Below are 71,883 nucleotides of genomic sequence, written 5' to 3' on the forward strand. Positions count from 1 at the left end.
GGATTTTGAGAAGATGTAGGGAATTTTGTTGGATTTTTGTGGAATTTTGAGGATTTCTCTTGAATTTTGTGGGATTTGGCGGAGACTTGAAGAATTTTGCAGGATTTTTCTTTAATTTTGTGGAAATTGGTGGAGATTTTGTGAGATGTCTGTGGAATTTTGTAATGTTTTGAGAAGATGTAGGGAATTTTGTGGCATTTTTCTGGAATTTTGAGGGGCTTTCAAGAACTTTGTGAGCGTTGTCTTGAATTTAGTGGAAATTTGTTGAGATTTTGTGAGATGGTTCTGGAATTTGGTGGGATATTGAGGAAATTCAGTGAATTTTGAGAGATTTTTCTTGAATTTTGTGGAAATTTCCAGAGATTTTGTGGGAAGTTGCAGGAATGTGGTTGGGTTTTGAGAAGATTTAGGGAATTGTGTGAGGCTTGTACAGGATTTTGTGCGATTTCTTTTGAATTTTATGGGATTTCTCTTGAATTTTGTGGGATGTTTGTGGGATGTTTGTGGGATGTTTGTGGGATGTTTGTGGTATTTGGAGGAGACTTGAAGAATTTTGCGGGATTTTTCTTGAATTGTTTGGAAATTGGTGGAGATTTTGTGAGATGTTGCAGGAGTTTGTTTGGGTTCTGAGAAGATGGAAGGAATTTTATGGGATTTTTGTGGAATTTTGAGGATTTCTCTTGAATTTTGTGGGATTTGGAGGAGACTTGAAGAATTTTGCGGGAATTTTTTTAGATATTGTGGAAATTGGTGGAGATTTTGTGAGGTGTCTGTGGAATTTTGTAATGTTTTGAGAAGATGTAGGGAATTTTGTGGCATTTTTCTGGAATTTTGAGGGGCTTTCAAGAACTTTGTGAGAGTTTTTTTTAATTTTTTGGAAATTTGTTGAGATTTTGTGAGATGGTTCTGGAGTTTGGTGGGGTATTGAGGAAATTCAGTGAATTTTGAGGGATTTTTCTTGAATTTTGTGGAAATTGTTGGAGATTTTGTGGGATGTTGCAGGAATGTGGTTGGGTTCTGAGAAGATTTAGGGAATTGTGTGGGGCTTGTACAGAATTTGGTGGGATTTCTCTTGAATTTTGTGGGATTTCTATTGAATTTTATGGGATGTTTGTGGGATGTTTGTGAGATGTTTGTAGGATGTTTGTGGTATTTGGAGGAGACTTGAAGAATTTTGCGGGATTTTTCTTGAAATGTTTGGAAATTGGTGGAGATTTTGTGAGATGTTGCAGGAATTTGTTTGGGTTCTGAGAAGATGGAAGGAATTTTGTTGGATTTTTGTGGAATTTTGAGGATTTCTCTTGAATTTTGTGGGATTTGGAGGAGACTTGAAGAATTTGGAGGGAATTTTCTTAGATTTTGTGGAAATTTGTTGAGATTTTGTGAGATGGTTCTGGAATTTGGTGGGATATTGAGGAAATTCAGTGAATTTGGAGGGAATTTTCTTGAATTTTGTGGAAATTTCCAGAGATTTTGTGGGATGTTGCAGGAATGTGGTTGGGTTCTGAGAAGATTTAGGGAATTGTGTGGGGCTTGTACAGAATTTGGTGGGATTTCTCTTGAATTTTGTGGGATTTCTATTGAATTTTATGGGATGTTTGTGGGATGTTTGTGAGATGTTTGTAGGATGTTTGTGGTATTTGGAGGAGACTTGACGAATTTTGCGGGATTTTTCTTGAATTTTGTGGAAATTGGTGGAGATTTTGTGAGATGTTGCAGGAATTTGGTTGGGTTTTGAGAAGATGGAAGGAATTTTGTTGGATTTTTGTGGAATTTTGAGGATTTCTCTTGAATTTTGTGGGATTTGGAGGAGACTTGAAGAATTTGGAGGGAATTTTCTTAGATTTTGTGGAAATTTGTTGAGATTTTGTGAGATGGTTCTGGAATTTGGTGGGATATTGAGGAAATTCAGTGAATTTGGAGGGATTTTTCTTGAATTTTGTGGAAATTCTTGGAGATTATGTGGGATGTTGCTGGAATTTGGTAGGGTTTTGAGAAGATTTATGGAATTTTGCGGCATTTTTCTGCAATTTTGTGAGGCTTTCCAGAATTTTTGGTGATATTGAGGTGATTTGGTGGGATGTTTCTGGAATTTTGTGGGATTTTTCTGGGATTTGTACGAGACTTGAAGAATTTGGAGGGATTTTTCTTGAATTTTTTGGATATTGGTGGAGATTTTGTGGGATGTTGCAGGAATGTGGTTGGTTTTGAGAAGATGTAGGGAATTTTGTGGCATTTTTCTGGAATTTTGAGGGGCTTTCAAGAACTTTGTGAGCGTTTTCTTGAATTTAGTGGCAATTTGTTGAGATTTTGTGAGATGGTTCTGGAGTTTGGTGGGATTTTTGTGGGATTTGGAGGATTTGTCTTGAATTTTGTGGGATTTGGAGGAGACTTGAAGAATTTTGCGGGAATTTTCTTGAATTTTTTGGAAATGTGTGGAGATTTTGTGAGATGTCTGTAGAATTTTGTAATGTTTTGAGAAGATGTAGGGAATTTTGTGGCATTTTTCTGGAATTTTGAGGGGCTTTCAAGAACTTTGTGAGCGTTGTCTTGAATTTAGTGGAAATTTGTTGAGATTTTGTGAGATGGTTCTGGAATTTGGTGGGATATTGAGGAAATTCAGTGAATTTTGAGAGATTTTTCTTGAATTTTGTGGAAATTGTTGGAGATTTTGTGGGACGCTGCAGGAATGCAGTTGGGTTTTGAGAAGATTTAGGGAATTGTGTGGGGCTTGTACAGGATTTTGTGCGATTTCTTTTGAATTTTATGGGATTTCTCTTGAATTTTGTGGGATGTTTGTGGGATTTTTGTGGGATGTTTGTGGGATGTTTGTGGGATGTTTGTGGTATTTGGAGGAGACTTGAAGAATTTTGCGGGATTTTTCTTGAATTGTTTGGAAATTGGTGGAGATTTTGTGAGATGTTGCAGGAATTTGTTTGGGTTCTGAGAAGATGGAAGGAATTTTATGGGATTTTTGTGGAATTTTGAGGATTTCTCTTGAATTTTGTGGGATTTGGAGGAGACTTGAAGAATTTTGCGGGATTTTTCTTGAATTTTGTGGAAATTGGTGGAGATTTTGTGAGATGTCTGTGGAATTTTGTAATGTTTTGAGCAGATTTAGGGAATTTTGTGGCAGTTTTCTGGAATTTTGAGGGGCTTTCAAGAACTTTGTGAGAGTTTTCTTGAATTTAGTGGCAATTTGTTGAGATTTTGTGAGATGGTTCTGGAGTTTGGTGGGATTTTTGTGGGATTTGGAGGATTTGTCTTGAATTTTGTGGGATTTGGAGGAGACTTGAAGAATTTGGAGGGAATTTTCTTGAATTTTTTGGATATTGGTGGAGATTTTGTGAGATGCTGCAGGAATGTGGTTGGGTTTTGAGAAGATTTAGAGATTTTTGTGGGATTTTCGTGGAATTTTCAGCAGCTTTCAAGTATTTTGTGAGAGTCTTCTTGAATTTTGTGGAAATTTCCAGAGATTTTGTGAGATGTTGCAGGAATTTGGTGGGATTTTTGTGGGATTTTGAGGATTTCTCTTGAATTTTGTGGGATTTGGAGGAGACTTGAAGAAGTTGGAGGGATTTTTCCTAAATGTTGTGGAAATTGGTGGAGATTTTGTGAGATGTTGCAGGAGTTTGTTTGGGTTTTGAGAAGATGGAAGGAATTTTGTAGGATTTTTGTGGAATTTTGAGGATTTCTCTTGAATTTTGTGGGATTTGGAGGAGACTTGAAGAATTTGGAGGGAATTTTCTTAGATTTTGTGGAAATTTGTTGAGATTTTGTGAGATGGTTCTGTAATTTGGTGGGATATTGAGGAAATTCAGTGAATTTGGAGGGATTTTTCTTGAATTTTGTGGAAATTGTTGGAGATTTTGTGGGATGTTGCAGGAATGTGGTTGGGTTCTGAGGAGATTTAGGGAATTGTGTGGGGCTTGTACAGAATTTGGTGGGATTTCTCTTGAATTTTGTGGGATTTCTATTGAATTTTATGGGATGTTTGTGGGATGTTTGTGAGATGTTTGTAGGATGTTTGTGGTATTTGGAGGAGACTTGACGAATTTTGCGGGATTTTTCTTGAATTTTGTGGAAATTGGTGGAGATTTTGTGAGATGTTGCAGGAATTTGTTTGGGTTCTGAGAAGATGGAAGGAATTTTATGGGATTTTTGTGGAATTTTGAGGATTTCTCTTGAATTTTGTGGGATTTGGAGGAGACTTGAAGAATTTTGCGGGATTTTTCTTGAATTTTGTGGAAATTGGTGGAGATTTTGTGAGATGTCTGTGGAATTTTGTAATGTTTTGAGCAGATTTAGGGAATTTTGTGGCATTTTTCTGGAATTTTGAGGGGCTTTCAAGAACTTTGTGAGAGTTTTCTTGAATTTAGTGGAAATTTGTTGAGATTTTGTGAGATGGTTCTGGAATTTGGTGGGATTTTTGTGGGATTTGGAGGATTTGTCTTGAATTTTGTGGGATTTGGAGGAGACTTGAAGAATTCGGAGGGAATTTTCTTGAACTTTTTGGATATTGGTGGAGATTTTGTGAGATGTTGCAGGAATTTGGTTGGGTTTTGAGAAGATGGAAGGAATTTTGTTGGATTTTTGTGGAATTTTGAGGATTTCTCTTGAATTTTGTGGGATTTGGAGGAGACTTGAAGAATTTGGAGGGAATTTTCTTAGATTTTGTGGAAATTTGTTGAGATTTTGTGAGATGGTTCTGGAATTTGGTGGGATATTGAGGAAATTCAGTGAATTTGGAGGGATTTTTCTTGAATTTTGTGGAAATTCTTGGAGATTATGTGGGATGTTGCAGGAATTTGGTAGGGTTTTGAGAAGGTTTAGGGAATTTTGTGGCATTTTTCTGCAATTTTGTGAGGCTTTCCAGAATGTTTGGTGATATTGAGGTGATTTGGTGGGATGTTTCTGGAATTTTGTGGGATTTTTCTGGGATTTGTACGAGACTTGAAGAATTTGGAGGGATTTTTCTTGAATTTTGTGGAAATTGTTGGAGATTTTGTGGGATGTTGCAGGAATGTGGTTGGGTTTTGAGAAGATGTAGGGAATTTTGTGGCATTTTTCTGGAATTTTGAGGGGCTTTCAAGAACTTTGTGAGAGTTTTCTTGAATTTAGTGGCAATTTGTTGAGATTTTGTGAGATGGTTCTGGAGTTTGGTGGGATTTTTGTGGGATTTGGAGGATTTGTCTTGAATTTTGTGGGATTTGGAGGAGACTTGAAGAATTTTGCGGGAATTTTCTTGAATTTTTTGGAAATGTGTGGAGATTTTGTGAGATGTCTGTAGAATTTTGTAATGTTTTGAGAAGATGTAGGGAATTTTGTGGCATTTTTCTGGAATTTTGAGGGGCTTTCAAGAACTTTGTGAGCGTTGTCTTGAATTTAGTGGAAATTTGTTGAGATTTTGTGAGATGGTTCTGGAATTTGGTGGGATATTGAGGAAATTCAGTGAATTTTGAGAGATTTTTCTTGAATTTTGTGGAAATTGTTGGAGATTTTGTGGGACGCTGCAGGAATGCAGTTGGGTTTTGAGAAGATTTAGGGAATTGTGTGGGGCTTGTACAGGATTTTGTGCGATTTCTTTTGAATTTTATGGGATTTCTCTTGAATTTTGTGGGATGTTTGTGGGATGTTTGTGGGATGTTTCTGGGATGTTTGTGGGATGTTTGTGGTATTTGTACGAGACTTGAAGAATTTTGCGGGATTTTTCTTGAATTGTTTGGAAATTGGTGGAGATTTTGTGAGATGTTGCAGGAATTTGTTTGGGTTCTGAGAAGATGGAAGGAATTTTATGGGATTTTTGTGGAATTTTGAGGATTTCTCTTGAATTTTGTGGGATTTGGAGGAGACTTGAAGAATTTTGCGGGATTTTTCTTGAATTTTGTGGAAATTGGTGGAGATTTTGTGAGATGTCTGTGGAATTTTGTAATGTTTTGAGCAGATTTAGGGAATTTTGTGGCATTTTTCTGGAATTTTGAGGGGCTTTCAAGAACTTTGTGAGCGTTTTCTTGAATTTAGTGGCAATTTGTTGTGATTTTGTGAGATGGTTCTGGAGTTTGGTGGGATTTTTGTGGGATTTGGAGGATTTGTCTTGAATTTTGTGGGATTTGGAGGAGACTTGAAGAATTCGGAGGGAATTTTCTTGAACTTTTTGGATATTGGTGGAGATTTTGTGAGATGCTGCGGGAATGTGGTTGGGTTTTGAGAAGATTTAGGGATTTTTGTGGGATTTTCGTGGAATTTTCAGCAGCTTTCAAGTATTTTGTGAGAGTCTTCTTGAATTTTGTGGAAATTTCCAGAGATTTTGTGAGATGTTGCAGGAATTTGGTGGGATTTTTGTGGGATTTTGAGGAATTCTCTTGAATTTTGTGGGATTTGGAGGAGACTTGAAGAATTTTGCGGGATTTTTCTTGAATTTTGTGGAAATTGGTGGAGATTTTGTGAGATGTTGCAGGAATTTGTTTGGATTTTGAGAAGATGTAGGGAATTTTGTTGGATTTTTGTGGAATTTTGAGGATTTCTCTTGAATTTTGTGGGATTTGGAGGAGACTTGAAGAATTTTGCAGGATTTTTCTTTAATTTTGTGGAAATTGGTGGAGATTTTGTGAGATGTCTGTGGAATTTTGTAATGTTTTGAGAAGATGTAGGGAATTTTGTGGCATTTTTCTGGAATTTTGAGGGGCTTTCAAGAACTTTGTGAGCGTTGTCTTGAATTTAGTGGAAATTTGTTGAGATTTTGTGAGATGGTTCTGGAATTTGGTGGGATATTGAGGAAATTCAGTGAATTTTGAGAGATTTTTCTTGAATTTTGTGGAAATTTCCAGAGATTTTGTGGGAAGTTGCAGGAATGTGGTTGGGTTTTGAGAAGATTTAGGGAATTGTGTGAGGCTTGTACAGGATTTTGTGCGATTTCTTTTGAATTTTATGGGATTTCTCTTGAATTTTGTGGGATGTTTGTGGGATGTTTGTGGGATGTTTGTGGGATGTTTGTGGTATTTGGAGGAGACTTGAAGAATTTTGCGGGATTTTTCTTGAATTGTTTGGAAATTGGTGGAGATTTTGTGAGATGTTGCAGGAGTTTGTTTGGGTTCTGAGAAGATGGAAGGAATTTTATGGGATTTTTGTGGAATTTTGAGGATTTCTCTTGAATTTTGTGGGATTTGGAGGAGACTTGAAGAATTTTGCGGGAATTTTTTTAGATATTGTGGAAATTGGTGGAGATTTTGTGAGGTGTCTGTGGAATTTTGTAATGTTTTGAGAAGATGTAGGGAATTTTGTGGCATTTTTCTGGAATTTTGAGGGGCTTTCAAGAACTTTGTGAGAGGTTTTTTTAATTTTTTGGAAATTTGTTGAGATTTTGTGAGATGGTTCTGGAGTTTGGTGGGGTATTGAGGAAATTCAGTGAATTTGGAGGGAATTTTCTTGAATTTTGTGGAAATTTCCAGAGATTTTGTGGGATGTTGCAGGAATGTGGTTGGGTTCTGAGAAGATTTAGGGAATTGTGTGGGGCTTGTACAGAATTTCGTGGGATTTCTCTTGAATTTTGTGGGATTTCTATTGAATTTTATGGGATGTTTGTGGGATGTTTGTGAGGTGTTTGTAGGATGTTTGTGGTATTTGGAGGAGACTTGAAGAATTTTGCGGGATTTTTCTTGAAACGTTTGGAAATTGGTGGAGATTTTGTGAGATGTTGCAGGAATTTGGTTGGGTTTTGAGAAGATGGAAGGAATTTTGTTGGATTTTTGTGGAATTTTGAGGATTTCTCTTGAATTTTGTGGGATTTGGAGGAGACTTGAAGAATTTGGAGGGAATTTTCTTAGATTTTGTGGAAATTTGTTGAGATTTTGTGAGATGGTTCTGGAATTTGGTGGGATATTGAGGAAATTCAGTGAATTTGGAGGGATTTTTCTTGAATTTTGTGGAAATTGTTGGAGATTTTGTGGGATGTTGCAGGAATTTGGTAGGGTTTTGAGAAGGTTTAGGGAATTTTGTGGCATTTTTCTGCAATTTTGTGAGGCTTTTCCAGAATTTTTAGTGATATTGAGGTGATCTGGTGGGATGTTTCTGGAATTTTGTGGGATTTTTCTGGGATTTGTACGAGACTTGAAGAATTTGGAGGGATTTTTCTTGAATTTTGTGGAAATTGTTGGAGATTTTGTGGGATGTTCCAGGAATGTGGTTGGGTTTTGAGAAGATGTAGGGAATTTTGTGGCATTTTTCTGGAATTTTGAGGGGCTTTCAAGAACTTTGTGAGAGTTTTCTTGAATTTAGTGGCAATTTGTTGAGATTTTGTGAGATGGTTCTGGAATTTGGTGGGACTTTTGTGGGATTTTGAGGATTTGTCTTGAATTTTGTGGGATTTGGACGAGACTTGAAGAATTTGGAGGGAATTTTCTTGAATTTTTTGGATATTGGTGGAGATTTTGTGAGATGCTGCAGGAATGTGGTTGGGTTTTGAGAAGATTTAGGGATTTTTGTGGGATATTGGTGGAATTTTCAGCAGCTTTCAAGTATTTTGTGAGAGTCTTCTTGAATTTTGTGGAAATTTCCGGAGATTTTGTGAGATGGTTCTGCAATTTTGTGGGATTTTTGTGGGATTTGGAGGAGACGAATAATTTTTAGGTATTTTTCCTACATGTTTTGGAAATTGGTGGAGATTTTGTGTGATGTTGCAGGAATTTGGTTGGGTTTTGATAATATTTATGGAATTTTGTGGGATTTTTGTGGAATTTTGTGGGATTTCTCTTGAATTTTGTGGGATTTGGAGGAGACTTGAAGAATTTGGAGGGAATTTTCTTGAATTTTTTGGATATTGGTGGAGATTTTGTGAGATGCTGCAGGAATGTTGTTGGGTTTTGAGAAGATTTAGGGATTTTTGTGGGATTTTCGTGGAATTTTCAGCAGCTTTCAAGTATTTTGTGAGAGTCTTCTTGAATTTTGTGGAAATTTCCGGAGATTTTGTGAGATGTTGCAGGAATTTTGTGGGATTTTTGTGGAATTTTGAGGAATTCTCTTGAATTTTGTGGGATTTGGAGGAGACTTGAAGAAGTTGGAGGGATTTTTCCTAAATGTTGTGGAAATTGGTGGAGATTTTGTGAGATGTTTCAGGAATTTGGTTGGGTTTTGAGAAGATGGAAGGAATTTTGTTGGATTTTTGTGGAATTTTGAGGATTTCTCTTGAATTTTGTGGGATTTGGAGGAGACTTAAAGAATTTGGAGGGAATTTTCTTAGATTTTGTGGAAATTTGTTGAGATTTTGTGAGATGGTTCTGGAATTTGGTGGGATATTGAGGAAATTCAGTGAATTTGGAGGGAATTTTCTTGAATTTTGTGGAAATTTCCAGAGATTTTGTGGGATGTTGCAGGAATGTGGTTGGGTTTTGAGAAGATGTAGGGAATTTTGTGGCATTTTTCTGGAATTTTGAGGGGCTTTCAAGAACTTTGTGAGGGTTTTCTTGAATTTAGTGGAAATTTGTTGAGATTTTGTGAGATGGTTCTGGAATTTGGTGTGATTTTTGTGGGATTTTGAGGATTTCTCTTGAATTTTGTGGGATTTGGACGAGACTTGAAGAATTTGGAGGGAATTTTCTTGAATTTTTTGGATATTGGTGGAGATTTTGTGAGATGCTGCAGGAATGTGGTTGGGTTTTGAGAAGATTTAGGGATTTTTGTGGGATATTGGTGGAATTTTCAGCAGCTTTCAAGTATTTTGTGAGAGTCTTCTTGAATTTTGTGGAAATTTCCGGAGATTTTGTGAGATGGTTCTGCAATTTTGTGGGATTTTTGTGGGATTTGGAGGAGACGAATAATTTTTAGGTATTTTTCCTACATGTTGTGGAAATTGGTGGAGATTTTGTGAGATGTTGCAGGAATTTGGTTGGGTTTTGAGAAGATTTATGGAATTTTGTGGGATTTTTGTGGAATTTTGTGGGATTTCTCTTGAATTTTGTGGGATTTGGAGGAGACTTGAAGAATTTGGAGGGAATTTTCTTGAATTTTTTGGATATTGGTGGAGATTTTGTGAGATGCTGCAGGAATTTGTTTGGGTTTTGAGAAGATTTAGGGATTTTTGTGGGATTTTCATGGAATTTTCAGCAGCTTTCAAGTATTTTGTGAGAGTCTTCTTGAATTTTGTGGAAATTTCCGGAGATTTTGTGAGATGTTGCAGGAATTTTGTGGGATTTTTGTGGAATTTTGAGGAATTCTCTTGAATTTTGTGGGATTTGGAGGAGACTTGAAGAAGTTGGAGGGATTTTTCCTAAATGTTGTGGAAATTGGTGGAGATTTTGTGAGATGTTGCAGGAATTTGTTTGGATTTTGAGAAGATGTAGGGAATTTTGTTGGATTTTTGTGGAATTTTGAGGATTTCTCTTGAATTTTGTGGGATTTGGAGGAGACTTGAAGAATTTGGAGGGAATTTTCTTAGATTTTGTGGAAATTTGTTGAGATTTTGTGAGATGGTTCTGGAATTTGGTGGGATATTGAGGAAATTCAGTGAATTTGGAGGGAATTTTCTTGAATTTTGTGGAAATTTCCAGAGATTTTGTGGGATGTTGCAGGAATGTGGTTGGGTTTTGAGAAGATGTAGGGAATTTTGTGGCATTTTTCTGGAATTTTGAGGGGCTTCCAAGAACTTTGTGAGGGTTTTCTTGAATTTAGTGGAAATTTGTTGAGATTTTGTGAGATGGTTCTGGAATTTGGTGGGATTTTTGTGGGATTTTGAGGATTTCTCTTGAATTTTGTGGGATTTGGACGAGACTTGAAGAATTTGGAGGGAATTTTCTTGAATTTTTTGGATATTGGTGGAGATTTTGTGAGATGCTGCAGGAATGTGGTTGGGTTTTGAGAAGATTTAGGGATTTTTGTGGGATATTGGTGGAATTTTCAGCAGCTTTCAAGTATTTTGTGAGAGTCTTCTTGAATTTTGTGGAAATTTCCGGAGATTTTGTGAGATGGTTCTGCAATTTTGTGGGATTTTTGTGGGATTTGGAGGAGACGAATAATTTTTAGGTATTTTTCCTACATGTTGTGGAAATTGGTGGAGATTTTGTGAGATGTTGCAGGAATTTGGTTGGGTTTTGAGAAGATTTATGGAATTTTGTGGGATTTTTGTGGAATTTTGTGGGATTTCTCTTGAATTTTGTGGGATTTGGAGGAGACTTGAAGAATTTGGAGGGAATTTTCTTGAATTTTTTGGATATTGGTGGAGATTTTGTGAGATGCTGCAGGAATTTGTTTGGGTTTTGAGAAGATTTAGGGATTTTTGTGGCACTTCCCAGGAATTTTGTAGGATTTTTCTGGAATTCTGTGGGATTCTGAACAGAGTTGAAGAATTTTGAGGAATTTTTCTTAGATTTTTTGGATACTTGTGGTGGTTTTGTGTGATTTTTGTGGAATTTTGTGGGATATTGAGGCGATTTAGGGATCTTGAGGGATTTTTCATGTATTTTGTGGGAATTTGTGGAGATTTGGTGGGATTTTTTCCAGAATTTGGTCGTGTTTTGAGAAGGTTTAGGGAATTTTGTGTGATTTTCTGGGATCCAACGGATGTTTTGTGGGATGTTCCTGTGAATTGGTATGGTTTTGAGAAGATTTAGGGAATTTTGTGGGACTTCTCTGGAATTTTGTAAGGTTTTTCAAGGACTTTTTGGGATTCTGAATGGACTTGAAGAATTTTGAGGAATTTTTCTTAGATTGTGTGGAAACTTGTGGTGGTTTTGTGTGATTTTTTTGGAATTTTGTGGGATATTGAGGAGATTTAGGGAATTTTGTGACATGTTCCTGGAATTTGGTGTGGTTTTAAGGGGATTTAGGGAATTTTCTGGGATTTTTCTTGAATTGTATGGAAACTTGTGTAGATTTTGCGGGGTGTTTCTGGAAGTTTTCAAGGTTTTGAGAAGATTTTAGGATTTTTGTGGGATTTTTCAGGATTTTTGTGGATTTGTCTGGAATTCTGTGGGATTCTGAACAGACTTGAAGAATTTTGAGGATTTTTTTTTAGATTTTGTGGGAATTTGTGGAGATTCTGTGGGATTTTTGTGGAATTTGGTGGGCCTTTTCAAGGACTTTGTGTGGTTTTGAGGAGACTTGAAGACTTTTGAGGAATTTTTCTTAGATTTTGTGGAAACTTGTGGAGGTTTAGTGTGATTTTTGTGGAATTTTGTGGGATATTGAAGCGATTTAGGGATCTTGAGGGATTTTTCATGTATTTTGTGGGAATTTGTGGAGATTTGGTATGATTTTTTCTAGATTTTGGTCTTGTTTTGAGAAGATTTAGGGAATTTTGTGGGATGTTCTGGGAATTGGTGGAGATTTTGTGACGCATTCTTATCATTCCATTGGTGATTGTGTTGACTGTCCAGATACGTTTTAGGGATGATCCATGGCTGTCGTCTTCCCAACAGGGTAATCTTCTTTCACAGTAAAGGTTTTAGATTTAAATGTAGCTTTCGAAATGGCACAAGTCTGCCGCCACTCACATTATGGTCCAAGCACAACTTCCTTTCCAGGGTTTTGTGTGGCTCAGAAGCCATCTATGCTTGTTGCTGAATTGATAAGAGCTTTGTAACAGTAAAATATTTTACCCAGCCACTACTTCCACCACAAAAAACCAACCAAACAAAAAGAATAGACATCTTGACTTGTTGTGTAGGTCATGATGCAGAAAATTGGTCAAAGATTATTTCGGGGGGGAAAAAAAGGGTGTTGTGCTGCTTATGGTAATTTAAAAAACTTACGGACTTCAGTGCTAAAAATTAGAATCTAGGCCTTTGAGGAGATTTATTTGTTCTTGCAATTTTCCTTGTTGAATGGAGTTGACTAAGATATTTGAGATGTTTTTTCACTGTATTGCATCAAAGCAATTGAAATAAGCATCTGAAATGTAGTTTTTATGTCTGAACAGACCAGCCTTTTCAAATACTGGCTTCAAAATCCTGACCTGAAAGAATGTGCTTCAGACAAAACCAACCAAGATGAGCTTAACGCTTGGATGCTAGGAAAAAACCCCTCAACTAAACAAATCTCTAATCACTTTTTTTAATATGAAAAATAAAACTTGGTTGAAGATTCTGTTACTTAAAGTAGGTGATAGTGTTCAGTAGTGTGAAATCTGACCTTCAATTTTTCATGTCCTTTTCTCTTTTTTTCTGCTATGAAAACCCCTCTAAGTCACACATGTTCATTTGTTACATCATTGATACTTGTGGTACCTACTGCATTAGTTACTGCATACTAGAATATGATTTGTGGTTTATAGAATCTTTGCCCAGTCCTCAGGAGGTCTCCTGGCAGATCTCTTGTGCCCTCTTGCAAGACATTTATACTATTCCTAGAAGCCCAGGACAAATTCCACTTACACTGTTCTTAATTGGATTAATAGATGTTGATTAAGGAAGGAACAACCTAGATAAATTATATTGGGGAAAAATACAGTCTTGGAAGGATTCTTAAAGGTTGCATTGCATTCTGCTTAAGTTGATGGGGCAAGGTTAGATTTGATTTTCATTCAGGTGTTGACTCTGGTTCATGGAAGGGTCACCAGTCTAAATATCACACGGCCTGTCAGCAATGACTTCAGCTGTTGTGTACATTTGTCTTTGTTTATTCAACCCTAAAATATCTAAATCCTCTGAGAAATTGAAGAATGTTATCACATGACTGAGTTTCTTGTCAAACTGAAACACAGAAAAGCTTTACATTTAAGATAAATGGGTCTCAGGTTCTGACAGAGGAAGTGGTTTTAAATGATAATGCACATCCATGAAATAGGCAGCAGTGTATCATTAGGTTTAGAGTAGTTACTTAAGTCCACTACAAATAAGATTGTTTTAAAAGGGAAGATTAAACCTGAGCCACATCCTCTGTGGGAAGGTGTGTATGTATGTGTATATATATATATATATATATATATATATATATACACACACCTTCAAAGGAATATATATATCCTCCCTTTGAAAGAGAGTACCGTGAATTTAGGGTTCCAACTAGTCTCTAACAGTTGTGGTGGTTTTGTTTTACTGTTTGCTGGTTTGGTTTTTTGGGGGGGTTGTTTGTTTCTAAATGGTTATGCATTGTTGCAGGGTATTTTCCTAGGAATTTAAAGAACATGTGGATGTTCAGTTTGTACAAATAACCAGTGGTGGTTTGCAGTGACCCATTTTGGAAATACATTGCTTTTGGCATCTCCTAGCTTAGGGAAGACAAATGCATAGGAACTATTTCTGTAGTATTTATTCTGAAACATGTAATCAGCTGATGCAACCAAATTTGAACAAATGCTCAAGAAAAAGGAGTGATTATCTTACTTGTTATAAAACAAATTATACTATTTTAAGAACTTTAAGTCTGATTTCAAAGCAATGATATATAGTATAAGCCATAAACAAAAATAGGTTTCTACCTGTAAATCCCTGAAGCATTAACACATAAACTTTTTAATTAACAAGAATTTTGTAGTTCTTGGCATATAAATAGAATTAAAATCTCCATGCAAATGCTCTTTATGTTGCCTTGCCTCCGTGTTAATACCATACCAGTAATCACACAGGTGGAATGTAATGGTAATGTGAAGCTGAATAACACATACTGTGAAATGAAAGCAAGGGATGCTTCACTAATGCTGACTTTCATGTGCATGGTATGAACATATGGTTGAGTGTGGAAGAGAATGAAATAGCTGTTAGTGTTATGGTGGGATTTGTTTTCCATACTTAGGATAATCTACTGATCTCGCACTGGTTTTTTTATATCGCTAAAGGTTTGTAGAGAGAGAATCAAATCTGTGAAATCAACCTATGTGAGCTTGTGATCCTGGTGACACAGCCATTTCATATTGAGCTTGTTGCAGCTGCCACCAATCCTACTTATGAACAGAAATCTTCTGGAATCTTCACCTGATCATTTCACCTGATACCTGGTTTATGAAGACTGAGATACTGTTGAATGTCTTGCCGTGCTAACTCGGAAAAAAATGTACCGTGTATAGTATATTATGTCTAAAAGTGAAATTAAAGCTCTTAGTGAAGATGCTATTTTAGTTTTCAGGTTCGCTGGATGATGTACTGGATTGTGTGTGCTCTTTATATAGTTACTGAAACGATAACTGACCTAACAGTCTCTTGGTAAGACCCTGCTTTTTATGAACTGTAGAGGAAACTATATTTGTTTCTGATGTTTTTGGAGTTGTATTGATTTATTTTATATAAAGAAGTCACGTTAATTTAATAGCCCATTTTACAGGAAAAGATCTTGGTGCATAGATGAACAGCATCTGCTTTCAAATTTGCTATACACTGTTACTTGAAGTAGGGATTATAACATTTCTAGCTCCACTGTAGAAACTGAATACGAGAATGAAACTCTTATAAGGATGGCCTAGAATTTCTCTGTGTAGGAATATATAATGAAAAACAAGCATATTAACTGTTTTGATTGCTTAAATGACAGTCCATAAATCCGTAACTCATTTAATTTCTGTCTGATGTAACTTCTTGTATTTGAAGAATCCTAAATGCTAATATAATTGTGGTTTTTTAATAGATCTCTTTATAAAGATTAGTTACTGTGCATTTTCTACTGCAGTTGTTAATTTTGTGCAACCTTTAACTTGTCTGTAGCTTTCCACTGTACTATGAATTGAAGATAGCTTTTGTTACCTGGCTCCTTTCCCCATATACTAGAGGGACAAGTTTAATCTACAGAAAATTCCTCCACCCACTGCTTTCTTCTAAAGAAAGGGTAAGAAATAACTTCTCAGATTTTTAATGCCTAATATGGAAACAACATGTGCTGAAATAAAAGCTGTTGCTAGATACAGTATAAGAGCAGAGCAGCTTGTTACTGTATTGCCAGGCAGCATGAATTTGGACTAGCGGAAGCAAGTGCACATGATTGTCCATGTCTATGCTTTTGTTTAACTTGCCTGAGCAGACCAGGTCCTGCTTCCTATTAACATGAGAGTTTCGTGTGCCCTGCTCTACTTGATGCACTCTGAGGAGCCCAGTTAAGTGGAAGTGATGCAGTTTAACTTTCTACTGCAAGCATGTGAATGTATGAACACAGCTTTACTAAAAGCTGTTAATGTTAACATTTTTTTCTAGCATAAATGAGGAATAACACTCCTCAGGATGATTGACATCAATGACTTTTTTTGGTTCGCAAACTGACAAGAGGAGAGACTTGTTTAAAGGGTAAACCAGTCTGCAGCAGTAAATACCCAAACATAAAAATAGCCAGAAGATGGTTTGCTTTAATCAAAGTATGACAGGGACACAGCTCTGCTTAGCTCTTTTTCAGCATCCTGTTTGGATGAGGGGAAAGAGCAATTAGCAAAGGTCTGAAGACAAGCACTGAGAAACCTCACACTACAGAAAAGAGCATTCCTGAAGGTCAGTGCTAGGCTTGGCCTTTATTAGGTAAAGCAGGTAGTAAGATTGTCACTGATAGGAACAGAGCAAGTATCTTGACATTCTGAATGTTGTGCAATAAACAACTTGCAACTTTGTGAGCTAGAGGGATACTTCCCTGTACTCTCCAAACTATTGGGAAGTACCTTGCAGTCTTTATCTTCAACTCCAGGCATTTACCAGAGCTGGAGATAAATGTCGTAACTGTTTTGTCCTTGGTACTTAACTATTTCAAAGCTGTGGGTTTGGAAGTTCTTTGCAAGTTGACTCTACCTTTCTAGGGAGCTGACTGAGTTCTTCATGTAAGATGATGTTATTTCTTGAAATGCATGATATTTCTTGAAGAACTTCTGTCCAACAAGTTAAGCTTACACTCTCTAAGGAACATTTTGCAACGTTTCTGAGCTGTACTGAAGTGATGTACTTTATCTTCTTGTTTGACCACATATAATAATTTTTTTAATGAGAGAGTTGTAATGAATAAAACACCTGTATACAAAGATATATCCCATTAAATATTTTCTTAAATATTTTTCTGTCTTCCTTTACTGATGGGAAAATAATACTGTGGGGTAACTTTGCTCTCTTATGAACAGCCCTCTAAAATTTAAATACGTTTTTCTTTTAGGAGATTGATGAGTACATTGTCCAAGCCAAAGAAAGAGGCTATGAGGCCATGGTGAATTTTGGAAGGCAGGAGTTGAATTTGGCAGCAACTGCTGCAGTGACAGCAGCTGTAAAGGTAAGTTTCTGCTTGCATTAATTGCTTTTGAGCTTGATATCAGTGTCATTGCACTGGGGATTTACCACTCTTATATAAAAAAGATAAATTCTGCAAGTGTATTGAAATCCTGGGACACAATTCAAGGCTTGCAGCCCTCTTCTCATAGTACGTTTGTTGTTTTTTTGTTTAAGATGGCTTGCAGTTATTTCTTGGATTATGAGGATCAATTTACTCTAAATTCAAAAGTTACCATTCAGTTTTCTGTGCAGGCTTTTAACATAGATGTCCATTGTTTCTTTTCTGTCTGTGTTGTGCTTTCTTACTGGTAAACAAACTTTTTAAAGGACTTCTGGCTTTTCTGCTGTTTTTCTCCAATCATCCTGAGGTAATGCCACATAATGAATTTAGGCATGAAGGACTACTACCATCGATAAAAATTATCTTGACACAATTAACCTGTTTGCAACTTGAGTGAATTATTAAATTATTATGCTAAGCATAAGCCTGCCTATTGGTGTTTAGAATACATTTTCTTTGCCATGGATTTGCCATTAAATTATGAAGTAATCTGTCATTTTTTCTAGATTACCTTCCCGCAAAAATTCACTACCTTTAATATTTCAGACGGCTCTGGGTCTAGAAAGACAAAATACAGGCTAATATGTAAGATTGTAACCAATTTGTGCACCACTGAAGGGAATATACTTCAGACCATGTGTATCCTACCTAATAGTAATTCAAACCAAAACACACACACACACACACACACGCACACACACAAAAAAAAAGAAAAAAAGAAAAAATAAAAGGTATAGAGAGAAAAAGTTGTATGTCCAAGTGAAATCACAGGTTTAAGGCAATCATGATTAATTTCTTCCTGGGAATAAATGGAACCATTGTGCTCATAGTAACAGCACTGAAAACCTGAACACTGTCTGTAGATAACAGAAAACAACGAAGAGATCCCTGCCTGTCAAAGTCGAGTATGTACAGCTGGCATTAACTTAAATGTCTGGGCTTCTATGTGAACTTTCTGCATTAGAAATAAAAGACATTCCTAAAAACTACACTTTTACGTGCTACCTCAAAAAGCTTTGGAAAAGTAGTCGTGTATATCTTGTTTGCTCATTTTCTCTGTTCTTAAAGATGCATGTGGCTGGTATAGCATTGTAACTTTTTGTTTTAAAATATGGTCATAATGAGCCTAAAATACTGAGAAAGTGATTGCATTTGATCACTGTGGGTTTCTTCTTCATTATTCAAATTCTTAATAATGCCTTAAGACATGAAATAATTTTGAATGCAATAGAATGCACCACCAAAGGAATTAAAGTATCCAGAGTGAAAATAGGTTATTTAAACAAGCCAAGGAAACCCAACAAACAAACACCCAAAGTGCTCTATGGGGAAATCAAGTTTAATTGCTAAATGCTAAAATTCAAGTTCTTTGCATTACAAATTTATTAGAAGAAGCGCCTGTAAGGATTCCTAGGATTTGTGTGTGTTCTTCATGTTTGGCTATGGTTGGATATTTCTGTGGTAACTTTTAGGGTGTAACTGAAGTACTGTAAAATAAATAACACCAATATCTCCTCAATCTTTTCTGAAATAATGAATAACTTTTTCTGAAATGTCTATGTTTAGACTTCATTGCTATTCAGCTGTGACTCGCAAGATGCCTGCTCTTTTTGTTAAAACTTGTTAAACACGCTCATGAATATTTGTACAGAATTAGTTCAGTGCAGATCAGATGCTTGCGAAAAAAAACCACCACAATACCAAGACCTAAAATAGGCACGATTTTTAAACAGATGAAAGAGAAGACTCACTGAAAAAAAAATAAATAAAATCTTTATTTTGGCATGTTAAGCCTCTTATGTTTGTCATTCCAAAATGCTGAGCATGCCTGCTTCATGCAAGCAAATGGACACAATGCATGCGTTCTTGATTTTGTTCCCTGTTTTTCAAGAGTTAACTGCTGCCTCTAGCAGGTGAAATTATTATCCCTTCACCAAGAGCTGGTGGAGCATGCTATATGATTTCAGGAATTGAATTGAAGTAGTGGGATCAGGACACACTTTCACCACTATTCTTTTTTTTTTTTTTTTTTAAATAGAGCACACATACTTATTCTGACATAGCAGATCTCAAATTAGGAGAGGGGGAGAGGCTAAACATGTGCAAGATTAAACCTATGTCAAAAGACACTAAAGTGTCCAAGAAAACTGCTTATAGTGACTTTAGGAGGGTGTTAAAAATGGCTTGGAAACTTACTGAAATATTTTGAATATCAAATGTGGAAGAGAGTGATTTTCTTCAAGGGTTGTCAAAGGAATAGGGGATTACCATTAAAAGGTAATGCTGGCTCTGTTAGGGAGGTTGGAGCAGCCAGCCAGGTGAGTCTACTGAAATTTGACATAGATTTAAACCCTCTCCCCTATAGTTAAATTTAAATGTATTTGGCAAGAGTATTGACTTATAGCTTACATTCTCATACTGTATTTTTAGCTGGTACTAGTTAGCCACTGGTCATATAAAATGTAGTGTTTCAAAACCTACTAAATACATGAGCAAAATAGTGTTAAATAAGCATGTCAGAAAACAAATCTTTGTGAAATCCTGATTTCAGGAAATTTAGAGATGATAGTCTGTGCTGAATTTGTATATAAGGAAATTTTTATTAGTTAAGGAATCAAAAACAAGATACCTCAATAGCTCAGTTGTTTATGGATTTGGGGGAATTATATTCACAGCGCTTAGGTTCCAGTGCTACATCTCATACTTGGATACATCTCATACTCCTCTGTTTTTCAGGTCTTCTGAGATGATGGTTACCTCTGTGTTTCAATTTCTGCCAACCCATGCATTCAGATTTCTTGAGCTACTAGTGAAATCTGGTGTCTTTATCATTATGAGCAGGGGGACTGCTAATTAAGCTGTGAAATACTCGGGGGGTATTTCACAGCTTATGGGGTTACACAAATAGTGTTAATTTGTAAAGTGTTATTGGTGATGATAATATGTTTTGAGGGCTGTGTTTTCTGAATGTGTTCTAGTCATCCTGAATCTGCTGCCCTTTTGCTAATTGACTGTTATTCTCCTGGCCTTGCTCACACTTCCCCTTGTTCTCACTCAGGACATGGCAGAGGAAGGAGGTATCTTGCAGCCAGCTGTGGCACACAGCCAGTATCACTATGGGGAGCAGTACTGCTTTCATCCTCCTCCCTGCTGGGACAGCCTGTCATGCTGCAGAGGTTATTCACGGGACAGGAGTCCCTCTCCACGTTGAGAGGGAACAGAAGTCATTCCCTGTCAGCTTGGATTGGATCAGGGAGAGAAGAGCTGAGAATGTGGGTACTGCATGCTGTAGAGTCCATTGAGAACTCGTCCAAGGGAGGCAGGCAGCTTCTGTCAGTGATCCCGGCCAGTGGGGGGTGCAAGTCCAATTTAAAGAACAAAGAGTCCCTGAGGCAGACAAAGTGGTGTTTGTTTACTTCCCTGGGTTAAGCATACAGACTGTAAAAGCACATGCTCAATAACAGAATAGAAAATGTAATTTCATTTATGAGGGTCAGCTGATGAGACTGCATACTAATAACATACCAGAGGCTGAGTAGACTTGAAAGGAGACCCTTAAATAGGCTTTATTTATTTTTAAAAATTGATTTAAAAACATATTATGACTTTAATTGGTCACATTGGTCACTGTTAATGAATGTGGACTCCAAAAAATGGTTAGTATGTTTTAGGAAATGCTATTGAATAATGAAGAAAAATCATTCTCAAAGACTTGCATTTTCTTTAAGACAACACACAGACTTCACAGTTCATCCCTCTTCAGTGTTTGCATACATAGAAATTTCAGTGCTAAGTTGTGTCATTTTTTTAAAATTTTTTTTTTCTTCCCCTGGCATTGTAAATATATGTGTCTCAATCTTTTATGCTGTAATTTAGTCACCAGCCTCTGGCCTGAGTGCAACCTAATGTATACCTTCCTTACTGGCAGGAACTGTCAGTATAACTGGCCACCAGTGGTAACTGCTCTGCCATCTTCTCCTGAGCAGCATCTTGGAGTGTGTATATCTGCGGAGAGCTGGCAGCTTCTGCCATATCCATGGCATGGGAGTGGAAGCAGGAGGTCCTCTTCTGCTCCACCTACAACTGAATTTCAGTTTTTAGGGCAAACATGTTGCTTTCAAGCTGTAACTCTGACCTTTCAAACAAAATATCAAAGCTCTTAAAGCATTATTTTAAATGTCAATGTTACTCTCACATTTCCTGCAGTGGAGAACATTTAATCACACATTTCCTGCAGTAGGAAAGAATTTAATATTTTTCAGCCAGACTTTTATCCTAAGCTGATAGTAATCCAGATCTTCACAGAACGCTTTGCTTCAGCAGAAAGCAATTAACAGCTGCTTTTGAGCGTGGGGGTGGAAGAATCTTAAGTCTTACATGCAGTGTAAGCACAGTGATATGTACACTCCCACAGAACACCTTGAATTTGTCCTTCAGTCTATGCAGTGGAGTTAAAGTAGATATCAATCTTGATTTGGCTAGACTGGATGTTCCCAGGGGTGGGATAGAGACTGGAGGCACTGTAGGGAGTATCTATATAGGGTTAGTATGTGTGATGGGGACTGTCCGGTTGTTGTGCAACTCCCACTCCTACTGTGACTCTCAGGCATGTGTACTGCATCTTTATTTGTATACATATCCTTTCAAACTTCTCAATGCTTTCTGTGTGTAACTGTGTGTAACTTGAGTAAAACTTTCCATCTTGGCAAGTAGTTCTGAAACGAAGGGCCCATTTACGTCCTCTCTGAGGCGCCACAGGAGCTCCAGCTCAACCATGCAGTTTGGTTAAGGGCACAATGTTATTTTATGGCACATCCTTGACTTTTTTTTTCCCTTTGAAAAACAAAATTCTGTATCCAAAAGCTTCACTGGAAAATAGGGTTGAATGTTCCTAGCTTGGATCTAGTCCTTTATCTACAGTGGAATAAGAACTACAGGCTTGTAATGTGAATTCTTAGTATTTTAGTTGTTATGTTTAGTTGCTATACAATTTCCAAATGTCTTTTTGTAGTATATCACATGATGAATGAACTTTCTGGGCAACTAAACAAGTGTCTTTCTATACTTCTGCTGCTGGCCAAAACCAGCTTCTGTCACTATTTTAAGTAGACTCTTCACATTTGGTGAGTGGAATTGTGCTGAATTTGTATGGATTCTGCTGTGAACCAACTAGGCCCATTTTACATATTCACCAGCATTCAGTGACTGAGACTTAAGTCCTCTTCAAGCATTGGACATGGACTGATGAACAGTCTTCATACTATAGCAGAGTAATGTATATACTGTAAGCTGTTACTTGTCAAAAGAAGCAGTTCTTTCTCCAGTCCTCTTCTCCATGTCCTAGCAGCTGGTAAAGTATAGCTGGTTCCTGATGTATTTTACTTGAAATGCTTTTCAGTGCAAGAAGTGGAGTAGTGGAAGGGCAGGATTTTTTCTGCCTTAGGAGGAACCTTAGGAGACCTGTCTTAAGCCATTTTGGGGAAATCAATTTGACTTCATAATTTCTATAACCTTTAATACAGACACTGTACAGCATTCATAGGGCATTTTTAACTCAAAGGCAAGCTGTACTTAAGTTTTTGAGAACTGAGTAATCATACAAGTTTGTAGAAAGAGAGAGAAAAGTTAAGGCTCCTACTTCTCTCACAAGAAACCTTTTCTTTGTTATTGTTTGGTGACAATGTATGAATGGTGGAGTAAGAATTATAATAGGTTTCTTGTGCTTAAATAGCACTCTGTTCACTATGTTAATTTTATATACTGTACTAATAGCTAGTCATTAGAAAATTAAAATTAGGTTTCAGCCACTTTTCCCTCCTGCCCTTTGGTACCCAAGCAAACTCAAATAGCTTTCATTCAATTGTCTCTTCACTTTACATGGCTATTCTTAGCATGGAATAATTCAGTATGCTGGTCTACCAATGGCAAACAGTTGTTGTCATAAGTGCGGGAACAAACGGCTGTGGCCTGCAACACCAGAATTGCCTTCTGCTGGTGCTGTTGCAGAAAAAGTTGTATGGAATTGTACCCAGGTTTCTGCTCCTGCTAGCTAACATGCTGATCAAACAAAGAATTTTACTTAAAATCTTCATTTGTAAGAATGAAATTAACTATTTTAACACTTGCTTGAAGTGGAATTCATGCACAGGCTTGTTAACCTTTCCCTAAAATGGTTATTTTTTGCCTTCTGCCAGAGAGGGAAGAATAAGGTGTTATTTTAACATGACTTTGAGTACTTTACTCGTGGTCATATTCTTTTAGTTGCTTGTGTAATAAATTAATCTTTAATGCTTTAGTAGTAACATCATCTAATGTAAGATGAAAGAGCTGCTGGATGACCTTTCTTTCCAACAGGGAAATTTCCATATGTTCCATACAGAAAAGAAGTGAAGACAATTGGAGAAGGAATACTTAATGTTCATATGTGATTAACTATTCTCCTGTGTAGCATTCGATTTTGCATTGGTATTATGTCAGTGAAGCTATACTAGTAAGAGAACTTGCTATCCTGTAGTCCAGACTGGACCTCTTTGGTTTGTAGTTTCAAGTTTCTGTCAACTGGAGCTCCTTTTGTAGTGCTGCCAGTTTCTCAGTTATTTGAATTAATGTTACAGATTGTATTTTTAACATGTTTCTCCTTCACTTTATTCAGATTTGTGGAGGATAAAATATAAAATAGCAGAAGAAAACTATCTTCAACCATACTCTTTAAAATGCAGGTGTTACTGTCATGCTACCTTGAGCTGCTATGCTTGAAGTTAACATTTCTGATGTGTGTTTCTTTTAAACACTTGCCCTCGCCCACGTCTTTATTTGCTCTGATTAAAGGAGTGAAGTGCAGCATTTGTAATTAAGCTGCTAGCATGTGTAACTTTGTCATCTGCAAGCAATGTACAGTTAAGCATGGGTAAAAGTAATACCTAAATCAGATGTAAAGCAGCTGCATGTGTATGTTCAATGTATTTTGTTGTGCAGCAAGGAAGCATGGGCTTAAACATCTTAACCCAAGCTGAGCAGCAAAGTTAAACCTCTGCCTGGTTTCCAAAGATACTGTTGTTGTATTTCAGAGCCAAGGTGCAATAACTGAGAAACTGAGAAGTTTCAGTATGCATGATTTGACTGCTATACAAGGAGATGAGTCTGTTGGACAGAGACCTTATCAGACATTGCCAGAAGCTAAAAAGAAAACCAGAGCCTCTGCAAGTGAATCTTCAGGTATGTATCTTTTCTTTTCCCTGCCTAAAAGAACAATTCACCCAAAGCAAAAGTGGAAGAGCAGAAATGCATTTACCCTCTTTCTAAATGGAAAAGGCCTCAAAGAACTCCAGTAGACTTAAACAGAGTACACTCAAAGTAAATTATGGCAGTTCAATTCTTCCTGAATGACTTTCTTCTCTCATCCACTCCCAGTGTAATCACACTGTATTCATTACTCCTGTCATTGCCAATTGGCAACAAGAACTTATTACCAAAGTAAAACTTAATTGGAAGTCAAACGTTATATGATTAAGTAGTGTTTCTGTGACAAATGTAAAAGAAGTTAAACATGAAAACATATGGAAGCTCAGTAAATAAAAGAGAAAATTAATAGAAATTACTTCACCAGGTGTCCTGGGGTGACTTTATGATACTAGTATTCCCAATCTCCTGCTTTATAGATTAAGTTCTTCACCTTTAATATTAGCTTTGAGAGCCAGGGAAGTTAAAACTGCTGGAGGCTGATGGGAGTTTTTTCTCCGACCAATAACTAGCTATTTCTGAGAACTGACAGTGGTTTTGACCATTGAAAAGTGAAATCAACCTGTGAACACCTACTTTAAGACCTAAACCCGAGAATTTCTTGTTCTCTTTGGTTTCTGGCTTTTGAAGAAGTAACAGGTTCCGGCTCAGCCTCCTCCTCCACCACAGCAGGCCAGACAAGGTCGCGGAGGGGAGTGGCGGGGAGGTGAGCAGGCCCAGGCCGGATCAGGCCAGTTCCCCTGGCTCGGTTGCAGTTTCTGCCACTGCTGAGTTTTACCAGAGACTGCCAAGTAAGGAGAGGCCATCGCAGACATCTCTAGCCACCGCTCTGGCAGAGATAAGAGAACCACCTACCAGGCCTGGGCAAGATTTTAACCCTTTCATTACCCAGATGAGACTTGCAGATTAATCCTTTTTTCCAGAGAGAGAAAGTGATCAGCATGTAAAAGAGACCCTATAAACTATCAAAGATAGTGAAGAAAGGAATTAAGCCTCAGAGGAGGTAGAGAAAGAAGAAGATGCTTTAATAAGCTGAAATATTTTTCTGTTAAAGCTATGGAGATGGACAGTAGTGTTCTGAAAAAAACTTTAATTCATGACAGTATATTGGGAGGAATGGAGTGTTTCAAAGTGAGGATTTTGAGCAAATGGTGAAGTGGTTGTGGTACTGTGAGATGCTGGAACAGAGGGGGAGAAGTAATAGTTGAAGATTTGCAGCCTTTAAGAGGCAAAGAGAACACTTCTGTTTCCAGAGTAGCTCACAGAGACACATGAAGAGAACTTTTGCCTTTGAATAACTCAGCCTTAAAAATGACATCCCTAGACTCATTTGACGCATAACACACCTCAGAGTGATGTGAAGCGAGAGGAGAGAACCGATGGCAGAATTTCCAGGCAGCTGGCATCAGAGCTATAAAAGAAAGCTATAAAAGAAATAGTTTTCTTGTGAGAAACTCCATAGGTAGCAGAAGAAGACTTCTGTTTCTCTGCAAAGACTGATGAAAAGACTCTAGCAAGAATTGGGACTGTTTTAAACAAAAGAGTTCTTTTTGTCTCTATGTTGTCATGTGAACAAGGGAATGGTTGGGTAGTGAGCCAGAAAAGGGTTGTTCTGGAGGTTTTATTCTGGTTTCTTATTCTTGTAGTTTTTGTTAATAAACCTTCTTTATTCCTTTTAAGTTTTAAGCCTGTTTTGCTCTTGTTCTAGTCCACATCTCGCAGCAAGAAATAAGTAAGTTTTCTAGTGATTTTTTAGTTACTGCTTTAAAACCACAACACCAGGTTTGTAGTAATAGATCAAAATGTAAAATTGTATATGGTGATACGAATAATAAAGGCATCAAGTTGTCATAATAGACTGATGTCTATTAACACTCAGACGATGGTGTGTGGTGATCAATATATGGTCTTGTTGAAAGATAGTATTATTTCATTATTATGTTACATATACTGTTATTGTCATCATCACTTTGCCCTTGAGCTTGTGATGCTTGAAGGAAGGTTTTGCTGAAGGTCTGCTAACTACGTAATTTTTAAATAGCAAGACTGTGATGTATAGGAACTGCTGTTTCCCACAAAAGAAGTGGGTCTGGGCTATTTCTTTTCACCTAAGACTGTCATTCCTTCTCATCCCTCCATTTTGGGGATGGATAGCATTTGTGGGGTCCAAGGAATTTCATGAATAGTGTGCTAGCCCATTCTAAGGAATAGGTGACCAGCTGAAGGGACCTAATCTGAATTGGAGTTTCCAGAAGGTATCCTGTGCAGGGCAGAGTGAACTGGAGCCTCTGGCTAGAGAGAAAGCCAAGAATTCACAAAGAGCTGCACTAGAGATCATGTCACTGCAGCTGTTGTGCAGGATCTGTTCCTCAGTAAGAGAGCATTATTTACCTATCTGAAATAGCTTTAAAATGCTCTAATTTTTTTTAAAAAAATTCTTCAGTTTATACTATATAAATAATCACCGATTGTGAGATTCAATCTCAAATGTCAAAAAGCTTTCTTACAGCTAGTTGAACTTAATTAATCTTTTCTGGTCCTGGTCTCATCTAGCATACACCTCTCATGTTTTCTTTGAATTTTCTTCAGCATTAGGAACTTAAAAAAGATCAAAAGTACACATAGATTTAGGAACACTGTGTAGCAATATTCTCTTGTGCTGAGCTGGATCTTATTTTTTGTCTGGGCCAGGAGTTCTCTGCAAATTGATTTAAAAGGCCTAGCTGTAGGATGTGGATTGTAGGATGATGCTGAGCTGGCAGTGCTCTTGCTGTGAAAAAGGCAGATGGGATGCCGATGCATCAGGTATTACAAATGCAGATAAAAAAGTATTGGTGTCACTGCAAACACTGCTACTCTGAAACAGAGAAAGAGATGTGATTCAAATCTTCTGTGTTGAAAAAGATTAATTGAAACTGTACTGGAAGCAGAGACATGTTGCCTCTAAAATGGCAGAAGAGAATGACCGAATGTTTGTCTCAAGTAGCTGTGGAATGGATGATGTGATTCTAATTTCTAGGGAAAAAAATTGATGAAAAAAATTAGATAAGCCTAAATAAAATATTGGCTTAAGATAAAATGTACACAGGTCATTGATAAAATTTGGTTTAGAGTCTAAAAGGTGTTCCTGAGTGTTACCGCCAGTAGATTCTGGGATAAAAGGAGTGTTCAGTGGAGGAAGGAATCAGACTGGATTTGGTAGCTTTGCGATAGGTCTGTGGTGGAGATTCGGGGCTGTTGGACCCCAAGGAGCTTTCGGAGTGTATTTTTAAGCAGTTAGTGCCCTCTAGTGAGAGTCTTCGGTAATAATCTTGGTCCTGGTTTTGTAGTATGTTAACAACTCTTAACAGTACTTTGGTGTGTTACCGAAATGAAAGAAGCTTTGGTATTAAAAATGCAGGAGGATGAGTGTATGAAGAAAGATCCTATGAATGCAAGTCATCAAATGGTTTGTATTGGGAGGGATCTTTAAAGGCTTATTATAAGTGTAACCACCTTCTCATGTGGATTGTGTCCTAAAATCTTAGGTACTTCTTTAGATATTAACTCAAGTTTTTGCAGTTCAGTGTAAAGCAGAAGATGTCAGCAAACTTGTGATTTCAGTCTTGACAACTGAAGAAGCACTGCATTACATACATGTGGAACCAAGTGGCAGGATTAGAAGCACCAAACTCGTGGCAAAGTAGATGTTTCTGTTTTGAAATAAGCACATCATCTAAAAGCATAAATCACGATAAAAATCGCTGCTTTCTTAGAAGTCAAAAAGTTACAGCTACTATTTTTTAAATATTTTTTTTCTAAAGATTAGAAAACCCCACTGGAAAAAAATCCTGGAGATGATAAAACAGATGAAGAGATGGAGGGGACACATTCGGAGGATGAAATGTTCGCTCCGAGAGGCCTTCGCAGAACTCAGAGTATGAAGTCTGTGAAAACTATTAAAGGCCGTGAAGAAGCAAGTATAATCCTGGTTAATTGAGTTTGTTCTTTCAGTGTATATTGGCATTATTCTTAGTGCAGAAATTTATTTTTATTTTTAATATTGGAGAAGTTGTCAACAATAACTGGGTTCCAGAATGCTAAATGGGGAAGAAAGCATGTGACAACAATATCTAAGTTTGGAGCTTTTGTAGTTTGATGTGTTTAGGGGAAATATATGTATGAAATTAATGAAGCAAGGAGCAAGGGAGAGGAGACGAAACAGACTCTGTATTTGAAATGCTAATTTTGGCACCACCAAGCCTAATTTCAGGAAGTGTTCGCCTTGAAAGGGGTATGGATAACAATAATATTATCTGTGTGTTGTGCACACTTAAACATCTGCTGTTTAATAGATAAAGAATATTCAGAATTTTTTAGTTGCCATAGACAAACAGCCTGACTCTTTGTGATCTACAAAGAGAAGATCCTACTTAGCATCCTAGTGCATGCATCACAAAATTTAAAGATACTCCAGTATAAATCTCTGTGAAGTCTCATAAAAGTTTTTGGGTCATTCCAGGAAAACAATTGATACTTACTCTTCTTGCCCAATTCTGTTGAAACTTTATCTTATTCAGTCATAGGTAGATTCTCTTAGTGAAACCGGGTGTCCAAAGCACATTGGAAGACATTTGCTAAATAGGATTAGTGGGGAGGTGAATCATATTTCCATTTCATGTGACTTAGTACTTCATTATAATTTTGTTTTTCCCCTCAGATACGATACGGATCACTAAAATACAGAGTAAAGAAGAGACCCGTTGTATACTTTTACGTGTACTGCACAATTCCTGCAAGAGCAACTGCTGTACTATAGTAACTTGAATTCAAGTGTTAAAGATCTGTGTACAATGCCTAGAATGAGTCTGTATGAACAGATATGGTAGGACTTGGTTTTGTGAGCCCAAGTGATCAGATAAAGTACTACTCTGTTTTTCTATAATTGTGTCATGTTTAGATTTAAATCTGGACAAGTTACAGCATGGATTTCAGCACTCCTTAAATAGGAGTAAAATGAGTAATAGGAAATACTCCTTTGCCAGAGGTATTGAACAGATTGAAATAATTGCAAATCAAATTGAATTAAGAGAAGCTGTAAGTATGTAGAGCTTGTGAAAATTGAACCATAGTGTCCCCAAGTTTACACTGTAAGATAAATATACTTGAAACATTTTTCTGAACTACAATTCCTGAAAAGGCCTTTGTGTAATTTTTAAATGTACAGTTTAAAGGACAGTGGGTGATGGTGGGAAAGGAAAAGGAAAGATGAGGTAGGTAGGATACATCCTTAACTTCATCATTTTGTGTCATATTGCCAAGCTTAGCAAACTGGGGTACATACAGCACTTTATGCAAAACTGTATAGTTTTGCACACTCTTAATGATTTACAACTGCACGCCATTTTAGTGACTTGCTACATAGGCTAGAGTTACATTTTGAATGCCAGCAATTCTTGTATTTCATGATATTTTTAAAATTCATCTTGATTCCTTAAGTACACTTAGGATGCTGTAGATATCTGCTACTAATGATATTATCAGGTGCCTTTCTATGTATTACCGGGCTGCGTAGGTTTTGTGGTTTTGGGGTTTTGGGTGGTTTTTTTTGTTTGTGGGTTGTTTTGTTCGTGTCTGTCTTCCTCCATCTAAAGAGATATAACATGATTTAAGTCAGATTTTGGTTAAAATTGTGGTAAGTAAAACTTGTAGCAATTCCAGTGATGCACCTCAGGGATCTTATCAGCCCATGAGCTGTGTGTTCAAGTCATGCTGCCGTAAAGTCATATATGATAGGTTAGTCAGGCCCTGGTTTAGTTTTGCTCTACATTGCTTTAAGAAAAAATATATTTTTATATATATGTACTTTAGAACATGTATGAGTGTATATTTCATACTATATGTGGATTCTAAGATGGTCTGTGTAGTACTTTTTTTTTTATTGCTAAAGTTATTACTAAAATATTTGCATATAAATAGCTTCTTCTAAAGATCTAGTTGATTTAGTGAATCATTTTATAACCTAGAATCCCATGGCATATCTACACAGAGATTAATTTTGAAATGACTTTCAATGCAGTGATTTGTCAAAATTACTTTTTTAGGTCACCTTTGGTATTATTTTCTGCAGTTCTGAGAATTAGACTGATTCTAATTTTCTGTGTGACTATATTTCTACTGTGGCTTTAGGGAGAAACAACCCATTTCTTGCAGATAGTACTTTATTATGTATCTTTGGGACAGACCTTGTGACTTGCCTCAAAGAGAACATAGCATGGATTCCTCATATCCTTCGATCTCTGACTTCAATCCTCAGACCTTCCCCCAGGTATTGACAATCATCTGCTGTTGGTGGTGTTGCTCTCTAGCTGTGGGAAATGTCTGCAAGCCATGTGCAAAGCTGTGCTCAAAATGCAACAGCACTTAGAGCATCTCTGAGGAACCTCGGTGCTTTAGTGAGAAGTCCCAGCAGGCCATGTGTGATTAGAAGGATGAAGTTTGCAATACTTTACTCAGAAACACAGTTTGATACCAGAAGACAGGAAGGCTGCTGTCTCTCAAATGAGTACAGTGCAAAACTCCCATCCCCTAAACAAAACTGTACCTAGTTATCCAGCTTTTCTAAGGAGCTGTAGGCAAGGAGTGATCAAGAAAAAACCTCCCTGGGAGTGTGGGACTTCTGCCCCAGGAGTGTTTGTGCTTCTCATCTGTTTCCCTGAGGCTTGTCTGTATGTTAAGGTACATAAGAAATTGAGGAACCTAGAGCTCTTGTATTTGCATCTCACCAGTCTCTGAATAGTAGACTAACCAGGGCCTGAGATGGACACTCTTACTGTATAGCTGAGCATTTGCTGACACATTTTTCTATAACTAATCATGCTTGTTTTACCAGCAAGCATTGCAAAAAAAGATCCTCTTTCTACAAGTCATAATCCTGCATGAAGGAGTAGGGTAAGCCATTTTTTCAGAATTACAGTTCCTGTTACAAGTTCATGTAGATCCTGTTTGGGGAGTTGTGTTTTTACCCCATCTCTAGGACTAGAGATCATTGAAGTATTTTAGGCTCTACCACACTCATGTCAGGAAGTTGCTCTATGTGTCTCTATGTACCTGAGGCTGTAACTTCTGGCAGACTTAACTTGCCAGCTCAGTAGTGATAAAGACTAAATAAACACTCCTCTATCTGGAACTTGCATGGAATTAGGAAAACTGGCAGTGTTATTAATATTCATTACTGTTTGCATAAAAATGTACTTCTTTCAGATCTTACATGACCAAATCTTCAATGTTTTCCTAGCTGTTGTCTTCATTCTAATAGCCAACTCTAAAAATATTTTCTTTTTATATCTCAGACTGATTTTGATCTTTGAATTCATCCTCAGACTTGTTCACTGGATTATCTTAATTTTTTTCCTCTTACTGTTCATTGTTAGCTGATGCTAACAATGCACACAATGGCATGATTAGCTTTCATCCCAGTGATACATAGTTCTCCTTACTGAATTTAGTTTAGTTTGGGTTTGAAATATTGCAATCTTTTAACTTTAGTTACAGGAAATTTTCAAACTTTTCTTGCCTTAGCAACTGCAGAAGTCATCTGTCTAGCTCTTACAGGAAACTTCTTGAAAAAAATGTTAAAAATTGATGTTTATTATTCATTGTGGGTTTGGAATGTAAAATGTAGTTCATGCCAAATTATCTAATCTTCTGAAAAAAGTGTTTTCTGAGAACTGACTGACTGCCACCAACAGGACTGCTGGTGTACTTAAACAAAGACTTGGGGTTTAAAAGTGTTTTAAAGGAGAATATGTATTTCCATTTAAATCGTATAAAGGTTTGAAGCCTTTCCAAAATATATCTGAACTGACGGCTCTCTTAGCAAGAGCCTACTGTACTTCTAAAATACCCAGTCTGAGATGAGGATTAAACTGGTGGCCTCAGCTGCAAATAAGCTTAGGCTGGACTTTGATTACAATGTAATTGCCAATATTGCTAATTCCTTTGCTATGTGAAACTCACCAAATAATATCCAATATACATTTTGCAAAATATAATGAATTTTAAAATAGAAGGTAACTTAGTAAAAGAGAATGGTGGAGAAAATTCTGGGCGCATTCAACGTACTGTTCATGACAAAAATATGTTTTACTTTTGGTGTTGCTTTCATTAATGGGAAGTTGGTATTTTAAGGTATTTTTTCTACAAAAATGTATGTGCAAAGGCAATACTTTAACATTTTTCAAGAACTTATACTGTTAAATGCTACAAACCACAGAATATACATTTGGACTGAAGGTAGTAGCTTTAAAAAAATGCAATGTAAGCTTTAATTTTTATATTATAGTAATAACTTGCTGTCAACTTGTTTACATATTTGTAGGATGGAAACTTCATTATGCATTGACTTACCTTGATGCTGTCTTTAATAAATACTGCTTTGAGCAAGATGCAGTGGATATTTTATTATCTGAATTACTATTATAAACCTAGTCACTATGTAATCTGTATTCTGTTACTTATTATAATGGTTCAAACACAAAAACAATCTATCTGAAGTTTGGAGAAACTTTTAAAACTCGTTGAATTATGACTAAGCTACTCTTGATTTTCTGCCCCCAAGTTTGAAGCTGATTTAGGCTGAAATAAAATGTACCCTGCCAGAGGCAACTTGAACATACTATAGTGTCACCTGGTTTGATTAGGTGCTTGGTTCAGAGTGAATTAAAATTGAATTGCTCAATGTCCCAAAAGAGTGTAACTTCCTGTGGAACTGCTGGACATGAAACTGATTTTGTTCTGTATTCCCTAGTCAGGGTTCTTCTGGTAGTCCAGAGGAGGACATGCATAGGTGAATTTGGCCCTTTCCTTTTTCAAACCTCCCTTCAAGTCATCTGTTAACACCCCTACCAAAACTCAAGTAAAAACCTCAGTAACCACATTTTCTAGGCCTTGTTTGCAAGGCTTCCTCAAGGCTTGTTTTCAAGCCTCAATAAAATATATTTTTTATATGGTTCATTGAGGAGAAAGATTTAAAAGACAGTAGCAATAAATGATTTTTAAGCATTATGAAAATCCATCCCAGAAGCACACACTGACTCTTAAGGGACCTTGCCATGATTCAGTTTCTGATGTCAGAAAAGTTCATGCAGTACAAGCACCCTGCCAAGAAATTGTGGATGTCTGAAAGTAATGCTGACTTTTTTCCTTTATTTCTTCAACTAACGTTTAGCAGGTAGTGGGAAAGTGGACTAAAAGCTGTCTACCTGATGCTGGTGAGATCCAGTCGGGGAATAATCTGAAAATTCAAAACTAATGCTGGTACATACATCTTAGGTTAAAATGTTAATTATTCAGCAACAGCAATGGTGACAGGTCTTTTGTGGGGGTTTTGTTGTAGTTGTTTTGTTTTTTGTTTCTGGGGGCTTTTTAAGTTCTGAGGCATTACGTATTTTCCTCACTAGTATGGGAAAACAAATGGTGGAATAGGAGGGGAAATCTAATATGTATTGTAAAAGCAGTAGACTTCCAAAATTATTTTCTTCCTTTATGTAGATGTACTCAGGGGACAGAATGGGAGCCTGTCTTATATCTGCCTGCCTTTGCCAAATTTCAGCAACAGATTGCTCTGTTTGCATTAGGATAGGAATCATGAAAGCAAGCTGGAGTAGAGACTACAAGGAGTTCAAAACAAAAGATTTCACTATTGTCTGCTAATGTACTGTGACTACATAGATAGGGAAAGTTATAAATGACAATATAGTATTGGCTTTTGTATTTATGTATTAGCTTTTGCATATTATTATTATTATTAGTCACAAATATATTGATATGGTACAATTTTCTTTTAACTGCTTTTTGGTATAGTATAACCGGTGAGTTTATGTATGCACCATATAGCTTATATAAACAGCAGTGTGATAAATATAGTTTAAGCCATAGCGTAATATTAAAATAGAGACTGTGATATTAAAATGCACCACTCAGAAAATGGTGTAAGATAATTAGGTGGATTCTCACATTGGTGGATTATCCTAGCTGAATGATAAGAGAACAGTGACAAAAACCAGAACACCAAGAAGAATTTACTGACTCTTTGTTAGCAGGTAGTGTAAAAACAACAGGATAGAACCACAAGAAGAAATAAAATATATTGATTTAATCTACAGGATGGCATGAAGACAAGTCAAAGGTTAAAACCAAGCAAAAGAAATTCCTGGAACATCTAAACTCACAGGTATGTTTGAATAATGTATAAACTCTCATGAATATGCACGTAACTCCTGTAATGTAACAGTATATAAGAACATTGCCTTAAGCAAATTGTGTGGTTTTGGCATATTGCCGAACACCCCAGCCTGGATATTGTCCCTTTTATCTCTCATTCAACTTATTAAAAAAAAACTTTAAATAGCGAAACTTGTTTTTCACGGGGAAGCTTAGAAATTATTTAGAAAGTTTGTTTTTTCCAGGCTGTAACAGTTCAAAGGCAAGGAGTAATTTGACCCTCACTTAGCTCTTCCTGTGTACCACACTCACTATGTTGCATGGCCCACACTGCTTCCTCAGGGAGCTGCACCACTCCAGACAATATTTCTACTAATTTTAGTTCTCCTGAACTAAGAATACCGAGGGAAAGTCATCCTACCTTACTAAAGGAAAACCACTTGGAATATTCACGGAGTCCTCATAGAGGTAAAAGTGAACTTCGTTTATTGCATAACTCAGTACATTCTTATGGGGTTCTTTCAGGGTTCACGCAGCTTAAGTAAAACTGCTGTTGGCTAGTGTATCGTGTTGTAGTGTGTTTCTTGTTAATGTTATGTTCTGTTATTACCCAAGTTGATAGTTTGGTCCAAATGAGACCCTCCCACCCCATGTTGTCAATCTACCCCGAGTCTCCTGTCAATCTGTCTTAAGCCCACCGCATGCTTGGAATTCCACTTCGGAAACCCCCTGAACTTCAGCGCTTGATTAGTCCATGTGACCCAACTTTCCCCCACTACCTCCACATTGGATGATGATTTTGTGAACCCTGCCTTTTACCCTCTCCAGGATATCTCTGATCAGCTGATGCTTTGTACCCTCCCTTTGAACTGCCTCCCTGTTTCAGCTGTTGCATGCTTGCATTTTCTGTCTTTTGTCCCCAAGATTCCCCAGAGCAATAAATGCTTTATCATCCCATGCAAAAGACCTCCCTCTTGTCCTTGTCTCCTCAGAGCACAGACTGACAGCCAAAAAGCCATTGAGCAAGTGCTCTAGTCGCACCTCGGGTCATCCTGCTCCTGGGGTGTGACCCACTCCTGTTGCAGGCCAAAGTGACAGACCTCCAGCCCGATGCGATAGCTGGTGCCTAATGTGGGGCCCTGTGAACAGATCCCACAGATGAACTGTGGATTTTATCCAAGAAGTTCTGGCCCTCAGCTGCCTCTGAGTGCAGCAGAGTGGTTTTTCACCTGTGGCTCTTGTGGGGAGGAAGTGATAACCCTCTAGCATCCAGAGGACCACTTCCCTGAGGAGGACTTCCCTGCAGCCCCTGTCCAGTGGACCAAAGGAGGATGAGTATACCCCAAGTGAGGCTGAGGGTGCTCACAAATTGTGGGAAGGGTGCACTGCTCCCCGGGAGTGGTGGAGGGGGCAGCCACGAACCTACAGGCCATGATAGTTGCCTGCGGAAAGCACCCTGTCCTGAGACTGGCCCTGGATCTTTTATCTTGAGCTTGTTTCTTTTGCTGCAGAGGAGGGTGCATTTTTGCTGTGCCGGCAGCTTAACATCAAGGAAAATGGGTGTGAAATTGTCAGCACAGTAGAGAGGAATCTATTTTCAAATTTTGGGTACCCTGGAGGGTGGGAAAGGAAAGTTTTCAAAAGGGTTGTTAAAAAAGTTTGTTCAATGGCTTTTCCTCCACTTTCCAAGGGTATCTCCAGAGGAAATACCAAGCATCCCCTTCTGGGATATAGCTGGAAGCAAATTAACAGCCTTGACAAATAAAGGTGATACATCAGTTGCTAAATTCTTTTCATTGTTTGTGCTAATTCGATCAGCGACAGTTGAAGAAAAGAAAGTAAAGGCTCAAACTAACCCCCTCAGCTCCCCCGTCCCCTGATCCAAAATCCTTGTCCCTTGCATCAGGAAGACTGTGCCAGGCAAACTGCACAGGAGAGCTACCAACTCCCTGGCCTCCCACAGACTTCTCAGTACCCTTGCCTTGAGAGCAATGGTCATGCTGTCAAGGACCCTTTCCTAAACCCCTCTTTCCCAGCTGTTAATCCTCCAGTTCAAGTGAATGCCCACAAGGGAAATTCCCAAGTTTTCCCTGAGTCCTCTCCTGCCCCTCAGAATGACTCTCAAGAGACACAAGATGGTGGAAGCCACATGGCTCGGCCCCCACCTTGTGCTTCTTCTTCCCAGAATGCCTTTCACTCTGTTCTTTCCAACCTCTTCTTATCCCCTGACCCTACCCCTACGCATGCCCCTCCTTCTCCTCCCCTCTCCCCAAACTCAGCCCCTTCCCCAGGCAACCCCTCTTCCTTTCCACTGTCTCCGCCTCCCATTCCCATGACATCATTTGTTCCCATGATGTGACCTGGGAACAGCAGCTCCCATTCCAATTGCTGTCCTACCCCTGCTCCCTCCTCCTTCTCTGGCAGCTCTCATCCTCTTCCAGCTTCAAATTCCCATGATGGCATGGGAACTGAAAGCCATGAGCCCAAAATGCAAAACCTGGAACAGGAGACCATCCCGTTCGCTGCACCTGTTTACCTATACCCAAACAAGAGGAACCCCTGAGTGGCAATCTTGATTATCTGCATAGAGAGGAGCTTTGCAAGGCTCAGAAGGAGTTTGGGAGAAAAAGTGAATATTTTAAAGGTCTTCTAAAGGACACGTTTTCCTCAAACACACTAGTTCCTGACGATATCAGGGATTTGTTTGCACATCTCCTAATCCAAACAGAGTATCTGTTGTGGGAGAGGACATGGAGATTATTACAAGAACTCTTTCCTGAGCTCTTGCAAAGCCCTGACTGTGCCATTGATGCAGACAACAACAATATCTCAATGGACCGCTTGTGTGGTGAAGGGGATTAGTCACAAGCTAGAACTCAGGCTGAAAAAATACTGCAGCCTGTGTTGGAACAGGTAAAGAGAACTGCAGAGAAGGTCTTTATCCTTATGCCCACCAAAGAACGTAAGCAAAGTTATGTGAATATTAAACAGTTTCCCTTTGAGGCTTTTATAGATTTGGTTGAAAGGCTCCGAGTCGAAGTAGAGAGGCCGGTGAGAGTTGGCAACTACAGGAACAGATAATAATGGAAGTGGCCCAAGCAAATGCTAATGACATCTGTAAGAGGATCATCCTGGGTCTACCCTTTGAGCCACCACCAGCCCTCGACTTGATCATCGAAGCCTGCACAAAGAGAGCCATCATCCCAGAGCCTCAAGAAAATGAGACAAAATGGAGAAAACAGCTGCTGCTGCTATTCCAAAAATACACCAACAGCCTTATCAGTGTTTTAACTGTAGGCAGGAGGGACACATAGCAAAAGTTTGCCCAAAGAGGCAGCTTCTGCAAAATAAACCAGTAAGTTCTCAGGGGGGAGGGGGACAACCGCTTCTAAAAAACTAGATGGGAAGCGTGGGCCTGCTTCGCATGTAGACAAAAATGAAGCAGGTCAGAATGGGGACCCAGAGAAGGTTTGGAAGACACAATCTCCCTTTAAGCTAGTTGTGATACAAAGTGCATTCTTTAATACAGATGACTCGTAGCTTGTGTCAGTTGACCCACTTGACAAAGACTTATTTGCTGGACTAGACTCTAAGTATGTCGTTATCAGGGACACCAAGCACACAGCAAGAGATTGAAATCTCTCCGGCAATCATAACATCAGAGCCAGAGGCACTGATTCTCATGGCACGTTGTGTCCACCCACCCTTCTTTATGCCACAAGGCCAAATCATCACCCAGGCAATTCTGATGCCAAATGAAATGCCAGTAGATAATTCTTCACCAGGTGTCCACTGGGCAGAAGTCATTGGAGAAGACAAGCCTTGGATGGGGTGTGGACTCTGGCGAGGTGAAGATTACCTTCACCTTGATGGAGTGTTGGACATGGGCAGATGTGACAATCATCCCAACCACCAGATGGCCGTCACATTGGGAATTGCAACCCGTGAGAGGTAAAGTACAGGGCATTGGGGGTGCCCAATTAGCCAAACAATCTAAGAGCATCGTCCAAATTAAAGGGCTGGATGGGCAATTGGCCAGCTTACGCCCATTCGTTTTGAACTATAAAATTCCCCTGTGGGGGAGAGACACTATGTCCCAATGAAGAGTAAAAATTAAAATCCCAAAAACCCTACAGGATTTTTCATAGTGGCCGCTGATGAGTGCCCTGCCCAGAAGCTGAACTGGGAAACAACATCCAATATGGGTAGATCGGTGGCTGCTGAATAAACAAAAATTGAAGGTGCTCAGTGAATTGCTAGAAGAGCAGTTAGCAAAAGGCAACATTGTGCCAACCACCAGCCCTTGGAATTCCCTGGTCTTTGTTATCAGGAAGCCGGGAAAAGGCAAGTGGCAACTCATCCAGGACCTTAGAGAAATTAACAAAGTCATTGAAAACATAGGGTCTCTTCAACCAGGAATGTCCTCCCCATCGATGCTCCCCCAAAATTGGAATTTGGCAGTTGTTGATATAAAAGACTGTTTCTTCCAGATTCCTCTTGACCCTGCTGATGACCCATGGTTTGCCTTGTCAGTTCCCTCCATCAATCGAGAAATTCCAATGAAGCGCTACCATTAGCGAACCTTGCCGCAAGGCATGAAAAACTGTCCCAGTATATGCCAGTGGTACACTGCTTCATTGCTGTCCCCAGTGCGTGCCAAAACAAGAGAAACCATCATCCTGCACTATATTGATGATGTGCTCAAGTGTGCCCCCGATGATGATAGACTACAGTGTGCACTTGACCTAGTTGTCAATGTTTTGATTGCTGCAGGATTTGAACTCCAAAAGGACAAAGTTCAACAGCTGCCCCCTTGGAGGTATTTGGGGCTCCAAATTAGCAAGAGGACCATTACTCCTCAAAAACTGATGATCAGAAACAACCCAAAAACCTTAGCTGATCTCCACCAGCTGTGTGGGTCCTTAACTTGGGTCAGACCCTGGCTGGGATTAACAACAGAAGACCTAGCCCTCCTTTTCAGTTTATTGAAAGGGGGAGAGGAGCTGAGTTCTCCTAGGGTCCTGACCCAAGAGGCCAGGCTGGCTATGGAGAAAGCTCAAGAGGTGATGGCAACAAAACAAGCTCATCGCTGCCTGCCAGACTTGCCATTCAAGTTTATTGTTTTGGGAAGACTGCCACACCTCCATGGCCTGATTTTTCAGTGCGATTAGGGCCAGAGGGATCCGCTCTTGAGCATAGAATGGGTATTCCTCAGTCACCAGCAGTCCAAAAGTATCACCAGGCCACAAGAGCTAGCAGCTCAATTGATCCAGAAGGCCAGGCCAAGAATGCAAGAACTGGCAGAGTGTGACTTCACATGCATCCATATCTACCACTTACCCCAACATCAGGTAAGTTAACAAAAGTGGTTCTGGAGCAGTTACTTAGGGAAAATGACACACTCCAATTTGCTCCAGATAGCTACCCAGATAGCTATTTCAATTCATAATCCTGGACATAAATTATTTAATTCAGCATTTAAATTAGTCCCCAAGGAAAAACAAAGTTGGAGGCCACTCAATGCTGTGGCAGTTTTCACAGATGCATCTGGAGCATCCCACAAGTCAGTGATGACCTGGAAGGATCCTCAGACTCAGAAATGGGAGACAGATGTTAAAGATGTTAAATCCAAGAGGCCTCAACAGCTGTGAAGTGTGGCAGATGGACGTGACTCACGTCCCGCAATTTGGCAGGCTGGGGTATGTTCATGTTTCAGTGGATACTTTCTCTGGAGCAGTCTATGCTTCTGCCCATACAGGAGAGAAGACCACAGATGTGCAAAAACACTTAGTGCAGGCCTTCTCTGTGTGTTGGGGATCCCTAAAGAGATTAAAACAGATAATGGTCCCACATATACCTCCAAGGCCTTCCAGGAGTTCCTGCAGAAATGGGGAGTAAACCATAAAACAAGTATCCCTTATTCACCTACAGGTCAAGCCATCATTGAGCAAACACATCAGTCGCTCGAGAGAGTTCTAGAGCAGCAGCAGAGTAATACCACCAGTGATCCACCACAGATTAAGCTTTGTAAAGCACTGTTTACCATAAATTTTCTAAACCGCTTATTTGAACACTGTAACCCGCCTGTTCGGCATCTCAGCAGTAACACACAGCTGAAATTGAGAGAACACCCGCCAGTTTTAATAAAGAGTCCTGAGACAGCAAAAGTAGAGGGCCCATTTGGGTTAATCACTTGGGGTCAGGGATATGCTTGCATATCCACGCCCTCTGGGTTGAGATGGGTCCCTCAAAAGTGGGTCAAACCGCCCATCCTCAAGCCTGTACCACGATCAGTCCAGTCCACCAAAGATGTAACTGTGGCTTCCCTCCGGAGGCACTGGCACCAAGGAACTGGAAAACCCGATCCCCTAATTGACTGTCAGATTATCCCTGACTGTTCTTTTTCTCAGTGATATGTCAGATTTTTTTAGTTAATGTTTACCATATTGAAGTCAGTCATATAGCAGTATCCACACAGCAATCCTCATGGAGAAATGTGTTCCCCTGATCAGAATCTATTCCTCAATGCCAAAACTCTCCTTCTTAAACAGAAAACGGGGAGATGTTGCATTGTGTTTCATGTTAATGGTATGTTCTGTTATTACCCAAGTTGATAGTTTGGTCCAAATGAGACCCTCCCACCCCATGTTGTCAATCTACCCCGAGTCTCCTGTCAATCTGTCTTAAGCCCACCGCATGCTTGGAATTCCACTTCGGAAACCCCCTGAACTTCAGCGCTTGATTAGTCCATGTGACCCAACTTTCCCCCGCTTGATTTTGTGATTTTGTGAACCCTGCCTTTTACCCTCTCCAGGATATCTCTGATCAGCTGATGCTTTATACCCTCCCTTTGAACCGTCTCCCTATTTCAGCTGCTGCATGCTCGCAATTTTCTGTCTTTTGTCCCCAAGATTCCCCAGAGCAATAAATGCTTTATCATCCCATGCAAAAGACCTCCCTCTTGTCCTTGTCTCCTCAGAGCGCAGACTGACAGCCAAAAAGCCATTGAGCAAGTGCTCTAGTTGCACCTCGGGCCATCCTGCTCCTGGGGTGTGACCCACTCCTGTTGCAGGCCAAAGTGATAGAGCCAGATAAGCTCCAGCCCAATGCGATATTCTCCTTTGTTTTCATTCTTCACAGTGACTTCACGGTCAGTGTAATCTGAGTTGTGCAAACAGGTTTTGAATAAAATATTGTGTCTACGCCTCACTGCCTTAAACAATAGCATTTCTTCATATGGCTGAAGAGAAAGACTTTTTAAAAAAGTCCCAGTGGACACCTAAAACTCTTTATAAAGTTAATGTGATTGTAAACAAATGTAATGCTAGGGAAAATGCAGCCATGACCACGTGTGTTAGTCTTGAAGGAATTCTAACAACAGCCACTCTCTGTGCTTTTGTCAAACCTCTTTCTGCCATGTTTAATTGAGAGTTGATGTCTTCATGCTTGCTAACCTGTTGGCAGCGAGTTTCTTGTGCTGTGCATAGGATGTGGAGCATTCTAGGTGTTGCTTTGCAAGCCCCTGGGTGAAGAGAGCACTTATAGTAGTGATAGTAAAAGATTTCCACAGAAAATTTGGGGAGTTAGAAAGAAAGTTAGGCTTGGCAAGCCCTGGGAAAAGAAGGCCCTGGGAAATGTTAGGCCTCATGCTTGCTAAGATCATGTGAAACTGCACCTGTGTAGTCAAGATATGATAAATAATATAACGGTTGCTTAAAGAATCATGAGAAACTATGGTAAGGGTTTGAGGGGAATCATGAGAAATCCATGCTTGGATGGAATCAATGTATAAAATATAACATTGTAAGTTTAATAATAATGAAAATGTAAATTATATAGCGAGAGAGTATAAAATAGGTTCAGCTCGAAACCAAGTCCGGTCAGATTTGGGTATGTGTCCCCCTGATACCCAGAGCTCTTTAATAAAGAACCTTCATATGATCATTCCATGATTATGTGTTCCTGAATGGTAGCTGCCATGGTGGGGTCGATGGCATGGGTGTCACGACTACCCTGTAGAAGCTGTCCTGAAAAGGACAGCCCAAGAGCACAGGCACGTCCCTTGCCCGGCGAGTGATCTCAGCTCAGCGGCAGCTTGCAGGCGACACAGAGAGAGAGATTAGAGCTCTGTATGGCATTCCACTGAGAAATAGCCTTTATTATAACACAGTCCTCAGTGAAGGGAGCCAGTGACAGCAGCTCTCTTCAACTGGGGAAATACCACAGTATATATAGGGAAGGAGAGGGGCGGGGGAAACTTGGATACAAGTAGCAGGGTGGAAAGGCAGGGGAGAACACCAATGGGGTGCAACAGTTTAACATAAAACAGGAAAGGGTGTCGGGGAGATACATTTCTCTCACTATGAGGGGAAGTGCCTGGCCTAGTATGAAGCTCTCCAGGGGAGTGTCAGCACTCATCTGCTTGCCGACTCCTTGGCCCCCACAGCTCCCTTCTTTATTTAATAAAAATGCATCTTCCAGTGACCTCGCTAACAACCTTTTACAACAACTAAACATACAAAGTAAAATAATGATGATTAAGAAAATCTAGAAAATGTTCTTTAAAAGGGAGGAAGCCCACCCTCTGAGTCCCCAACTTCCAAAAAGGTCCTCAAACCATTGGGGCTCTTTTTCTCTTTTTCTTTTTCTTGAGTTCCTGGACCATGTTGCTGATCTTCTGGATGCATGTGTGGATGCTCTCGCCATGGTTGGACAGGTTAAAGGAGTACAACCTGTCAAATTCCTTCTCCTGGGGCTGTGCTACCAGCCAGGCATCCACAACTGATGTTTCCAGAAGCATCGAGAGGGTCAGGAACTCAAAGATGGTTCTGCCTCCCATGGTCTATAACGGAGCATAAAAAGTTTAACTTCTGGTTTTGGAGCAGGGGCTCCACCTTTTTTCTTTTAAAACGAAAAAAGAACAGGTATGGGTTGAGGTAGTGGTTTGCTGGTGGGGTCATTCTGTGCAGAGGGGGCGCATGACCTGTCACCAGCAGCAGCAGCATTAAAGGTGCATTGCAATTGTATAAAAGGGTAGGTTTTTGAGGGGAAAGGAGCATAGGGAACAGGAAGGGAAAGGGGAGGGAGTTTCAGGAGCTCTACTTATCCGGCATGGTCTCGGCTGTGATGCGGTGTCTCATTTGAGATTTGGTAACGATTGGAGTGGTTCTCTGCGTCAACTTCTTTTGGCGATGTCTCCGTCTCCAGGCAGCGGTGGCTTGTTGTTTTTGAGAAGCTGTGTGGGTCTCAGGAGACGTTAAGATGTCTGTGTCCAGTGCAGGGTTTGCAGGGACTAGGTATGGTTTTATTTTTTTCCCTGGGAGCCACCTAGGACCAGATGGTGTTAACACACAAGCATACCCTCTCCCCCAGCTAATCATTGGGAAAGGTCCTGATGTCTGTTGTGACTCAGGATCCTTGATCAGCATTGGTGACCTCTCTGTGAGTTTGGCATGGGTCAAATTAGAGAAGTGCCGTACTTCTACAGGGGTATGTAGAACTACAGGGGGGTCGGGCTCTGTAGGTGAACAATTTAGAAAATTCATAACATGCAGAGCCTTACAGAGCCTCTCAATGGGAAGAATGATCTTTGTTCCTCCCCACTGCTGATCAAGGACTCTTTTAAGGTTCTGATGTGTCCTTTCCTCTATTGATTGCCCTGTGGGAGAGTGAGGTATGCCTGTGGCATGCTTCACCCCGCACTGGCTGAAGAAATCTCTCAGTCTATGGGAGGTGTAAGCGGGCCCATGATCTGTTTTTATTTGTTCTGGGACTCCCAGGGTAGCAAACACAAGGAGAAAATGTTGGCTGGTATGTTTGGCATTTTCTCCTGTGTGGGCTGAAGCAAACACTGCACCTGTGACCTAAGTCCCCATGGAGGCGGGATGGTAGTTTTTGCAGGAGGGATGGAGTGGTGCGGCATTTGATTTGATGTCAGTGCACGGGGCTGTCCCATGCTCTGATTGAAGTTTCCTTAATGCCAGTTTGGTCTGGGTAACCATTGGTGGTTGGGTGGCTATAAAAAATGTCTCTCGGGGCAATCCTTAAAAAAGTGTCCAGGCTTGCCGCAGTTAAAACAGTGGCTTGAGCTTGAGTCCTTTATCATTTCAGCTGCATAGGCACTGGATATCCTTTCTGCCAGCCCTTTAGAACCCGCAAGGGCTACTGTGTTTTCGGTAGAAGTGGAGACATGCTTGGCGCAGGCTTCAACCATTTGGTCTATGGTTGGTTCAGGGTCAAGTGGGAGGGCCTGTAAAACTGCTTTACATTCCATGTTGGCATTGGCCATTGCTATTTTTACCAAAAATTCTTTTTGTGCCTTTGGGCACTCTATTTGCTTTTCAATGGCAATTTCAGCTTGTCTATATATTTAATGAAATACTCACTTGTCCCTTGCTTAATGTTAGTGAAGCACTGCGTTGGCACCTTGTTACCTGGGGTGACAAGAAGAGATGTCAGAGATTGCAGCATTGGCAATATCATGGAGAGTGTTATGAATACACGAATACACTAGAAAGAGAGATATATAAGGAAAGGTTTTATTAATTATAGCAAGCCAGCAATAAGCAAAGTCGGCGCCGGGCGGCAGGGAGGAGGAGGAGAAACCTCTTCCCACGGAGCTGCCGCGCTTCCCGCTTCCATGTTTGTCCTTTTATTCGTTTCGGCCTCCTGATGATGTGGCTTTCCTCCGGCGTTTTTACGCATGCGTCTCTGGTCATTAGATGATCTTTCTCTGCCCTCTTGTGGTCGTAGAAGGGAGGCTCCAAGTCTTCCTCACTCCTACTCTACTGACCTTTTCTCACTGTTTCTGTCTCAAGGTTTATCTTGTCCTAGTGTTCCAGGAATTTCTGCTAGTCTGTTATTAATTATGCCAGCTTCAGCAAGTTAGTGGCCTTCAGCCCCTTCTCAACTTTATATCTAAAGTACAATTTCGCAAAGCATTCTATCATATCTTTTTATTTAGGCGAACAAAAGAGTTTCTATCTATCACAACCCCCCCTTTTTCTATTTCTTACTTTTGTTCGCTGAATCTTTGTAGTTCTTTTTTACTTAATTCTAAATAATCTTCTGTTTCTTCTCCCTTTAAGGCCTCATATTTAGCATGTATTAACATAAGGTGTGCTGCTTCTAATCTGTTTTTTACAATATTAATAATTTTATTAAGAATGCAAGGGCCTAAAGTAAGTACTAAAATTAGTAAAATTGAGGGCCCCATTATGGTGGATAATAAAGTACTTAACCAGGGGGAGTAATTAAACCAAGATTCATACCAATTCTGTTGCATTTCTTGTTCTTCTTTTCTCTTTTTCAGTCCTTCCTGTAATTTGGCCATGGTTTCTCTTACTATTCCACTTTTATTTACATGTACACAACGTTCTTCCTTAAGGGCAGCACAAAGGCCTCCTTGTCGTAAAAATAATAGATTTAATCCCCTTCTATTTTGTAAGGCCACTTCAGCCAGTGGGTCTAGGGAGTCTGTGAGATCCTTTATAGATTTATCAATTCTTCTTAAATCCTCATCTACTGAAATTCTAAGCTCTCTGAGTCCCTGGTGCCGATTTACTAAAGATGCTACACCTGTTCCTAATCCAGCCCCTCCTATGCCTAGCAATACAGCTACTGTTAGTGCTGTGAGGGGTTCTCGCTTCACTAAATGATGTTCTGGGTTTTGATATTGTGTATACACATATTCTTCAGAATGATAAATAATTCTGGGAACTATTATGACCTGTATGCAGAATTCATAAGTTTCATTAAAGGCTGTTATAGAAACACATGGGGTTACTCCTAAAGTGTTACAAACCCATTTAGTATTAGGTGCTGGAATCAGCCACTGAGCTGGCTTGCGAGGGTCATTAATCAGTATTTTTGTTTGGCATAAGTAATTCTTATCTAGGGGCACATTTCCCACACATTTCCCTTTTCCAGTGACTCGAGATAATGTTATTCCTGGAGTATTTTCCCTTCCTGATTGCCATAAGCAAGCAGCAGGATTGGTACCATTCACTCTTTTTGGTTCTGCTATGGAGCCTATGGCCTCATAAAAGGATGGATTAATGTTATAACATAACCAACATTCTCTAGTTAAATTTGGATGTGTATCATTTAATACTTTAAAGGTAGCTTGCAGAATTTTCCAAAGAGCTTTGTTTCCATATTCTTGGGGTGTCTCTACTGTGGTTAATACTTGGGTGTTATTTTCTAATTTTTCTGAATGGTTATTGTGATCCCTTACTTTAGGGTCTTCTACTCCCCACACCACTGGATTTGGTCCAACAGATCCCGAGTCATGGGGAACTACCTCTTTCTTTATGAGTATATGCACCCCCCGATCCCTTCCGGGTTCCCATACTCTGAGACCCCAGGTTCTTCCCAATAACCACCCAGGATCTTGGGATTGTGTAATATTTATATAGTGAAATTTGCAAGTTCCAATATATGTTATCTCCCCTGAGGGGCCTATCCAGGGCTTTACACATCCGTGTGGACCCCGTTCAACCTTTAGATACTTATCTGGGTTTTGTACTTTCCATCCCATGGAAATTGTCTCACAGCCCCAATATCTACAGTAAAATTCTCCGGGATAATTACAATACCCTCTGCCTGGATTAGAAGCTGGGCACATGTATAGTACCTTATGCCCAGGTGGGAAATAATTAATACCCTTCCACTTAATGAGAGAGTCTAGTGTAACTTGAAAGCTAGGGGCTCCAGAGGTAATTTGTGATAGAATAATAACCTGGTCCTCCCATCGGGTTAAGGACCAATTAAAGGGTTCATGAGTCTTACTTGTACAAATGTTAAATGTGCTAATTAAAATTATAAATATTACTGACCTTTTTAATGAGCATTGGCTTCCCTTGCTATAATAGAGGCTTTTCTTTTGTAAAATACCAATTTGGGCTTCCCATAAATTATTTTGCTGGGTTGTCTCATTCCCATTCTTGTGGCATTTCCAGGACCATGACCTTTTGGTCCCATGTATTTTGGAGTGTTTCCCTCCACAGTTTATTACTCCTCTGCCTCTCCCGTCGTCGACCCAGTTGCCTCGGGCCACGGGGTGTACCATCGTCTCGGCAGCAAGAGTATTCTTCAGGAGGGAGATTACTCCTTTTTTTATTCTTTCTTTGTATATATTTTTCCCAACTTCTATGTTTTACTAAAGGGGTATCACACCTCAATTCCTGGAGCCACCGTCTGCACGACCCAGCTACTATATTTATTACAAAAGGTGCAGGTTCGTTTGGATGGTAACAATAATACAAGGAATTGACTCCTTTTGAGTAAATGGCCCACCACTTTTCTGATCCTTTCTCAAATTCCCCTGCCTGTGTTTTGGTTCTTAAGGCCCAATCGGTGAGTCTCCTCTGGGCAATGTAGCAAAATCTACACACCCCTCTCGGTGGGTAGCCTCTATGACAGTGGGTCCACCAATGTTCTTCACATACTATACTTTTAAAACAAACAAAAGGGTAACAATTCTGGCATACAGCACAACCTATTTTAACATTACTATTATATATTTCCTCCCTACTAGATGGGGGTATCTTATATTCTATATAAAAGCCTTTATGGAGTTTACTATTCATAAGTTTCTAAGCAGATTAATAATTTTCAGATTTTTTTTTTTTTTTTTTTTTTTTTTCCAGGATATTTTAAGTCTCAGGTCCCCAGCCGGGCTAACCACTTCCCAGTTATTAGTTTTTGGTGGCTCCACAGGTCCCTTAATTCGACTGGCATGTGTCCATCCCTTCTCCGCAGTTCGGATTGCAGAATCAGTTGTTAGCAGGACTTGATACGGTCCTTCCCACTTTGGTGTGAGGGGGTTCTCTTTCCAACTTCTTATCAACACCCAATCTCCGGGTTGTACTTGGTGTAATATAAAATCCAATGGTGGTCTTTGAGCTAGCATTCCTTTTTCCCACAATGCCTTCTTATACTTCATTAATTTTATTAAGTACTTATTGATATACTGATCACTTACATTTGGATGTGTTTGAACTTCTTCTATATTATAAGGCATACCATATAACATCTCAAAAGGGGAAATTCCCAAATCTGCCCTTGGCTGAGTTCGAATATTCAGAAAGGCTAATGGAACACATTTGACCCATGATAGTTTTGTTTCCATTACTAGCTTAGTAAGTTGTTTTTTTATTTCTCCATTCATTCTTTCTACTCTCCCAGAACTTGGAGGGTGCCAAGGGGTGTGTTGTTCCCACTTTATTCCTAATGCCTCCGACACCTCCTGAGTTATTTTTGATGTAAAATGGGGACTTTTGTCAGAGTCTATTGTCTCTGGTACCCCATATCTGGAAATTATTTCTTCCAATAACACCTTTACAACTGTTCGTGAAGTTTCCCTAGATGTAGGGAAAGCTTTTACAAAATGGGTGAGATGATCCACTAGGACCAGGAGATATTTAAGTCTCCCTACCTTTGGTAGTTCTGCAAAGTCAATCTGAATATTTGCAAAAGGTCTTTTTGCTAAGGGTCTCCCTCCATAAGGTAATTTTCTGAGATTCTTTCTATTTGTTTTTAAACATGGGAGGCAGCTTCTAGTAATTTGCTTAGCTAAGTCTCAAATACCTGTGCTCATATACTTTGCTGCAAAATAATCGATTAGTCCTTGTGCTCCCCAATGTGTCCTTTGATGCATTTTTTCTAATATTCTCTGAGCTATGGCTTTTGGTAGTACTTCTCGGCCATCTGGAAGGAACCATCTCCCCTCTGAGTTTTCTATCGCTCCTGTCTCTGGGAGTTTTAATCTCTCTTCCTCAGTAAATTTACTTCTTAAATCACTATCCTTATGTTCCATAATTTCTTCATGCCCCCCTTTTTCTTTTAGGACCATTGTCCGTAATGCCACCCGTTTTGCCTCCTGATCTGCGGCATTATTTCCCCTACTCCTCAAGTCCATTCCCGTCTGATGTCCTTTCAAATGAACCACTGCCAACTTTTTGGGCCCTCTCAGGGCTTTTAATACTGCAATTATGAGTTTTTGATGGACTAAATCTTTCCCTTGGGAATTTATTAAACCTCTTTCTTCCCACAGTTTACCAAACGTATGCACCACTCCATAACTATATCTGGAATCTGTATATATTGTCCCCTCCTTTCCTTCTAATAATTCCAATGCTCTTAATACTGCATACAATTCACAAGCTTGGGCTGACCAAGATTTGTCTAATGGACCTGATTCTAGGACTTGCAAATCAGGTCCTCGTACAATGGCATAGCCTGTTTTCCTCTTTCCTTCTATTACTCTGGAGGACCCATCCACAAACAACTTTTCTCCGCTTTCTAATTCCTCTGCTTCCAAATGAGGTCTAATTTTGGTTTGTTCCTCAATTGTAGTTATACAGTCATGTGTCAGGGATTCGCCTTCGGGTTCTCCATACAAAAATGCAGCCGGATTTTGTAAAGTGGTGGTTTCTAATATTAAGTTTGGGGCCTCAACTAAAATTCCTTCATATTTTAGAAGTCTAGCATCTGAAATCCACTTATCCGCCTTTTGTTGTAACACACCCCGAATATTATGGGGGGACATTACCTTCAAATTGCTATTAAAGGTGATTTTCCTAGCTTCCTCCACCAGCAGGGCACATCCTGCTACTGCTTGCAAACAAGTTGGCCAGCCCTTACTCACGGGGTCCAAGATCTTTGATAGATACCCTATCGGCTTCTTTCTCCCTGCCCACTCCCGAGTCAAAACTCCGAAGGCAATTCCATCTTCCACATTTACAAACAAATAAAAAGGTCTCCTTAAATCTGGGAGACTCAAGACAGGAGCATGAATTAAACTTTCTTTTAGCTCCCGGAATTTTTCTGTATCTTCTAAACTCCATTTCATTAATCCCTCTTGTGTCAATTTATGATATAAAAATGTAACTTTGCTACTATAATTTTCAATCCACTGTCTACAGTATCCTGTTAATCCCAAGATTTGACGTATCTGTCTTTTATTTTTTGGAATTGGTAATGATAAAATTCCTTGTACTCTTTCAGGATCTATCTTTTTTTTTTCCTTCTTTAAGGTAATGACCTAAATATCTTACCTCTTTTTCAACGAATTGGAGCTTTGCCTTGGATACTTTCAATCCCTTTAAACCCAGAAAATTTAACAACTTAATACTCTCTCTCTTTACGTCTTCTTCCTCTTTCCCAGCTAAAAGCAAGCCATCCACATATTGTATCAAGGTCACTCTTGGGTCTATCTGATAATCCTGTAAAATCTGTTCTAATGCTTGCCCAAATAAATTGGGGGATTCGGTGAATCCCTGGGGTAATACCGTCCATCTCAGTTGTTGTCTCCTCCCCGTATCTGGATCTTCCCATTCAAAAGCGAAATAATCTCGACTAGCCTCATCAAGAGGACAGGCCCAGAATGCATCTTTTAAATCTATAACACTGTACCACAAACTGTCAGGCCCCAACTTACTTAATAACGTGTACGAATTTGCAACTACGGGGAACCGTGCTACTGTGCGTTTGTTAATTTCTCTTAAATCTTGTACCAAACGTTATGTCCCATCTGGCTTCTTTACTGGCAGTATGGGTGTGTTAAAAGGTGACATACATGGTTCTAATAGTCCCTTGCTTAACAATCTGTCAATTTCTGGTTTCAACCCTCTTCGTCCCTCAGGTGACAAGGGATATTGTTTTATTCTGACTGGAATTTCTGGGTTTTTAATAGTAACCGAGAATGGGGTTATCTTCAGCTGTCCCACACTCTCAGGTGTATACCACACTTCTGGGTTTATTTTTTCTTCATCTTCTATTCTTAAAGGACATAATCTTATTTTCCACTCCTTATCAACTACATCTAAATGTATTCCCAATTCAATAATTAAATCTCGTCCCAACAAATTATAATCTGCTTCTGGTACTAATAAAAAAATTTCCCACCCCAATTTTTGACTCTGATTCTATTATCACATCTTTAATAACCCCCACTTCAAAGGGTTCCCCCTTTGCTCCCACTACCGTGGCAGTTTCTTTAGATATACTACATCCTGTAGGTAAAAACTGAATGGTTGATCTCTCAGCTCCAGTATCCACCAAGAATGTTATTTCTTGGTGCTGGGGACCCACTTTTAGCTTTATCAAGGGCTCTTTAGGGTGGTCTTGGGTCCCTAAAAAAAAGAGCCCCTGACCTCCCTAGTCTTCTTTGAACATCTTTTCATCCTGGATCCTTACCCTACATTCTCTTTTAAAATGTCCTTTCTTTCCACAGTAAAAACAAGTTTTAGCGTTTTGTTTTTCTTTTGAATCTCTCATTGGTCTCTGTTGTTTCCCTTTCCAGGTTTGATCCCTACTCTCTCTTACAGCAGCCGCCATCATTTTAGTCTGCCTCTTCTGAGCCTCCTCTTCTCTTCTAACATACACTTTTTGTGCTTCTCTCAAAAGTTCATCCAAACTTCTATCTTGCCACCCATCCAATTTTTCTATCTTCCTCCAAATATCCTCCCAGGCTTTTGCCACAAATTGTGCTTTAAGCAGTGCTTGTCCCAGTTGGGTATCTGGATCTATTCCAGAATATAATTGAAAATTCTTTCTTAGTCTTTCTAACCATTCTGTAGGAGTTTCATCCTTCTTTTGCCTCTCATTAAATGCTTTATTAATATTATGACCCCTTGGGACTGCCTCCCTAATTCCCTGAATTATAATAGTTCTTAAATCCTGCATGTGTACTCTATGGGCTGGATTCTGATGATCCCAATGGGGATTTTGAAAGGGGCCATTTTACATCTGCCAGTGGTCCCTGGGCATGCTGAGCATCCCAGATGCGCATTCCTTCCCTTCTAATCATGTTTCTCTCTTCTGCCGTAAATAAAATACTCAAAATAGATTGTAATTCTTCCCAGGTGTATATATTAGGTCCTAAGAATTGATCAACTCTTTCTGCAACCCCCAATGGATCTTCCAATAAATGCCCCATCTCCTTTTTAAAATCTCTGACATCCCCCGAACTAAGGGGGACAGATATAAATCCTATTCCAGCTTGGGGGCCACCCATTGGCATCTCTCTCAATGGGAATAGGTTCTCCTGTCTCCTTCTGAATCTATTCCTGGTAATAGGCCCCACCTCTGGCATGTCTAAATCCTCCTCCTCGGGATTCGGAGGGGGAGGGGCTCGTGGTGGTGGTGGTGGTGGTACAAATGGAGGGGGGGGGATTATCAAAGCATCTTCTTTTCGAGGTTTCTTTTTCTTTCCCTTCCCCTCCCCCGAATTCTCTGTCAACCTAAATATAAAAGCCTCAGGATTTACTACCCGGATCTCTGCATAAGCACTTTCCTCTGGGTTAAAGGGAATCTTTGTTCTTACCCATGAATTTAATTTTTGTTTAACCCAATCTTCAGTTGATCCAAATACAGGCCAAAATACATTCCTTGAAATTTCCTTTCCTCCCTGTATTTCTACACAATAATGAATCATTTTTGCCTTATCCTTATTTTCTGTTCCTGGGAAATGCTCCCAATTCTCTAATATAAAACCCAACGGACTATCTCTAGGTACGGGTGGAAGTTTAATAGATACAGGGTGCTTGCTTCTCCCCTGCCCCATTCTTCCGGAGTGCCTTCAATCACACAGCCGCTTTCGCTTCCCCTTGTTTGTGGCCCACGCCCTCGCGGGCTAATGGGAACCGCACTACTGAAGGGCCCGAACTCGCTTGGGGAATCCGTCGACCAGTCCCCCTCTCACACACACCCCACTCGCCACAATCCGGGATCCCGACCCCGACCGAACGGTTCCCGTAATACTCACGCGTCCTGCGTCTTCGTCCGGACTCTGTGCACAGATTTTAAGGGGTCGACCGGTCTCCCTTTTGCTTATTGCTTAGATCTTTTAGGTTCGTCGGTGCAACTGAGGCAGGAACCGGTCCTCCGGACCGCTAAATATTAAAGCGGGGGCGCCCACCGGTGGTGCCGAGTATCCGTCCTGCAGATTGCATCCGAGTCACGGGACCAAATTTGTTATGAATACACTAGAAAGAAATATATAAGGAAAGGTTTTATTAATTATAGCAAGCCAGCAATAAGCAAAGTCGGCGCCGGGCGGCAGGGAGGAGGAGGAAAAACCTCTTCCCACGGAGCTGCCGCGCTTCCCGCTTCCGTGTTTGTCCTTTTATTCGTTTCGGCCTCCTGATGATGTGGCTTTCCTCTGGCGTTTCTGCACATGCGTCTCTGGTCATTAGATGATCTTTCTCTGCCCTCTTGTGGTCGTAGAAGGGAGGCTCCAAGTCTTCCTCACTCCTACTCCACTGACCTTTTCTCACTGTTTCTCTCTCAAGGTTTATCTTGTCCTAGTGTTCCAGGAATTTCTGCTAGTCTGTTATTAATTATGCCAGCTTCAGCAAGTTAGTGGCCTTCAGCCCCTTCTCTACTTTATATCTAAAGTACAATTTCGCAAAGCATTCTATCATATCTATATATTTAGGCGAACAAAAGAGTTTCTATCTATCACAGAGAGCTGCCTCAGGCAGTTCTCAGGCCTGTTCCCATGGTTTCTAGAAGTCACTTTCTCCTGCCAACTGCTCTAGTGTTAAATTAGGTTTGTTGGCATCTTTCATATATGATGCGTCTGCCAATTGCTTAAAATGTTTCTTCCACTGCCTTTCCCACAGCATATATTCTGATGGGGAGAGAAGACAGTTCATAATATTTTTAATGTCATGGGACACCATGACATGGGCTGCAAAGGTGGCTTCCAGTAAGTGTTTAAAAAAATGAGAGCCTTGACTATGCTCCTCAGTGGCTGCACAGCACCTGCAAATCCCTGTAGTCTAGGGACTCCCATACATTTATGAGTGCCCCTGCCCTGTTCTTCTTATATACCACAGGGAAAGCTAATATTGTTTTAGACAGGGCTGAGTCTCCTGCCCGCGTGGCTTCCCTTTGTACCTCGGCCCAGTGGTCTTCACATTCAGATTCTGAATATGAGGGCTCACTGCTCTCATCTCCTGGTGGGGATGGGGGGGCTCTTGATGACAGTGCATGGCTGTTTCCGGCAACCGGTACTGGCTTGCTTGTGAGCATCTGAAGAAGCCAAGATGGCTTCCTTCCGGTTGCCGCCATTCTGACTTCCAGTCCTCATGTTGGGAGGACTGGAGGTTGGAGTGACATCGGGAGTGGAGCTCTGGTAGGAAGGGGCATGACTGGGGTCCACAACGGGGAGGAGTTTCCCGGTGGATGGGGAAGGGCCTAACGCGGTTACACCCAACGACGCAGTGGAAAGGGAGGAGGAGCAGGGCGTGGCAGGAAGAGAAGGGGTAGAGGCGGGAAAGTGGCCATTTTGAGGTACAAGGGCAGGAAAACTGGCGTGTGAGGGAGACAAGACGGCAGGGCTGGCCATGTTGCCAGCGCCATCTTTAGCATTATCATGAACCGTGGGGGATATAACTGGGTATGTAAGCATAGGGAGGAAGGTAGAGGAAAGACCCAGAAGGGCATGGCCAGTACCATCCTGGCAAGGGTAGAGAGGAGGTGGGGGGGTGTTAGAGAGACGGAAGCAACCCTGTGCCTGGTGGCTACGTCCAGCCACCAACTGCCCCTCAGATAAGGAAGAGGGTTTAAGGACACTCGGAGAGGTTAATGGGGATGGGGGTTTTAACTGGGGATTCCAAACACCCTCAACATTTTTCCCCTCTTTCTCAAATGAAAGAATAATAGTTTGAAACAAAGGAAAAAGCTTAGCAACAAAAAAATCTCCATCCGCTTGAACCATGTACAACTTTCTCTCCACATTGTCCCAAAAATCTCCCAACTAAACAGAATTAGAATCAACTTTAAAATGCTTAAAAATCTAATGAATAGATCTCTCCAATTCCTCTTTTGAAAACTTAAAATTTCCCGCATTAAGGGTGCCCACAACTTGGAGGTAAAAATCTCTCTCAAGAGGGCTCAGCTTGGGTCTAGAAAACTGATTCCCCATCCTTTTCACTCCCCACCCAGCAGCGAAATGCAAACTGAAATAAGAAAGGCCAAAAAAACCCTTGAGAGTATAAATTTACAACTTTTCTTCAGCCGATGCCAATGGAGCCAATGGAAAGGTGGTGGGCAGGTGGTCATCTGGTGGCCGGTCCTCAGGGGCTCTTCTGTCTTCTGTCTTCTTGGCCCCAGATGCTCAACGAGAGTCCCAGTCGCAGCCCTTCGGATTGCCTCTTGCTAGAATGCGAGAGGTTCTCCTCAAGGGGTGGCAGCTCCAACAGCAACACACTCTGCAGTTAAAACGGCAGGCGGACGCTTCTTCCGGGGCTCTTCAGATGCCCCATGTTGGGCGTCACCTGCCGTGATGGGGTCGATGGCAGGGAGTGCCACGACTACTCTGAAGAAGCTGTCCTGAAAAGGACAGCTCAGGGGCACAGGCACGTCCCTTGCCCGGCGAGTGATCTCAGCTCAGCGGCAGCTTGCAGACGACGCGGAGAGAGCGATTAGAGCGCTGTATGGCATTCCACCAAGAAATGGCCTTTATTATAACACAGTCCTCAGTGAAGGGAGCCAGTGACAGCAGCTCTCTTCAACTGGGGAAAAACCACAGTATATATAGGGAAGGAGAGGGGCGGGGGAAACTTAGATACAAGTAGCAGGGTGGAATGACAATGCACCAATGGGGTGCAACAGTTTAACAGAAAACAGGAAAGGGTGTCTGGGAGATACATTTCTCTCACTATGAGGGGAAGTGCCTGGCCTAGTATGAAGCTTTCCAGGGGAGTGCCAGCACTCATCTGTTTGCCAGTTCCTTGCCCCCCACACTAGCAGTAGTTCAAAGTGATCATTGAATTGACAGGATAATCTCCTAGCCTTTGGAGAAGGCTATTGAGCAAAACAAACCTTTGGCAGAGGCCTGTAATTATCTAGTCTAAATTAAATCTTGATGAAAAGCAATGCTTCTCTTAAAATCGAGGTCATGAGAAAGAAGGAAAACTTCTCCCTTGTTGAAACGATGATGGATCAGTTACCAAGCTGTTCTGCTCTTCTCAGGGGTGTCTCTCACAGCTCCCCTTTGGAACGTGTTTGATGGAGAGATGTGGCCATATACCCGTGCATCCTGCCTGGACCAACTTCCTCTCTTGGCAGCCCTTTGTCTCTGGACCAGGGGCAAAGGCTTTCCCCACTGCCTGATGCTGCTGCTTCTCACTCTGCTCACCTCACTCCCTAGCTGTTTGGGCTCACCTGTTTTACAGTAAAGAAATGGGTGCTTCAGACTGTGCAGAGGCTGGCTCTGCCCACTGTGTATGAGCGCTTTACTGGCGGGGCGGGGTAACACAGATGTGGCTCTACTCCTGCTGGGGACGGAGATGGAGATGGAGGAGACCTTTGTAGTGGCAGGGGTGTGCGGTGCCTCACGGTGTTCCTGGCGCTGCTGCAAGTGGGGTGGGGCCGCCGGGGCTCTCCACACAGCTCCGGACTCCAACTCCCTTTTCCATTTTCTCGACATTTGGGGAGCTGGAGCATGGCTTTAGTTTCTCTTTCCGCAGTGCAGGCAGCATCCCGGAAGGGTGCAAGCTGAGCCAGCACGGCAATGCTGCTTCCAGGCACAGGCTGCTGCTGACACGGCTGGCCGGCCCAGCTCCAGCCAGGATGCTACACGCCTGCTTCTTCCCCTGCTCTTGCCCCTCCCCGCCGCCATCTGCTGGTGGTTTGGGCATCCCTCTGGAGAAGGGGATCACACAGGACCCCAAGCTCTTCTGTCTAACTTTTATAAATCCATATTGTGATATTGGCTTTTCGCAAGTATTAAGATGAACGTTAAATGTTATATGCTTTTGCTATGTCTTTTTCTCCTGCTAGCAAGCTTAGGTATAGGTCGAGAAGAATTCTGAATGTTAGAGCGAGGTCCTGACTGTTACAAAACAAGATAACTTCCAGTGGACAAGATGATGGGGTCCAGACTGTTATCAGCACTGACCGCCTGCAGAGGAAGGAACCCCAGCCCAAATACAATTATGAAAAGAAGGAATCAAGCTTCTACGATACATGCTCTAAAAAGATGGCTCCAAGGAGTGGCTATGCAAACTAGTTCTTGGAAAAGATGGAATATGCATTAAACTTCTACAGCAAAAATAGATAAAAGGAACATTCCAAAGACACCAGGTGTGGTCTTGGCAGAGAGACAGGCACCTGACCCTTTTTTACCCTTTGATTTCTTATCATTGTCTCCTAAAGGTCTTTTTGTTTATATTAAACCTTTTATAATTTATAAAGCGAGTGAACCTCATTTTTCACATCCCCCACCTCCCCTGTTCCTCCGGCTGTGAAGACCTTTACCCTGCTGGTCCTGGTGGCTGTGCCTTGCTCATGGCCTGCTCTGCTGGCTCCTGTGGAGACTGGCACAGGAGTCCTCCCTTCCCAACTCTGTAGCATCAAACATCCTGTCGGAGCACCACTTGGATTCACGGGCGTTCCAAAACATATTTGTTTCTTTCCTAAGTTGCCAGTCAAACCTCTTGCTTACCTCATTGATGTCTTACATCCTATGCATGTCTTTTTGTCTAGTTCAATTTCTGAAGAGCAACTTTTAAACTTCTGCATACTGGAGGGAAGTGGAGTCTAACCCCACCAATTTTTTGTTTGTTTCTTTTTTTACTTCCTCTTCTTCAGTTGTGAAAGTACAACGCAGAGTACTCTCTTTGCATGCTGAAGTGTGGCTACTATTTAAACCTTTATGTACCTGTCCTTTAATTTTCTTGTATCAGGCCACTTCCTATTAGTGTAGCTCTGTATTTTGAATTAAAAACTGTTGGGTGATTGGGCTGATTGCAGGTTTTTGTTTGTAATTTGTTTCTGCAAAAGCATCCACATATGGTGGGTTTAGTGCTAGCTAAAATCACCAGTGTACCTACTACAAGAATGTACTCATTTCCTGCTGCGAGATACAAATCTCGGAGGAAGGCAAAAGAGGCTCAGAACTTAAAAGGTATGAAGAAAACTATTAACAAAATTAAAGAATAATAAGAATCAAATTAAAACCTTCTCCTTCCTTCCCCACAATCTCCTTGCTTTTCTACAGACAACGTAGAGAAAAAAACCAAGGATTTTCAATCAGTTACTACTCTACAATAGTCTTTCATCAGTTCCTATATAAAGGGAAGTTTCTCTTTCCATGCCATAGAGACTTCTCCACAAGAAAGAGTTATCCTGTGTCTTCAACTTCACAGTTGTAAAAAACAAGGTCCATTCTCCTAATAAATTTTAAAAGGTTTAATATAAACAAAAAGACAACAGGAGACAAAGATAATAAAGCAAAGGGTTGAAATGGCTGGGTGCTTGGCTCTCTGCCAAGAACACACATGGTGTCTTGGAAACACCCTTTATTTATTGTGCCACGTGGACTTTCATGCATATGTAAATTTTTTCAGGAAATGTTTTACATAGCCACTCCTTAGATCCGCCTTTTTAGAGGATGCTTATTTCTTAGTTTTGTGGTTTTATCTTCTCTCTTATTATCTTTTCATTTGGGCCTAGGCTTCTTCTTTCACAGGAAGTAAACATTGACAGCAGTGTTGAGTAGCCTGGGCCTCATTCTTCTGTTCACTAGAGGTTATCTTTCCTGTTGAAGTAAGACCTAAATCTAACATCCAAAATTCTTCTGACCTATGCTTAAATTCTAGCTTATAAGAGGAGAAAAAGAAAATTACATAGCAAAAGCTATTCTAACATTATACATATAACATTCATCTTAATACTTGCAAAAAGCCAATAGCACAATATATATTTATTACACAGTCAATTCGTCGCCCAAGGAAAGGAAAGTCTGTTTGCAGTATCAAAGTCCCTCCCATGTCTTGCAACTTTCCCAAACTGCTTTCATGGGCCATGTCACCTTTTGGGGTACTATTTCAAGGATGAGCTGCTCTATCATAAAAAAACAAAAGTTCTTTTATCTCTGGGAACAGAGGCTTCACTGCTTTTCTCCCTGGGGCAATGTTTCTCATCTCTCTAAAGCTCAAGAGCTCCCGCGGAGAGCAGTAACAACAGGTAGCAGCACAAGGAAGCCTCTTGCGGTTACCTTCTCTGAGATCCGGAGTCTCGGCTTCTGCTTTTCTTGCTCTTAAAGCAAGCGGAAAGCTTTTGCACTGCGTCTGGCGAGGAGAACGTGTGACAGGACAACATATGTTTGTGCAGCTTACCTCTGCCACTGACACAAGCACGGATTTGCAGCACCCTATGCCACCCATGGTGTGACAGGTTTCTGTGCTGCGCATGTCATTTCTCTGCATCTGGGAGTGAAAGGGAAAGCGCAATTGTTGTCGCAGAGAGCAGCAGCAGCAGGGAGCAGCAGAAGGAAGTCGTGGCCGTACTTGTTCCACAAGACAACTAGCGACTAATCAGCAAGAGTGCGACTGGCAGCTACGTTCTACTTGCAGTCTGAATGTCTAGCGCGACAGATGCCTGTTAAACACCTTATTCGCTTGCCCGCAGCGCTCGCTCTTTCCACCGCCCGCTCGCGGACCGGCACAGTCCCACAGACACGCTTGGTTCAATTGCCGGTTGCCAAAAGCTCGGGAAAGCAGCTTCTGCCGAAGGATGTTCGCCTCCTGCGGTTACCTTCTCCGAGCTGCGGAGTCGCGGTGCCTGCATTTCATGCTCTTAATGCAAGGTAAAAGGTTTGCACTACATCTGGCGAGGAGAACGTGTGACAGGACAGCACATGTTTGTGCAGCTTACCTCTGCCACTGACACAAGCACGGATTTGCAGCACCCTATGCCACCCATGGAGTGACAGCTTTCTGTGCTGCACAGGGCTTTCTCTGCGTCTGGCAGTAAAAGGGAAAGTGCAATTGTTGTCGCAGAGAGCAGCAGCAGCAGTAGGGAGCAGCAGAAGGAAGTCGTGGTCGTACTTGTTCCACACGACAACTAGCGACTAATCAGCAAGCGTGCGAGTGGCACCTACGTTCCACTTGCATTCTGAATGTCTCGCGCGACAGATGCCTGTTAAACACCTTATTCGCTTGCCCGCAGCGCTCGCTCTTTCCACCGCCCGCTCGCTGACCGGCACAGTCCCACAGACACGCTTGGTTCAATTGCCGGTTGCCAAAAACTCGGGAAAGCAGCTTCTGCCGAAGGATGTTCGCCTCCTGCGGTTACCTTCTCCGAACTGCGGAGTCGCGCCTTCTGCCTTTCTTGCTCTTAATGCAAGCGGAAAGCTTTTGCACTGCGTCTGGCGAGGAGAACGTGTGACAGGACAGCACATGTTTGTGCAGCTTACCTCTGCCACTGACGCAAGCACGGATTTGCAGCACCCTATGCCACCCATGGAGTGACAGCTTTCTGTGCTGCACAGGGCTTTCTCTGCGCCTGGGAGTGAAAGGGAAAGTGCAATTGTTGTCGCAGAGAGCAGCAGCAGTAGAAAGCAACAGAAGGAAGTCGTGGTCGTACCTGCTCCACACGACAACTAGCGACTAATCAGCAAGCGTGCGGGTGGCACCTACGTTCCACATGCAGTCTGAAAGTTTCGTGCGCCAGATGCCTGTTAAACACCTTATTCGCTTGCCCGCAGCGCTCGCTCTTTCCACCGCCCGCTCGCTGACCGGCACAGTCCCACAGACACGCTTGGTTCAATTGCCGGCTGCCAAGATCTCCGGAAAGCAGCTTCTGCCGAAGGATGTTCGCCTCCTGCGGCTACCTTCTCCGAACTGCGGAGTCGCCCCTTCTGCCTTTCTTGCTCTTAACTCAAGCGGAAAGCGTTTGCACTGCATCTGGCGAGGTGAACTTGTGACACACCATGGGTGTCATAGGGTGCTGCAAATCCGTGCTTGTGTCAGTGGCAGAGGTAAGCTGCACAAACATACGTTGTCCTGTCACACGTTCTCCTCGCCAGACGCAGTGCAAAAGCTTTCCGCTTGCATTAAGAGCATGAAATGCAGGCACCGCGACTCCGCAGTTCGGAGAAGGTAACCGCAGAAGGCGAACATCCTTCGGCAGAAGCTGCTTTCCGGAGATCTTGGCAGCCGGCAATTGAACCAAGCGTGTCTGTGGGACTGTGCCTGTCAGCGAGCGGGCGGTGGAAAGCGCGAGCGCTGCGGGCAGGCGAATAAGGTGTTTAACAGGCATCTGTCGCGCGAGACATTCAGAATGCAAGTGGAACGTAGGTGCCACTCGCACGCTTGCTGATTAGTCGCTAGTTGTCGTGTGGAACAAGTACGATCACGACTTCCTTCTGCTGCTTTCTACTGCTGCTGCTGCTCTCTGCCACAACAATTGCACTTTCCCTTTTACTGCCAGACGCAGAGAAAGCCCTGTGCAGCACAGAAAGCTGTCACACCATGGGTGGCATAGGGTGCTGCAAATCCGTGCTTGTGTCAGTGGCAGAGGTAAGGTGCACAAACATGTGCTGTCCTGTCACACGTTCTCCTCGCCAGATGTAGTGCAAACCTTTTACCTTGCATTAAGAGCAAGAAATGCAGGCATCGCGACTCCGCAGCTCGGAGAAGGTAACCGCAGGAGGCGAACATCCTTCGGCAGAAGCTGCTTTCCCGAGCTTTTGGCAACCGGCAATTGAACCAAGCGTGTCTGTGGGACTGTGCCGGTCCGCGAGCGGGCGGTGGAAAGAGCGAGCGCTGCGGGCAAGCGAATAAGGTGTTTAACAGGCATCTGTCGCGCGAGACATTCAGACTGCAAGTAGAACGTAGCTGCCAGTCGCACTCTTGCTGATTAGTCGCTAGTTGTCGTGTGGAACAAGTACGGCCACGACTTCCTTCTGCTGCTCCCTGCTGCTGCTGCTCTCTGCGACAACAATTGCGCTTTCCCTTTCACTCCCAGATGCAGAGAAATGACATGCGCAGCACAGAAACCTGTCACACCATGGGTGGCATAGGGTGCTGCAAATCCGTGCTTGTGTCAGTGGCAGAGGTAAGCTGCACAAACATACGTTGTCCTGTCACACGTTCTCCTCGCCAGACGCAGTGCAAAAGCTTTCCGCTTGCATTAATAGCATGAAATGCAGGCACCGCGACTCCGCAGTTCTGAGAAGGTAACCGCAGAAGGCGAACATCCTTCGGCAGAAGCTGCTTTCCGGAGATCTTGGCAGCCGGCAATTGAACCAAGCGTGTCTGTGGGACTGTGCCGGTCAGCGAGCGGGCGGTGGAAAGAGCGAGCGCTGCGGGCAAGCGAATAAGGTGTTTAACAGGCATCTGGCGCACGAAACTTTCAGACTGCATGTGGAACGTAGGTGCCACCCGCACGCTTGCTGATTAGTCGCTAGTTGTCGTGTGGAACAGGTACGACCACGACTTCCTTCTGTTGCTTTCTACTGCTGCTGCTCTCTGCGACAACAATTGCACTTTCCCTTTCACTCCCAGGCGCAGAGAAAGCCCTGTGCAGCACAGAAAGCTGTCACTCCATGGGTGGCATAGGGTGCTGCAAATCCGTGCTTGCGTCAGTGGCAGAGGTAAGCTGCACAAACATACGTTGTCCTGTCACAAGTTCACCTCGCCAGACGCAGTGCAAAAGCTTTCCGCTTGCATTAAGAGCAAGAAAGGCAGAAGGCGCGACTCCGCAGTTCGGAGAAGGTATCCGCAGGAGGCGAACATCCTTCGGCAGAAGCTGCTTTCCCGAGTTTTTGGCAACCGGCAATTGAACCAAGCGTGTCTGTGGGACTGTGCCGGTCAGCGAGCGGGCGGTGGAAAGAGCGAGCGCTGCGGGCAAGCGAATAAGGTGTTTAACAGGCATCTGTCGCGCGAGACATTCAGAATGCAAGTGGAACGTAGGTGCCACTCGCACGCTTGCTGATTAGTCGCTAGTTGTCGTGTGGAACAAGTACGACCACGACTTCCTTCTGCTGCTCCCTACTGCTGCTGCTGCTCTCTGCGACAACAATTGCACTTTCCCTTTTACTGCCAGACGCAGAGAAAGCCCTGTGCAGCACAGAAAGCTGTCACTCCATGGGTGGCATAGGGTGCTGCAAATCCGTGCTTGTGTCAGTGGCAGAGGTAAGCTGCACAAACATGTGCTGTCCTGTCACACGTTCTCCTCGCCAGATGTAGTGCAAACCTTTTACCTTGCATTAAGAGCAAGAAATGCAGGCACCGCGACTCCGCAGCTCGGAGAAGGTAACCGCAGGAGGCGAACATCCTTCGGCAGAAGCTGCTTTCCCGAGCTTTTGGCAACCGGCAATTGAACCAAGCGTGTCTGTGGGACTGTGCCGGTCCGCGAGCGGGCGGTGGAAAGAGCGAGCGCTGCGGGCAAGCGAATAAGGTGTTTAACAGGCATCTGTCGCGCTAGACATTCAGACTGCAAGTGGAACGTAGCTGCCAGTCGCACTCTTGCTGATTAGTCGCTAGTTGTCGTGTGGAACAAGTACGGCCACGACTTCCTTCTGCTGCTCCCTGCTGCTGCTGCTCTCTGCGACAACAATTGCGCTTTCCCTTTCACTCCCAGATGCAGAGAAATGACATGCGCAGCACAGAAACCTGTCACACCATGGGTGGCATAGGGTGCTGCAAATCCGTGCTTGCGTCAGTGGCAGGGCCAGGCTGCACAAACATACGTTGTCCTGTCACACGTTCTCCTCGCCAGACGCAGTGCAAAAGCTTTCCGCTTGCTTTAAGAGCAAGAAAAGCAGAAGCCGAGACTCCGGATCTCAGAGAAGGTAACCGCAAGAGGCTTCCTTGTGCTGCTACCTGTTGTTACTGCTCTCTGCGGGAGCTCTTGAGCTTTAGAGAGATGAGAAACATTGCCCCAGGGAGAAAAGCAGTGAAGCCTCTGTTCCCAGAGATAAAAGAACTTTTGTTTTTTTATGATAGAGCAGCTCATCCTTGAAATAGTACCCCAAAAGGTGACATGGCCCATGAAAGCAGTTTGGGAAAGTTGCAAGACATGGGAGGGACTTTGATACTGCAAACAGACTTTCCTTTCCTTGGGCGACGAATTGACTGTGTAATAAATATATATTGTGCTATTGGCTTTTTGCAAGTATTAAGATGAATGTTATATGTATAATGTTAGAATAGCTTTTGCTATGTAATTTTCTTTTTCTCCTCTTATAAGCTAGAATTTAAGCATAGGTCAGAAGAATTTTGGATGTTAGATTTAGGTCTTACTTCAACAGGAAAGATAACCTCTAGTGAACAGAAGAATGAGGCCCAGGCTACTCAACACTGCTGTCAATGTTTACTTCCTGTGAAAGAAGAAGCCTAGGCCCAAATGAAAAGATAATAAGAGAGAAGATAAAACCACAAAACTAAGAAATAAGCATCCTCTAAAAAGGCGGATCTAAGGAGTGGTTATGTAAAACATTTCCTGAAAAAATTTACATATGCATGAAAGTCCACGTGGCACAATAAATAAAGGGTGTTTCCAAGACACCATGTGTGTTCTTGGCAGAGAGCCAAGCACCCAGCCATTTCAACCCTTTGCTTTATTATCTTTGTCTCCTGTTGTCTTTTTGTTTATATTAAACCTTTTAAAATTTATTAGGAGAATGGACCTTGTTTTTTACAACTGTGAAGTTGAAGACACAGGATAACTCTTTCTTGTGGAGAAGTCTCTATGGCATGGAAAGAGAAACTTCCCTTTATATAGGAACTGATGAAAGACTATTGTAGAGTAGTAACTGATTGAAAATCCTTGGTTTTTTTCTCTACGTTGTCTGTAGAAAAGCAAGGAGATTGTGGGGAAGGAAGGAGAAGGTTTTAATTTGATTCTTATTATTCTTTAATTTTGTTAATAGTTTTCTTCATACCTTTTAAGTTCTGAGCCTCTTTTGCCTTCCTCCGAGATTTGTATCTCGCAGCAGGAAATGAGTACATTCTTGTAGTAGGTACACTGGTGATTTTAGCTAGCACTAAACCCACCATATGTGGATGCTTTTGCAGAAACAAATTACAAACAAAAACCTGCAATCAGCCCAATCACCCAACAGTTTTTAATTCAAAATACAGAGCTACACTAATAGGAAGTGGCCTGATACAAGAAAATTAAAGGACAGGTACATAAAGGTTTAAATAGTAGCCACACTTCAGCATGCAAAGAGAGTACTCTGCGTTGTACTTTCACAACTGAAGAAGAGGAAGTAAAAAAAGAAACAAACAAAAAATTGGTGGGGTTAGACTCCACTTCCCTCCAGTATGCAGAAGTTTAAAAGTTGCTCTTCAGAAATTGAACTAGACAAAAAGACATGCATAGGATGTAAGACATCAATGAGGTAAGCAAGAGGTTTGACTGGCAACTTAGGAAAGAAACAAATATGTTTTGGAACGCCCGTGAATCCAAGTGGTGCTCCGACAGGATGTTTGATGCTACAGAGTTGGGAAGGGAGGACTCCTGTGCCAGTCTCCACAGGAGCCAGCAGAGCAGGCCATGAGCAAGGCACAGCCACCAGGACCAGCAGGGTAAAGGTCTTCACAGCCGGAGGAACAGGGGAGGTGGGGGATGTGAAAAATGAGGTTCACTCGCTTTATAAATTATAAAAGGTTTAATATAAACAAAAAGACCTTTAGGAGACAATGATAAGAAATCAAAGGGTAAAAAAGGGTCAGGTGCCTGTCTCTCTGCCAAGACCACACCTGGTGTCTTTGGAATGTTCCTTTTATCTATTTTTGCTGTAGAAGTTTAATGCATATTCCATCTTTTCCAAGAACTAGTTTGCATAGCCACTCCTTGGAGCCATCTTTTTAGAGCATGTATCGTAGAAGCTTGATTCCTTCTTTTCATAATTGTATTTGGGCTGGGGTTCCTTCCTCTGCAGGCGGTCAGTGCTGATAACAGTCTGGACCCCATCATCTTGTCCACTGGAAGTTATCTTGTTTTGTAACAGTCAGGACCTCGCTCTAACATTCAGAATTCTTCTCGACCTATACCTAAGCTTGCTAGCAGGAGAAAAAGACATAGCAAAAGCATATAACATATAACGTTCATCTTAATACTTGCGAAAAGCCAATATCACAATATGGATTTATAACAGTTAGACAGAAGAGCTTGGGGTCCTGTGTGATCCCCTTCTCCAGAGGGATGCCCAAACCACCAGCAGATGGCGGCGGGGAGGGGCAAGAGCAGGGGAAGAAGCAGGCGTGTAGCATTCTGGCTGGAGCTGGGCCGGCCAGCCGTGTCAGCAGCAGCCTGTGCCTGGAAGCAGCATTGCCGTGCTGGCTCAGCCTGCACCCTTCCGGGATGCTGCCTGCACTGCGGAAAGAGAAACTAAAGCCATGCTCCAGCTCCCCAAATGTCGAGAAAATGGAAAAGGGAGTTGGAGTCCGGAGCTGTGTGGAGAGCCCCGGCGGCCCCACCCCACTTGCAGCAGCGCCAGGAACACCGTGAGGCACCGCACACCCCTGCCACTACAAAGGCCTCCTCCATCTCCATCTCCGTCCCCAGCAGGAGTAGAGCCACATCTGTGTTACCCCGCCCCGCCAGTAAAGCGCTCATACACAGTGGGCAGAGCCAGCCTCTGCACAGCCTGAAGCACCCATTTCTTTACTGTAAAACAGGTGAGCCCAAACAGCTAGGGAGTGAGGTGAGCAGAGTGAGAAGCAGCAGCATCAGGCAGTGGGGAAAGCCTTTGCCCCTGGTCCAGAGACAAAGGGCTGCCAAGAGAGGAAGTTGGTCCAGGCAGGATGCACGGGTATATGGCCACATCTCTCCATCAAACACGTTCCAAAGGGGAGCTGTGAGAGACACCCCTGAGAAGAGCAGAACAGCTTGGTAACTGATCCATCATCGTTTCAACAAGGGAGAAGTTTTCCTTCTTTCTCATGACCTCGATTTTAAGAGAAGCATTGCTTTTCATCAAGATTTAATTTAGACTAGATAATTACAGGCCTCTGCCAAAGGTTTGTTTTGCTCAATAGCCTTCTCCAAAGGCTAGGAGATTATCCTGTCAATTCAATGATCACTTTGAACTACTGCTAGTGTGGGGGGCAAGGAACTGGCAAACAGATGAGTGCTGGCACTCCCCTGGAAAGCTTCATACTAGGCCAGGCACTTCCCCTCATAGTGAGAGAAATGTATCTCCCAGACACCCTTTCCTGTTTTCTGTTAAACTGTTGCACCCCATTGGTGCATTGTCATTCCACCCTGCTACTTGTATCTAAGTTTCCCCCGCCCCTCTCCTTCCCTATATATACTGTGGTTTTTCCCCAGTTGAAGAGAGCTGCTGTCACTGGCTCCCTTCACTGAGGACTGTGTTATAATAAAGGCCATTTCTCGGTGGAATGCCATACAGCGCTCTAATCGCTCTCTCCGCGTCGTCTGCAAGCTGCCGCTGAGCTGAGATCACTCGCCGGGCAAGGGACGTGCCTGTGCCCCTGAGCTGTCCTTTTCAGGACAGCTTCTTCAGAGTAGTCGTGGCACTCCCTGCCATCGACCCCATCACGGCAGGTGACGCCCAACATGGGGCATCTGAAGAGCTCCGGAAGAAGCGTCCGCCTGCCGTTTTAACTGCAGAGTGTGTTGCTGTTGGAGCTGCCACCCCTTGAGGAGAACCTCTCGCATTCTAGCAAGAGGCAATCCGAAGGGCTGCGACTGGGACCCTCGTTGAGCATCTGGGGCCAAGAAGACAGAAGACAGAAGAGCCCCTGAGGACCGGCCACCAGATGACCACCTGCCCACCACCTTTCCATTGGCTCCATTGGCATCGGCCGAAGAAAAGTTGTAAATTTATACTCTCAAGGGTTTTTTTGGCCTTTCTTATTTCAGTTTGCATTTCGCTGCTGGGTGGGGAGTGAAAAGGATGGGGAATCAGTTTTCTAGACCCAAGCTGAGCCCTCTTGAGAGAGATTTTTACCTCCAAGTTGTGGGCACCCTTAATGCGGGAAATTTTAAGTTTTCAAAAGAGGAATTGGAGAGATCTATTCATTAGATTTTTAAGCATTTTAAAGTTGATTCTAATTCTGTTTAGTTGGGAGATTTTTGGGACAATGTGGAGAGAAAGTTGTACATGGTTCAAGCGGATGGAGATTTTTTTGTTGCTAAGCTTTTTCCTTTGTTTCAAACTATTATTCTTTCATTTGAGAAAGAGGGGAAAAATGTTGAGGGTGTTTGGAATCCCCAGTTAAAACCCCCATCCCCATTAACATCTCCGAGTGTCCTTAAACCCTCTTCCTTATCTGAGGGGCAGTTGGTGGCTGGACGTAGCCACCAGGCACAGGGTTGCTTCCGTCTCTCTAACACCCCCCCACCTCCTCTCTACCCTTGCCAGGATGGTACTGGCCATGCCCTTCTGGGTCTTTCCTCTACCTTCCTCCCTATGCTTACATACCCAGTTATATCCCCCACGGTTCATGATAATGCTAAAGATGGCGCTGGCAACATGGCCAGCCCTGCCGTCTTGTCTCCCTCACACGCCAGTTTTCCTGCCCTTGTACCTCAAAATGGCCACTTTCCCGCCTCTACCCCTTCTCTTCCTGCCACGCCCTGCTCCTCCTCCCTTTCCACTGCGTCGTTGGGTGTAACCGCGTTAGGCCCTTCCCCATCCACCGGGAAACTCCTCCCCATTGTGGACCCCAGTCATGCCCCTTCCTACCAGAGCTCCACTCCCGATGTCACTCCAACCTCCAGTCCTCCCAACATGAGGACTGGAAGTCAGAATGGCGGCAACCGGAAGGAAGCCATCTTGGCTTCTTCAGATGCTCACAAGCAAGCCAGTACCGGTTGCCGGAAACAGCCATGCACTGTCATCAAGAGCCCCCCCATCCCCACCAGGAGATGAGAGCAGTGAGCCCTCATATTCAGAATCTGAATGTGAAGACCACTGGGCCGAGGTACAAAGGGAAGCCACGCGGGCAGGAGACTCAGCCCTGTCTAAAACAATATTAGCTTTCCCTGTGGTATATAAGAAGAACAGGGCAGGGGCACTCATAAATGTATGGGAGTCCCTAGACTACAGGGATTTGCAGGTGCTGTGCAGCCACTGAGGAGCATAGTCAAGGCTCTCATTTTTTTAAACACTTACTGGAAGCCACCTTTGCAGCCCATGTCATGGTGTCCCATGACATTAAAAATATTATGAACTGTCTTCTCTCCCCATCAGAATATATGCTGTGGGAAAGGCAGTGGAAGAAACATTTTAAGCAATTGGCAGACGCATCATATATGAAAGATGCCAACAAACCTAATTTAACACTAGAGCAGTTGGCAGGAGAAAGTGACTTCTAGAAACCATGGGAACAGGCCTGAGAACTGCCTGAGGCAGCTCTCTGTGATAGATAGAAACTCTTTTGTTCGCCTAAATATATAGATATGATAGAATGCTTTGCGAAATTGTACTTTAGATATAAAGTAGAGAAGGGGCTGAAGGCCACTAACTTGCTGAAGCTGGCATAATTAATAACAGACTAGCAGAAATTCCTGGAACACTAGGACAAGATAAACCTTGAGAGAGAAACAGTGAGAAAAGGTCAGTGGAGTAGGAGTGAGGAAGACTTGGAGCCTCCCTTCTACGACCACAAGAGGGCAGAGAAAGATCATCTAATGACCAGAGACGCATGTGCAGAAACGCCAGAGGAAAGCCACATCATCAGGAGGCCGAAACGAATAAAAGGACAAACACGGAAGCGGGAAGCGCGGCAGCTCCGTGGGAAGAGGTTTTTCCTCCTCCTCCCTGCCGCCCGGCGCCGACTTTGCTTATTGCTGGCTTGCTATAATTAATAAAACCTTTCCTTATATATTTCTTTCTAGTGTATTCATAACAAATTTGGTCCCGTGACTCGGATGCAATCTGCAGGACGGATACTCGGCACCACCGGTGGGCGCCCCCGCTTTAATATTTAGCGGTCCGGAGGACCGGTTCCTGCCTCAGTTGCACCGACGAACCTAAAAGATCTAAGCAATAAGCAAAAGGGAGACCGGTCGACCCCTTAAAATCTGTGCACAGAGTCCGGACGAAGACGCAGGACGCGTGAGTATTACGGGAACCGTTCGGTCGGGGTCGGGATCCCGGATTGTGGCGAGTGGGGTGTGTGTGAGAGGGGGACTGGTCGACGGATTCCCCAAGCGAGTTCGGGCCCTTCAGTAGTGCGGTTCCCATTAGCCCGCGAGGGCGTGGGCCACAAACAAGGGGAAGCGAAAGCGGCTGTGTGATTGAAGGCACTCCGGAAGAATGGGGCAGGGAAGAAGCAAGCACCCTGTATCTATTAAACTTCCACCCGTACCTAGAGATAGTCCGTTGGGTTTTATATTAGAGAATTGGGAGCATTTCCCAGGAACAGAAAATAAGGATAAGGCAAAAATGATTCATTATTGTGTAGAAATACAGGGAGGAAAGGAAATTTCAAGGAATGTATTTTGGCCTGTATTTGGATCAACTGAAGATTGGGTTAAACAAAAATTAAATTCATGGGTAAGAACAAAGATTCCCTTTAACCCAGAGGAAAGTGCTTATGCAGAGATCCGGGTAGTAAATCCTGAGGCTTTTATATTTAGGTTGACAGAGAATTCGGGGGAGGGGAAGGGAAAGAAAAAGAAACCTCGAAAAGAAGATGCTTTGATAATCCCCCCCCCTCCATTTGTACCACCACCACCACCACCACGAGCCCCTCCCCCTCCGAATCCCGAGGAGGAGGATTTAGACATGCCAGAGGTGGGGCCTATTACCAGGAATAGATTCAGAAGGAGACAGGAGAACCTATTCCCATTGAGAGAGATGCCAATGGGTGGCCCCCAAGCTGGAATAGGATTTATATCTGTCCCCCTTAGTTCGGGGGATGTCAGAGATTTTAAAAAGGAGATGGGGCATTTATTGGAAGATCCATTGGGGGTTGCAGAAAGAGTTGATCAATTCTTAGGACCTAATATATACACCTGGGAAGAATTACAATCTATTTTGAGTATTTTATTTACGGCAGAAGAGAGAAACATGATTAGAAGGGAAGGAATGCGCATCTGGGATGCTCAGCATGCCCAGGGACCACTGGCAGATGTAAAATGGCCCCTTTCAAAATCCCCATTGGGATCATCAGAATCCAGCCCATAGAGTACACATGCAGGATTTAAGAACTATTATAATTCAGGGAATTAGGGAGGCAGTCCCAAGGGGTCATAATATTAATAAAGCATTTAATGAGAGGCAAAAGAAGGATGAAACTCCTACAGAATGGTTAGAAAGACTAAGAAAGAATTTTCAATTATATTCTGGAATGGATCCAGATACCCAACTGGGACAAGCACTGCTTAAAGCACAATTTGTGGCAAAAGCCTGGGAGGATATTTGGAGGAAGATAGAAAAATTGGATGGGTGGCAAGATAGAAGTTTGGATGAACTTTTGAGAGAAGCACAAAAAGTGTATGTTA

The 71,883-nt window shown here is 41.7% G+C and overlaps 1 protein-coding gene and 1 pseudogene across 1 annotated transcript; one reads left to right on the top strand and one right to left on the bottom strand.

Moving 5' to 3' along the window:
- The first annotated feature begins 15,060 nt into the window (after nt 1–15,060).
- Nucleotides 15,061–28,432, top strand: LOC147654496 (receptor expression-enhancing protein 3-like; annotated as a pseudogene).
- Nucleotides 28,433–45,085: 16,653 nt separating this feature from the next.
- On the bottom strand, nt 45,086–47,725 carry LOC147654497 (endogenous murine leukemia virus Env polyprotein from Emv-2 locus-like). Its single transcript, XM_086883809.1, has 3 exons — nt 47,551–47,725; nt 45,927–47,046; nt 45,086–45,089 (listed from the first exon to the last, which is right to left on the bottom strand). Exons 1-3 carry the CDS (start codon nt 47,723–47,725, stop codon nt 45,086–45,088), a joined length of 1,299 nt encoding a protein of 432 aa, XP_086739935.1.
- Between the last annotated feature and the right edge of the window lie 24,158 nt (nt 47,726–71,883).

This window comes from Cyanistes caeruleus, chromosome 3, assembly GCF_971803275.1.
Source record: "Cyanistes caeruleus chromosome 3, bCyaCae1.hap1.1, whole genome shotgun sequence".
NCBI classification, from domain to species: domain Eukaryota; kingdom Metazoa; phylum Chordata; class Aves; order Passeriformes; family Paridae; genus Cyanistes; species Cyanistes caeruleus.

Excerpts from the sequence above, each read along its gene's own strand:
- LOC147654497 (XM_086883809.1), bottom strand. The coding sequence starts at position 47,725 with ATGGTACACCCCGTGGCCCGAGGCAACTGGGTCGACGACGGGAGAGGC. Across the intron at positions 47,047-47,550 it reads TTTATGGGAAGCCCAAATTG|ATCCTGGGTGGTTATTGGGA; the intron begins GTATTTTACAAA and ends CACAATCCCAAG.